Genomic DNA, 72,089 nt, shown 5'->3' on the forward strand with positions numbered 1-72,089 from the left:
GATATGCATTCTCTCCCTGGCAACTCTAATTTAGTATGGCTATCCGTTTTGTTTAATTTGTTTTTATAATTTGATTACAACTTGATCTGAGTTTTCTACTCTCCTATTTCACATCTCTCTTTCACACACATGAGTAAGGCTATATCTTAGCATGGTTTAGAGTGATTGATTGGAAGACATAGAGTGTTGAGCCCTAAAAATCGCCCAGTTGTGTAATGAAAGATAAAGAGAGTTGTCTAAATGAAAGGAATGTGTATTATATGGTATTATATAATTTAGTTTCATAGTTATAAGGGAATGTTTCACTTGTAGGAATTATGATTGGCGGTGCAAATCAGAAAAATGAGGCTCAAGCTGATGATGCTCAAACAAGCAATGAGGATGCTGCTCCAGCAGCTGAGGAAAGCAGTGAACCTCCAGAGCAAAAAGAAGCTCTAGAGCAAGAAGAAGCTAGAAAAAATAATGGTCATTTTACTAAAAAAAAAAATTTTAATGAGATTATCGATTATGCTTTAGATTGTTACTAGGTGTACTAAAACCTATTAGCTCAAATGGTAGAGCAATATGCAAATGCATAGGGGATGTAGGTTCAATTCCTACATAGGTTGTCTCTAAAACTAAAGAAAAACGCTCGAAGTAAATTAAACAGCATTGAAGTAAATGAAAAACACTCAAAAGTAAATAAAAAAGACTCAAAAGTAAATAAATCAAAAACAGATGAGGTGAACTGGAATTGCAGGAACTGGAATTGCTCTAGATGCTTGTCTTCTCACAAAGCATCTAAAAACATTCGGTGACATTGAATGGGAGATAATAAGCAAGGTTTGGGTGGAGCTGTTATGTGATGCTGCTATGCTTTGCTCACCCAAGTCCCATGGCGTGCAGTAAAGCAAAGGCGGGGAATTCTCATGTTAGTGTGGCTATTAATAGCTCATCTTGGTTTATATTGGGTTTGAAAATACAAAAGATGAATAAGGTTAGAAAATGTAGATTCCTATAGTAGTTGTCTAAAGTAAATAAAAAAGTATTTAAAGTGAATAAAAAAGACTCTAAAGTAAACCTATTAGCTCAAGTGGTAGAGCACTATGCGGATGTATAGAGATGTAGGTTCGATTCCTACATAGGTTACCTCTAAAAGTAAATACAAAACATTCTAAAGTAATTCAAAACATCTCAAAAGTATATCAAAGTAGCTAAAAAGTAAATCAAAAGTAAATAGTATTTACTTAAAAGTAAATAGTATTAACTCAAAAGTAAATAGTATTTACTTAAAAGTAAATAATATCTACTCACAACTATTCAGTCTAGGGTGCACATTGCTAAAAAGAAAAAGCAGGGTATTAGTTTACCAACATGTTTATATCTTTAATCCTTAGATAAGTGAGCTTGAGTTTCTAGTAATAAAAGTAGATACAATATAAGTTAAAGTAAAAATATTTATTAAAGTAAATAGAAATGAAATTCACCTTCTATACTTCTAAAATTTGGAAATTGCTATGAAGAAATACGTAGTATAAGATTATAAAACCTTCTTTCACACCTTTAATCCTTGGATAAGTGAGATTGAGTTTCTAAGTAATAAAAGTAAATACAAAATAAGTTGAAGTAAATAAAATATTTCTTAAAGTAAATACAAATGAACCTACGTGGGATTCGAACCCATAATATATAAAAAATTACTCAAAAGTAAACCAAATAATCTTAAAAGTAAATAAAATAATCTATAAAGTAACTACAATAAAGCCTTTGGTTATGGTAACATAGTTTTGTTCTTTTATTTCGTATCTGGATAGGGGTTGGAGCTGGAGATGGGACATGTCACTGTTTGGTGATATTGTTGAACTCAAAATACCTCATCTCAAAAGTAAATAAAAAAGGCTAAAAAGTAAATTTAAACATCATTAAAGTAAATAAATAATATTACTTCTGTTCATGCTTCTGCTGCTCCTCCTCCACAGGCTGCACTGTTGCTCACAGCAGCTTCCCAATCATTTACAAGAAGGTGGATATGGATGCATATGTTTGAGTGGGGCGGGCTATTAGGCTTGGGACAGTGATCATGGATGAGTTGGATAAAGTTGTAGCTGCTGGAAAAGTATGCTCATACTACACTTCTCCTGCACTTCTCCTGCAATTGTTGAAGCTCTCGCATTAAGATACGACCTCCAACTAGCAAGAAGATTGGGGTATTTAAAAGTAAATAAAAAAAAATCTAAAGCGAATAAAAAAGACTTTAAAATAAACTGAATGAAATACACACAAATAATTGAAAGAAATAATTTCATCTCATAAATAAACCTACGTGGGATTCGAACCCACATCTTTTGTGCACTTGCACAATACTCTACCTATTGAGCTAGTAGGCTAGTGTATATTGTCGAAGTAAAGAAAATTACTCAAAAAGTAAATAAAAAAAATAAAACGATCTCAAAAGTAAATAAAACGATCTCAAAAGTAAATCTAAGTTAAAAGGAGGTAAGATCCTAAAACTGGATGATTGCATAGTCCAAATCCCAAAAGACTACGGAGTATTAGATATAGAAGGACTGACATACTTGCTTTGGGGTATGAAATATTTCAACAAATGGATATATTCCTTCCTTTGTTGTGCTATACAAAAGCCTGGATACTTAGGAAACTCAACCTGAAAATACACAAAGTATCAAAATTATTAGAGATAAAACTAACTAAAATACCAAGCTACTGAGAAAAGGCCACAAGACTAGAGCATTAGTAGCAAAAGGATGTCAAGGAACAGCAGCAGTTGCGGGATGATTAAGCAGCCTCTGAATCCGGGATTTCTGCAGCATATATATCAAACAGCTCATTCGGAGGGTAGTAGCAGAACAAGCTTGATTGCTATTAATATCTTTCAATAGCAGCAAGTTTATCAGACATAGATCCTGTGCTTCTGGCATATTCTCCAGCAGATTAAAATCCACTCGGTTCCTGATTATATTGATATCACGTTCAAGTCGATCACCGATAGGATGTCTGCCACCAGTAACACAGAAAAAGAGTACACAGCCTAAGCTAAACATATCCAAAGCCCGTGTTTGGCGTTCATGAAGTAACTGTTCAAGAGTTTGCCAGCCAAAACTTCCATTACCTAGTCATTAGGCATTAGTCAGAAAAAACTCGAGTAAAGTTATGAACAAATGCTGGATATGCAACATAGTTTACGTTTACTCCTAGCAAATCAACTTGGATACAAGTATAATCACCTCATTTGCAACCCTTGGTCTAATAACCAATCAACGACCAAATTCATGCCGAATTTCCTATCAACCTCAAAATTTAAGCTGCAAATTCAAGCTGGAATTTGATAGGAAATTTTATATGATCAATTAACACAGATCAAAGGCGAAACTATTGTAATCACACATTTTTCTATGCTTTAAAGATCAAAGTGAATTTGCAATTGAAGTAAAGAGTTCTCAACAAAAATTTGGTAAATTACACAGCAAAATTGTCGAATTGGATCAAATTTCAAGCATTACTTCAGATACGAATAAGTAGTTGAGCATTTGATGAAAACCATTATACTCAGAGTATACTGGCACATTAAAAATTCACTAAAAAATAAAAAATAAAAAATCACAAAACTGCAATTTTATCAAATGAAATCAAACAAAAAAATTGTAAAAAACGTATTCATCAATCGAAATCATATATTCCGAACCAAGTAATTGTGAATATCCTAATACAAACACATAATTGTAAAGACTCTAATACATTAATCAGAATCACAAAATGTGAAACCCTAATTTTTGCAATCAAAATCGCACAATCTTGATTTAAAATTCAAATTAAATCATAGAAAACAGCGAAAATCAAAATCAAATTAACTTACTTGGCCTATAATTTACGAGAACAGCATTGGTGATGAAAAATTTGTGAATTTACGAACGTCGAAATCGCAAGAGAGTAGACTAACAGAGCGGCAAGAGAGAAAAAACAAGAAGAGAGTGGAAATAGAAACTCGATAAATTTACCAAAATGACATTACTCTAGCAAAAAGGCGGACAACATCCTAACCATCAGATCTAATGAATCAATGGCTCAGATGAGTTCCTCGTTTCTATTATATGCCTAGGGTCTCACATTATTTCGTCTCACCAATAAGAAGCTAAATAAAATTATGTCGTCTCTCCAACAACAGCGCCAAAATTTGATAGGTTGTCGTAAACCTATCAAAAATAAATTCTTAACAAAACCAACTAACAATGCAGTAGGGTAAGTAGAGTCGAATTCACAAAGAGATGGTAATTCAATCTAACTTCTATGGAATTAAAGAAACTAAATTATGTCACGAAATAGGGATAGAAATATAGTCTAAATTGAAATAAGAAATGAAAAAATTAATAAAAAGACCTAGGGTTATAGTTCACCATGTTTATATTTCTAAATCTATCAAATATCAATAACAATTCAAGTTATCAATTATCTAGAGCAATTGCTAAGCCTACGGTCGGGTCTTAACGCTCTCAATTCAACATATGTAGTTCGGTCGCTAACATAGTTAGAATTGCTAATTGTAGGTAAGCCTCTAAAAGTAAGATCTTTCGATTCAAACTCTTATTAACAATTAGGAATGGCAACGGATTGGATTCGGGTCGGATGGAGCTTCACCCGCATCCACTCGAATCCACCATTCGCTCCACCTGATCCACCAGTCACCCGCAAAACCCATCACCCGCATCCTATCTATCCGTCATCCGCAGGTGAAACAGGAGGATCGGATGCTTAGCGGGTGATAATTATAATACCCGCTCAAACTATCTAATATATTATTTATCAAAAAAACCTTTTTATCCAATTTTAACATTGAATAATAAATCATTAATTACCATCTAATTCAAAACTTTAGCAATAATCAAACAAAAAAAAATTAAAAAAAAAAAAAAAAAAAAAAAAAACTTGCAGAATATATATAGGAGTAGTACAGTATAGTATATATTAGGGGGATTATATATTTTTGTAAAATAAAATATACTAATTTTTACAAACAATTTTTTTTGTAGAAATATATATATACATAGTAGAATATATAAGGTCAAAAACATATGTATATATATTCGGATGGATGGCGGGTGATAAACGGATGACAGATCGGGTGATGGATGAAACAGAGCTCCACCCAAATCCGACCCGATCCGTCACCCGCCCTTCATCCATTTAACGCGGATTTTCGTCCATTTATTTATATCGAGTGGATCGGGTTTGCGGATATCCATTTAGAATTGTCATCCCTATTAACAATAATTAATCAAACAATTGATCAAGTTGCAAGATTAACAATAAAACACTATCAATTAGAGAAATTAATGATCAAAATATCAATAATATCAATCAAGATTCATCACATAAACATGGATTCCCAAACCCTAGAAATAAACTACTTTAGCATGAAATAAATAATTAAAACTAGATCTAAGGAACAAAACATAATTAAAAGCAAGAAAAGAAATAAAATACCTCAATGAATTGAAATAATAATACCCAAGAATCATCCATGGAAGAATCCATGGAGATGCCATGAGAAATTAGGGTTCAAGAGAAGTCTACAACGAACGTAAAATAATAAAAGGCAAAAAACGGCATGAGGGAAAAATAATATCCCTTCAGTATTTATTTTATCCTAAAACTAATATGAAGATAATTAAATAAATTAAGATAAGAAAAATAGCAATTACTTAAGTCATATTATGATTGCTCGACTAAGGAGACATGTGGAATCGTAGTCGACGAAGCTTGCAAAGGTGGGAAGACGAGGCCCATCACGAGCTGCTACTGTGGACGTCCAAACCAGCGCGAGGCCCATCACGAGCTGCTACTGTGGACGTCCAAACCAGCGCCCGCTGGGTATTCAGCGGCCAAAGCAGTAGCTGCTCGTGGCTGGTTGTATCGAGCTGCGGGCGCAGCTCGTCTTCTGGTTCGCTAGGTTGTCTTTCAGGGGCTATATCTTGAGTTTCAGGAAACATATAGGGGCATGTGACCTACCGTTGGAAATCCCTTCAAGTCTAGTTTCCAATACAATTCAAATCGCTTCAATCCAATCTGTAGAACTCAAGTTATGATCAAAAGAGTGACCAAAGGTATGTTTTGACACTTTGCAAACCATTGTTTTCCTTCGCTTCTAACTCAAATTCAGCTATGAAAGGTACATTGCGACTCTTGTAGATGATATTTTTATTCCTTATACTTATAACTCTCGACCTAAGCTTCCACAAACACATATCTCTCATTGAGCGACCTCGATTCATCGATATGTCATCCTTTTATTGTCCGATTCTTCCATAATTACTCCAACAGGGTCCAAATAGTTATAAAAAAACTACCTGAAACATTAATAAAACACAAACAAAGCGTAATAGAGCACAAAACGGACCACTTATGCATTTGCGACATAAAAAGACCTAAAAAGCAACTGTAAAACTAGCATAAACGTGCCTATAAATCCTATATAAATGTGATTCATCAAAAGGGGTTGTCGATTTAGGTAAGAGGGTAGGGTTTGTTGTTTTTTTTTAAATTTCCGACTCCGTCGGAAGATACTATTATTCCGACGGATTCATATATTTCCGACGGATTTCCGACAGATTGTTTGAATTCGTTAAAAATATCCGACGGAATAAAAATCCGTTAGAAATTTCAATTTTTCCGAAAAAAAGGTGTCTATCGGAACCTATCCGTCAGAAATCGGTCTATTTCTAGTAGTGTAAATCTCACTCTACAATGGAGGCCAAATTGATAGCTTTGTCAAATGCCAGTGATGAAGCAAATTGGTTACGAAATTTCTTACATGATATCCCTACGTGGGATAGACCAGTTCCACCTGTTTTGCTCCATTGTAATAGCACTACGACTACTAGAAGAGTACATAGTATGCACTATAATGGAAAATCAAGATCCATAAGAAGGCCAAGATGCATGGGATTGTGAGAGGACATTTTTCCAATGGCGCCTGACAAGCTATAGTCGTATCACCTAATCAAAAGAATTACCTAAGTCCTCTAACTAAAGCAGATAGGGAAGTAGGGTCGAATCCACAGGGAAACAATGTCTTTTTATTCCTAAATGATTAATATAATCTAAATTATCAAGTAACTAAATTGTTTTGTGAGAATTAATCTAAGGAGAATAAATAAACTAAAGCAAATTAAACTAAGGAGAAATCAATAAATCAAAGCCTAGGGTATAGGTTCACCAATAAATAATATTCCAGGGTAAAACACAATTATCAATCATCAATGCATCAATTAATTAGGTCATAAAGGGCTTTCGCTACGTATTACAATCACAGAATTAATTTACCGGTATTAAATCGCATCTCTCGAATCTTGAGTTAACCATTTATAAATTAAACTGCCTGTTGAAACTAAGCCTAAACATCAATTCTCATCTCTTGAATCTCGAATCAATATTGCATAACTCATATAATTCAACCTGGCCAATTCTAATTGAATAGCATTAAATCAATCAATAGGAAATCAATCGAGCATTAACAATCAACAATAATAAATTACCCCTTTATATTATTTATGGATTCCCACAAACCCTAGTATTAAACTACTCATGCATAATTAAAACTAAACTAAGTAAAGTGATTAAATTAAGCATGATTAAAGGAAAGGTTAAAGAAATTAAAGAAAACAAGTCAATTAATTAGAATTCTCAAGCAGCCATAAATATCAAAACTAAAATAAACATCAAAGCAAATAATAAAAACCAGAGTCTAAGAATACACTGTCGAAAACTAAAACTATCTCTAAAGCTAATAAAACAAAAGTTATTGAAAAGATTAACTAATCCTAAAACCATAAAACTGCTAAAAGAAAGAACAAAAGCTAATAAATTAGGGATTTGTTAAACATCGCCCACAAATTACTACATAAAGCCCACAAAATGTACTTTGTTTGACAATTTTGCCCATTTGTGAAATTTTACCAAAAACGGAAAATTATGACATCGAAAAATCAAATTAAAAAGACACTTGGTTTGACGCTTTTGGCCATTTGTGAAATCTTACCAAAAACGGAAAATTATGACATCGAAAAAACGAATTGAAAACGACACTTGGTTTGACGCTTTTGGCCATTTGTGAAATCTTACCAAAAACGGAAAATTATGACATCGAAAAATGTGGAGCCGTATTAGGTCCCTGCGGAAGACCGGAGAGCCGAGGGACGCCGAAGAGCCGTCGTCGTCGCAGCAAAACGAGGTAAATCATCATGGACCACCACCATCATGGTTGGGGCGCCTGGCCTGGACGCCGGTGCCATGGCGGTGGCGCCTGGCCAGGACGCCGGAACCGTGGTGGTGGCTTCCGGGCTAGGCGCCACTCCCACGGTCCTGGCGTCCTGGCCAGGCGCCACTCACACCGTGCCGGCGTCCTAGCCAGGCGCCACTGCCATGGTGGTGGTGGTCCAGCCAGGCGCCACTGCCTTTGTTTTTTTTTTTTTTAATTTTTTTGTTTTTTTTTTGTTTATAAATTTGATAAATTGAAATTGTTAAAAAAAAGAAAATATTTTATTTGAAATTATGTTTTAAATATTTGTTAATAAATTTATTTTATAATTTTGTATGTGGAAATTAGATTTTTAATTTGTTTGTTTTTTTTTTTATTTAATAAATTTGATATCCCTAAATTTAAATTGTAAAAAAAAATGTATAACTTGAAATTATGTTTTACATATTTGCTAATAAATTTATTTTATAATTTTTTATGTGGAAATTAGATTTGTGTTAATAATTTACAAAAAAATTAATTATGTGTTTGTGTATGAATACTTTTACACATAATTATGTTTTAATTTTGTATGTGTATGAATATTTTTATAAATGATTTTGTTTTAATTTTATATGTGTATGAACACTGTTATACATTATTATGTTTTGAATTTTGTGTTAATTTACGCTTTAACATAATTATATGTATTTAAATATAATATCTAATTGATGCAGGATTATGGTGGAGACGGAAATGATTACAGTGGGATATTTGTACATGATGGTCCCTTCGAAGATGCTCAACAAGCGATTGATAAGGCTAAACGAGTTGCAATTACTTCTGGTTTTTGCTTGGTAGTAACAAGTCATAAATCTCAACGGGATGATAGAATGGATCGCATTTTGAGATGCGACCGTTATCGCAAAAGAGAAGAAAGAGATTTCAGTACAGCCACTCGGTTTGATACAAAGCGGAAAGGTTGTGGGTGTGAGTTCAGAGTAAAGGTTCGGCAACTAGAGAGTCGTGAAGGTTGGGAAGTGAAGGGTTACTCCAAATGGGGGTATCACAACCATGAGATGATAGTATATGAAGTGGGTCATCGACAGTTGAGCGGCTTAAGTCCTGCTGCAAAACTGGTTGTCAAAGAAATGAGTGATGCTCAAGTGAAGCCTGCTAAAATATTAGCATCTGTGCTAGAGAAATTTCCTGAAGACCAGCCAAACTGAAGACACATCTACAACGTCAGACAACAACTGAGGTTTGAACGGTCAGAGGGAAGGAACCCTATACAGCAGCTTCTACACCAGGCACAAGCACGTGGTTACCTGTTCTGGTATGATTCTGTTGAAGATACAGCGGAGGTGACTCATCTATTCCCTGTGCATCCTGATTGTGCTGATATGATCAAGTCTTGGCCATCTGTGATTTTGATCGATTCAACGTACAAGACAAACAAGTAAAGGTTCCCACTAGTAGAGATGATTGGGATGACTCCAACGAACCAGAACTTTCTGATTAGTCATGCAGTCATCAAGGATGAGACGGCTGCGAGTTATTATTGGGTCTTGGAGAAGCTGAGAAACTACATCGGCCCTAATGTTCAGCCATCAGCCATCGTCAGTGATTGTGAGGGAGGTCTCTTTGCCCTCATAGCAGAGCTGTTTCCATAATCGAAGCACTTGTTGTGCACATGGCACATCAACAACTGTGTGAAAGTGAAAGCCTACAACCTTTTCAACAAGAATTTGGAAATGGCAGAGAGATTGGTGAATGGTAAGTGGCGGAAGATCCTACAAGCTACCACAGAGGCAGTGTACGATTGAGCATTGGCTAACGATAATTTCAAATGTTAAAAACTAAAATGATAATTTCAAATGTTATAAACATCAACGATAATTTCAAATGTTAGAAACTAAAACGATAATTTCAAATGTTAGAAACTAAAACGATAATTTCAAATGTTATAAACATCAACGATAATTTCAAATGTTAAAAACTAAAACGATAATTTCAAATGTTATAAACATCAACGATAATTTCAAATGTTAAAAACTAAAACGATAATTTCAAATGTTAGAAACTAAAACGATAATTTCAATTGATCATGACTACAACGATAATGTTAAATGTTAAAAACTAAAACGATTGTATTAAATTCTGCAAACTACAAAGATAATGTCCTATTTCACAAACTAATTTGATAATGTAAAAAATGTTCAACAAACAAAATGCCAATAACATCAGTAATCCCTCTTTGCCGCTGACTCCCAATGCGCAAGGGTCTGTTCCAACTCATCAACAGCAGCTCTCCCTGCTGCACTAATGTTGTCCTTCTCCGGGGAGAGTTTTTGTACGCCTTGCATTATCTTTCCCATCCACTACACACAAGAAAAAATAAAACATGAAATTGAATAACGATATATAAAACTTTAAAAAAACGCAATAATAATTTTTTGTTCAGACATACCACATCTACGACAGTTGGCGGTGGCATATCATGATCATCGGCGTCGTCGCCATGGTCGAGGTCTCTAATCAACCTCGGGTGCGAATACCGGTTGTACCATTCCATATAGTGCTGGTCACACATGGGAGGCACCCTAGTAGGCAGCCTCTGCAGCTCCGCAGTCCATAAGAGGGCAACCATCGGGAACTGCTCCCACGTGGCAATCATGCTATCCGGCCATTGGACGACGTACTCCTTCGACGACGCAGATCGGACTGCCTTACTCGGCCATGCCGGTGGAGGAGGGACAACTTGGACGAACCCAAGCTGGCGAAGATAGCAATGGGGCATGTACGCCTCCACGATCTCACGATACTGTATAAGTCCCGTGTAGAGGGTCCTGGGTACCCTATTACTAGGGTTCTGGCCGAAAGGCATCCAGTTCACCTGCAAAAAAGGTTTCAAATTAGTAAGATTCATATAATAAATGCATTACAGTACAAATTTTGAAATAATTTATACACTTTACCTCTAAGGGGGACATCCTGTCAAGCGATAACCGTATCGATCGGAGGCGGTCAACAAACTTCTTCTCCAACCGCGGACTCCACGCACAGGCACGGGGCATCCCATCACCAATAGGAACCGGGTCACGGTGCGGTCGAAATTCAAGAAAATACTCGTATATCCAGGTCTGCAATAAAGTCAGACATCTAGTGATACCTGTCGCGTCAGCCTGACTCGAAAATCCTAGTTGGCGATACAGATACGCCTACGTAGCCAAACCCCAAGAAAACTGACCAACACTGTCGGGCTCACACACATCAACTATGTCTCGTGGCCTGAGCTTGTTTCCGCTCTTATTTGAAAACAAGGTACACCCGAGGAGAAGAAAAACATAAGCAACCAGTTGTGCATCGTGCGTCCTACGGGCACCGGGGTGCAAACAACGCTGCAAGACGGATGCGATCTTCACATCGCCGTGGTCCCAAACACCAAGCGCCCCGGTGTACAGCGCAACCCTGTCCACCGCCAACAGCTCCGCCAGCAAATTTGCCTGATCCGCATCAGTCACAACAGAAAGGCCGTTTACCCTCTGCGCGAATCCCAAGAATGGCCTCGACGTCATGCAACATGATCGTCACCTCACCGAACGGAAGGTGGAAAGAGTTCGTATCCGGCTGCCATCGCTCAACGAAAGCCGTGATCAGCGTCCAATCAATCTTATCGTGCATGGTGGCAGGAAGGTGATTCACCCCAGTGCCCTGCAGTCGGTCGAACATCTCGCTCTCCACCAGCCAAGCCTCAGCCATCTGCTCAAAACGCTACAAGTCTTTTCCCGGGTTTGGCATTTCAAAATGCCCGTCACCAAACCCCTCTCCTGGTCCTCCCAGATACGGGTAGCTATGTGTCCTAGAAAGCTAGGAATCACACTTCCGTCTATAGGCCCCCCAGACACCGCACCCTTAACCATCCAAGAATCATTAACGGCCCTCGACCGCTTTCTGCTTGCCCCAGACACGGTGGACGCAGATGATGTGCCAGATCTACTCACAAACCTACCATCCCTACCCTTACGCACATCTACCCTATGCGTCTCGTAAATGTCATCTAACCTCTGACTGAATGGACCGTAATTATCATACGGTCCACTCCCATCGTCCACATCCTCATATGCGCCCTCCTCCTCCTCTTCCTCACTATCATCATCTTCATCCTCATCCCGATGGTGAACCCGTTCTCTACGAGCCGAGGCCGAAATGCCACGGGATCTAAGATGTCTGGGCCCCGAGCTCTCCATCGAGTAGTTTCCACTTCTAATAAGGTCTATATTCTTCCCCGCACCATGACGAAAATGCGACACCTTCAAAAAATTAAAAAATATATAAACATAAAAAAAAATTATAAGAAAAATAGCTACCAATACCCAAATCAAATAAACTAAAAACATACTAACAAATTAACATAATAAAGAAATTAACAAAACACTTAAAAAAAATAATAGAATAAAAAATACACTAAGAAAGGAAATAAAACCAACACATAAAAATATATATAAACATAAATAATTCATTCGCAATTTAGTTTTGGTTTTCAATTAGGTGTAGTCGCTTTATTTGATAATTTACTGAACTTATATTGATTTTTGTCTAGCGTCCTATTAAGACTTTATAAATCAATAATTAAAATTAAAATAAATTAACTAACCAAAAAAAATATCAAATGAACAAAAAAATGTACTAACAAATTGAAATAGAGAATAAAAATAAAAATGTACAAATAAAACAAACAAATAATTGTAAACAAAATATAAACATAAAAAAAATACAACAAAATTGAAAAATTTTATAAAAATAAACAACAAAATATACAAACAATTAAAAAAGAAATTACACAAAAAAAATAAAAAAAAATTGATAAACATAAAAAATAAAAAATAAAAAAAAGGGGGGGGGCGCCTTGGCTAGATGCCCAGCCAGTGGTGGTGGCGCCAGCTGCAGACGCCGCAACCAGTGGGCTGGCGCCTGGGCTGGACGCCGTAGCCACGGCTGCTGCGCCTTGGAAAAACGCCACAACTGTGGCTACGGCGTCCAGCCCAGGCGCCAGCCACTGGTTGCGGCGTCTACAGCTGGCGCCACCACCACTGGCTGGGCGTCCAGCCAAGGCGCCCCCCCCCCCTCACGGCGGTTTTCAATTTTTTTTTTTTTAAGAAATTGTACCTTGCCTGCTTGAGACCTCCTTCCCTCCCCCTCCGCCGCCAATTCCTTGCCTTGCCGCCTCGACATTGCTCTTAATGACCCAATAGCCTATGTGGGCGGAATGCTTGACCACACGAGCATTCTTGATAGGATTAAACCTATATGAGTGTGGAAGTAAGGCTGCTTCTATGAGGATGAGGGCACATTCTCTAAAGACACTCATAAATACCATGATGGTGCACATGGCCGTAATATGCAAGCCTAAGAAGCTTTAAAATACCTAAGGTATCATGTAAGTGAAGTTTTCAATATGCCATCAAGTAGTTGAAGTTTCAAGGTCGTGCAACTTTGACTCTAGTACATGGTAAACTGAAACACTAATTAGAGGTTTCAAGGCGGAGCCACCTCTACTATGCATGGTATCTTGTGACGGTTATCCAAGTAAGTTATTTTTTGTTAAAATAAGCGGGGGATTCTCGTATATTTTTACTAAAAATAATTAATATTAATTGATTTTTAATTTAATGTATTTAATTTTTAAATTTAAATTATATATAAAATCTTCCATATATATTAAAGTACCGTTTAATTTGCTCATCATATTTAAAATATCATTATTATGAGATTTGTAACTCCTAATTTATATTTGAAAGTTACTTAAGTATCATTGGCTTTTAAAACAAAATTAATCTCCAAAACATTTTGATACTTAGCTATTTATAAGCAAGTGATTATTGGGTTTGGAACGTTACAGGTTTTTAAAGCATAGATATTTATCTTTATTTAAAATTGAATTTCATTGTTGATAATTAAGTGGGAGTTACAAGTTCTTTAGAGTTGTAACTTCTGATTTATTTTTGCAACGTTTTTGTTCTTATGGTGGTCATATATATATTTGTGTAGCTTAAGCCTTAGGTGATAGACACAAATATACAACATACAATACATTCCCCTCACATACTTGGATAATATACTAAAGTGTATTTTGGTTATTATATAAGCTTCTACTCCTTAATATGCATATTAGGGAGTGTATAAGTTGGGGTTTTATCCTGGGGACGGCGCGTCGTTTACTCCCTGCGATTTGTATTTGAGGGCATGAATCGTCTTGAGGAAAGCTAAAGGTTATCCGCAACGCACCCAACTAAATTTCCATATTATTTTCCCACTTTATATTTCTTTATATTTTCCCGTTTTTCTTGTATTATTTTCCAACAGTGCATTAGAATTTCTTATAAGCATGCATGCATGGCAGATAGTCTCACAATATTGATAGAGTTATGAGAAAGAGAATGTTGGAAAGCTTAAATTATATTGATGAATATATAAATGTATGTATAGTGCATGAGTAAGCAATAAAATATGACTTGGTACATTTGTCTAGATACATTAGCTAAGAATTAGGGATATCTTTGACTATCAACCTAAAGAGTAAATAAAGGGATTACACAATTAACTTAATAACTAATAATGATTTGATTATCCTTTACACGCCCCCGCAAGATGGACGTCCGGAACGAGAGACAGATCTTGGATATAGTTGTAAACCATAAAAATTCAAACATGCAATATACAAATAAAGAGGCTAGAAAAATATAAGAAAATAATAATTTTATTGATAATTTGTGGGTTACAACTCTCATAGATCTCTTAATTCCTCTCTCTAAAAGACTAGTACTTTGATATGTTTATAATACGAGGCCTTGTCGGTTTATTCCATACTACATGCCAACAATGTTTGGTAGTAGGGAGGAGATGAGTTCTTTGTGACTTATTCCATCTAAGCCTATTAACACCCTAAGAACAACCCTCTTTATATAGAGAGTCGTATAGTAGAGAGCAAGATAACTATCAAATAACTACGAGATTATGATGATAATATCTTATATTTTTAGATATTATCTCCTAATTTACATATATTTAACACCTAAAAATTAACAAAATTTCGATGTTAAAAAATGCCCTCTCGAGACTTGTTGTGGAGATTTGACATCGTATGCAACTTGGTCTCGGAAATTTTCTTGTAGAATTTGAAAGCAAATTTGACATGCCTCCACTGATTCCACGGACTTTGAAATTTGGAGAGCGGAGATGAAGAGCGAAAATTGTCCCATCGAGCCTGCCAATTTGTAAACTATTAAAATTCAAACTTTCAATATACAATTAAAGAGGCTAGAAAAATATACGGAAACTGTTTCGGGGTTTTCTGGTGTCCTGCGGGAGAGTTACAATTCCGGGACTGAATCCGTGCGCCTGTACCTGCAAAACAACGGAAACTCCAGGTGGTGGGAGTCTGCCTCCGACGATCAAGTTAGTATTTGTATGTGGAGTAAAAGGTGCGAAATGTAAAGGGTGATCTAGTTCCTCTAGGGGAGGAGTGATCAGGAAGTGCAATTAATTGCTAAGTCAGGTCTAGCAATTCAGGAAGCACAGGTGTTAAGGTTTCTCCAGGTAAGAGTAATTATTTCTGAATCCCCTTAAATGGAGACTTAATTACTGTATTTATAGCCTCGGGATGTGTGCCCAATACTAGGTTTAGGTCAACCTACACTACAAGAAAACAGCTGAATTCTGACGGTATTTTTCTGTCGAAAACAGGGGAAAATCCGTCGGAAAACGGACTTTCGTCGAAAACTGTCTCTCTAAACAGCCTTTGTAGGAAATTCGACGTTTTCCGAGGGAAATTCTGTCGGAAGCCACTTTTTTGACGGAATTTCCGACGGAATACATTCTGTCGAAGCTGGTTTTGACTTTAACCGAAATTCCGTCGCAAAGTTCCGACGGAAAATTCCGTCGGAGCTGAAGTGGATTCCGACGGAAATTTCCGTTGGAAAGGGAATATTCCGAAGGAAATTTCGGTCGGAAATTTCAATAAAAAAAAACGCCACCTCCCCACCAACCCCCTACCACCAACCCACACCACCTGCCCCCCTACCACCTTAACCCACCTCACCAAACCCACCCACCTACCACCTCACCTGACCCACCCACCTCCCCACCTACCACCTTAACCCACAACCAACCCAACCACCTGCCCCCATCGCCCAACCCACCTCCCCACCTCACCGAAACCCACAACCCCACCTACCACCTTAACCCACTGCCCCCATCGCACAGCCCACCTCCCCACCTCACCGAAACCCACAACTCCACCTACCACCTTAACCCACTGCCCCCATCGCCCAGCCCCTCCACCACCTCACCAGACCTACCCACCCACCTCATCGAAACCCACCTCCCCACCTACCACCTTAACCCACCTCCCCACACCGAAACCCACCTCACTGAAACCACCCAAAAGAACAACCGAAACCCACCTCACCACCCGAAACAACCACCGAAAACACCAAAAAAAAACATAAAAAAAATCCATACTTCACCAACACCATATATTTCAAAAAAATCAAAAAATACAACAAATTAATTAAAATCAAAATTTATAAGAAAAAAAGAGAAACATACCTTAATTTGACAAAAAAAAAACGTCGAAATTGGGTTTATAAGGTCAAATTCGACCATGAAAACTCTAGATCGATCTAGAGTTTTCATGGTCGAATTTGACATGAAAACCTTGATTTTCATGAGTTTCCATTGAATATCTTGAAATAATCTTGAGTTGCCAAAGAAAACGAAACGAAAAAAAAAAAGAGGGAAAGAGGAAAGAGAAACAGGGAAGAGGAGAGGAAGGAGAGGAAGGAGAAAGAAGGGAAGAGGAAAGGTTGCGTGCGCCGAGGAAAGAGAAGGGAGGAAGGAAGGAGAAAGAGGGGAAGAGGAAATAAGAGAGGATAGAGAAAGAGAAGGGAGGCGGGGAGAGAGAAAGGAATGTAAGGGTTTTTAGGTTCTAAAGAGGTTTTTTTTTATTATTTAACTAATTTCCGACGGAATATTCCGTCGAAAACTTATTTTTCCGACAGAATATTCCGTCGGATTTAAATTCTGTCGGAAATTTAATCTTTCGACGGAATATTCCGTCGGAAACTTCCGACGGATTTTATTTCCGTCGGAATATAAATTTTCCGACAGAATATTCCGTCGAAATGCCCATATATTCCGACGAATTTTTATTCCGTAAGAATTCCATCGGAATATAAATCCGCCGGAATATATAGGATTCCCGACGGAATTTTGTGTCCGTCGGAAGATGTCCGTCGAAATCTACCCTTTTTCTTGTAGTGCTAGGGCTGATTGGGCCTTCCTTGGAAATCGGACCTTGTTGGCCGTTCTCTTGGTGGGCAGATAGCAGGCCACGTGGCGTGGCGCGATTGTTCCATGCTGGACTTATTGCTGCTTGACACGTGTCAGGTCCTTGTTGGTTCATGTGGCGGACGCATGGCAGGACCTGATTGGTCCACGTGGCAGACTGTGATTGGGCGGGGAAAATCCCCTAATCATTTGCCCCTCACAGGTGGCACGTGACTGGGCACATGTCACCTGTGACAGGTGTCGGCCTGTAACAGGCGACGGCTTGCTATAGGTGTCGGCCTGTGGTTGGCCGAAGGTTTTTTTTCCCGCCTATTTTTGAATTTTAGAAGTGATTCTTCAGCTTCCACAAATTTCCTATATAAGGGCCTTGACCAAAGTCTTATGTTCATACTTTTGCAAACTTTTTCGAAAGAGAACTCTCGGACCCCTGAACTTGAGCTCTGATTTTCTGGACGACTGATTTTACCAACCGCATGCTTTCCTTAGACGCCTGTTCGACCAAGCTTCGTTTCAGAACTTAAGTTTCAGGTAATCGTCTGTTCCTTTATCCCTTTCTATTTTGTTTTTTGCATTTTTTCTTTTTGAAAATGAGGCCTCAAAAGCATCCGGCACGGCCTAGGTTAGCAATCAGCCGGTCACCGGGGACGGCTGAGTCTAGGACTAGGGGTGCCGACTGCCCTGCGGTACTTCAATCTTTGCGCAAGTCCCGGAATCCAACTGTCTTTGTATCTATGCAGGACAGTATGGCAAGAACCAAAAAAACAAAGAGGATTGAACATTCTGATGGCTCTTCTATCCGGGTCCCCATTAATGAACTATCTGACCAAACGCCTGGAACCCCAAACACCCCTAGCGACTCTATTCTTGAATCTGAAGAGGGGTCTTCTGAGAAGGGGACGACCCTAGCCGGATCCTCTCCAGTAAGAACTGGGGACGAGTCTCCAGAGAAGGAGGCGGTCCCTTCTGGTTCCCAGCAAATAAATCTTGCATCCGACTCTTCTGACGAGTCAGAGTCCTATGATTCTAGTCGGCACTCCCTTTCTTCAGAGGAAAAATACTCTAGGATGGAGACATCAAGGGAGTCCCTATCCGTGGAAATGGGAGAAAATTGGGGAGAGCCGTCTGTCTCCCGTAGGGAGTCGCACACCGCGTTCTATCATCACGTTCCTAATGGTAGGCGGAAGGTGATGACGGAGAAGTTGGGGAGCTTCCTTTACCAACACTTCATGGGAAGTGATTATTTTTTATCCGTCCCAGATAGGGAGGATACAGTAGTATGGCCCGAGGCGGCCAGTTATGGAGACCAATGCTTTGGGTGCTATGAGGCGGCCATTAAGGCGGGCCTTAGGTTTCCTCTTCACCCGGCCGTCGAGAGGATTTTAGACGGCTACCAGATTGGCCTTTGGCAGCTTGCCCCAAATACCTGGTTTAACATACTGGGGTATGTTGCTGGATCCAAGATGCATGAGGTGGACCCTAGTTTTGAGGCGTTCAACCAAATGAATTACCTCAGTCGGACCCCAAAAGCAAGCGGTACCGGTTGGTACCAAATCTTAAGCCACAAAGGCTATATGATGACTTTGGGCAAGGAAAACAAGTGGAAGGACTGGCGAAATACCTTCTACATTGTTACCAGCAATGACCATGCCTGGAACAAAAAATATAACAGATGGAACAGGGATCCTCCCTTGTTAGCAGGCGGTGGGGACCTACCGCCTGTTCCAAAGAAGGCCAGGTGAGAGATTCTGGACTCGGGCCTCTTTAAAGTGATTATCCAAGAGAATCCTAAGACTGGGGTGAGGGAGTCCATCCCTCAAAATTACATACTCAAGTACAATTGGTTGTACGATGGGGTGTACCTGGCCGCCTGCGGCCTTAGCGCAAAGATGCCGAGAAGTATCTGTCCGCATGTTCTTTTGTAACCCGAAATGTCATGATTTAAGTTTTTTCATGGTTTCTAACTTTTTGTGGTGCTTTCTGCAGACGAGGCAATAGAGAAAATTTCTGCTTCCAAAAAGGCTGCCGCTCAGTACCGGTCAGCCCTTCTGGGCAAGCGCCCTGTAGAGGAGTTGTCTTCTTCCCGGACTGCCAAGGTATAACCGTGGCCCTGAACTTTTTTTGTTTAAGTTTCCTTAGCTCATTGTCCTGATCACTTATCTTGTAATGACAGGATTCAGCCACCCTTCAGTCCGAGCCTAGCAGGGTGATACTGGAACGCCTAGCAGGGCTAGGAAACAGTCGGCCAGCCGTCCGGCTACAACTGTGGCCAAAACTGCCGCCGCTCCAGAAAGCAGTCGGCCACCTAAGGGGAACCTGGCCGAGGGTAACTTCTTTTTACTTGTCTGGTTAAGTCTCCTCTCATAGTATTAGTTTTGGATGACAAGTAAGGTTGTCCTTTTTGCAGGCGACCCCTAGAAGCCAGACCTTGTTCTTATGACTAAGAACATGCTGAAGGTCGTCTCTCCTGATGAGAGGGAGACGGTTAGAGGTTACGGCACCATGAATATTGATGGTGTCCTCGTCTTTCTGGCCGAGGTAGACTGTCTTATCTTTTTGCGTGTACTCTTTTAATGTTGACGCTTGTTTTCTTACTAGCGCCTGTTTTCTTTGCGCCTGTAGTCAATGCTGCGCATACATGGCCTTCGCAAACCTCTAGTTGAGAAGTCAAAAGAGGTAAAAGCTGCAAAGGAACATGCGGCCTCCACCATAGACAAGGCTATGTTCTCAATTTTTCAAAACGAAGTACTGACGACTGATATTTTGTATGCGCAGGCGACTGCCAATCAGCAAGTTAAAGCTAATCTGGATGCTGCCAAAAGCCGGATCCAGGAGCTGAACCTTCAAGTCAAAAAACTCCAGGATAAGGCTGAGTCTCTCGAGGATGTTTCAAAAGAGGCGGACTCCTTGAAGGACAAGGTGACAAAGCTGAAGCAGCGTCTATCTAACCAGGAGAAGCAGCTGGCTAAAAAGTATGAGTCTAGGGATGAAGAGGAGAAGGCGACCATTGTCAAGGACATGATGGAAGACTGCATACATGCCCCTGGGCGACTTGTTGTCTTTGTTCCAGATTGGCAACTAGTCGGCCATGAAACCAGTCGGACCCCCAACGCATTTTTTAGCAAATACGTTAGGTCTCTTAATTTTTGCAAGTTTGAAGGGAACAGGCTGCTTGTTGTCAAGCCGCCTGTTTAATTAAGTAGGAATAGTGTTCTTGAGCCCCTGTCTGCCAAAAAACAGTCGATTGTCGAACTTTTTGGATCCATACTTTTGTTTGAGTAGTAGGGTAACCAGGCGGCGTAAGCCGGCTGGTCCCCTTGATTCGCCAAGTTTTGCTTGGCTACTAACTCAAAGGTTGGTAACCTAGTAGGAATAGTGGTTTGGGTACCTCTGTTTGCTAAAAAAATAGGCGGACTACTCATACCTTTTAGGTTCCATACTAAGTTTGAGAGAGTGGCTATGAGTTAACATTGGGGTTTACGCAGTCTCCGTCACCCTAGCTTGAGTAGTTGAGGTACCAGGCGGCGGAGACCGACTGATCCCCTTGATTCGCCAATGTTTGTTGGCTATTAACTCAAGAGGTATTCCCTGTATTTATCCCAAGTAATACAGGCGGTCATTCGACTCGGATGTCCTGCTACCTCTGGCTCGGTTAGTGGTAGAGTTATCCTTGTCTCAGTTGTAAACGGCTACGTGTTTTTCCTTGGGGACAATCGTTTAGGGGCCGTGTGTTTAGTTTATAGAGCATTATTCCACCCAAAAGGGGAGCTGCTCTTTACGATGAATCTCATCCGGGGGGATGTCGCCGGACGCCTGCTATAATGTTGGGACAGGTCGTATTAGTTTAATTTTAAGAGAGGATCAATTGGTAAGGCACCTGAGCTGATCATCCGGCCATAGGCCTTGTTTAGTTCATGCTGAAGAAGTATAGGAGAGTAGCCGACTGTAAAGTTACAGGCGGCATGCCCCTCTGAAATAGTACAAAGTGAAGAAAATGGAGGGTAGCCGATTGTTTGTCCAGTCGGCATGCTCCTCAATTGGTGCAAACTGGAGAGTAGCCGACTGCTAATGGAGCAGGCGGCATGCCTCTCTATTTATAATATAAATGAAGCAAATTTGCAAATTTTATTAGTTGCTCTCGACAATTACATCATTCAAAAATAATACTTCTTTAAATTATCAACATTCCAAGTTCTAGGTAGGGGTTGGCCGTCTGGTGTTTCCAGGCGGTAGGTGTCATCCCTGACTTATTCAAAGATTCGGTAGGGTCCCTTCTAGTTGGGAGTTAATTTGCCCAACTCATTGGCCCTACCAACCGCTTCCATCTTTCGTAGTACAAAGTCCCCCACTTTGAGTGGACGCCTTTGTACCCTTTTGTTATATGCCCTTGTCATCCTCAGGTGTTAGATTTCATGGCGTAGGGCTGCATTGACCTTACGTTCTGGGAGTGAATCTAATGCCAGGCGCATGGATTCCCAATTTGCTTCTTCGTCATACAATATTATACGAAGAGTCGGCTCATAGTGTTCAATTGGTAGAACATCTTCTGCCCCATAAGTTAGGAGGAATGGAGTTTCTCCAGTTGCCCCTTTTTCATTTGTCCTGATGGCCCAGAGAACATGCAGTAGTTTTTCTGCCCATAGGTCGCCTGCTCATTCAATCTTCTTTTTGATACCGTCTGAGATGATTTTATTGAAAGCTTCCACTTGGTCGTTTGCTTGTAGCCGGCCGACTAATGCAAAGTAGTGAGAGATACCCTGGTCTCCCAGCCAGTTTTTGAGAACAGGCGTCTCAAACTGGGGTCCATTATCAAAAATCATAGACATGGGTACCCCAAATCGAGTGATGACATTCTTCCATATGAAGGAGATGATGTCCTTGGTCTTGATACCCTTAACTGCTTCTGCCTCCACCCACTTAGTGAAGTAGTCGACTGCTACCAAAATGTACTTCCTACCGCTTGTTGCAGGCGTGTAAGGCCCTAGGATATCCATGCCCCACTTAGCAAATGGTATAGGACTATGGATGGTCATGAGGTCGGTGGCCGGACGATGGATTAACCTGCCAAACCTTTGGCACTTGTCACATTTTTTAACCATTTCCATGGCGTCAGCTTCCAACGTAGGCCAGAAGTAACCTTTCCGCCTTGCTCTCTAGCGACCTGCCGCCTACGTGAGAAGCGCAGTACCCTGAGTGTAGATCTTCTAAGACCTCTCATCCTTTTTCTGGGGTAACACATTTCAGGAAGGGCTGAAGGTACCCTTTCTTAAAGAGTTCCCCTTTACACATCTCAAAGTTGGACGCCCGTTTTTTAAGTAGGGCCACCTGGGAGTGATCACTCGGCAAGGTGTCGGTTGTTAGATAGGCTCGGATGTCATCCATCCAAGTTGAGCTTCTATCAAGGATTCCAATAGGTTTTTCCTCAATGTTCGCTTCTCCATAACTTCCCAGAAAACGGTCCTTGGAGTGTCACAGGAGGCCGAGGATGCCAGTTTAGAGAGGGCGTCCTCCTGGTTATTCTCGGACCTGGGTACTTGAGTTAAATGAAATTCCTCAAGAGACCCGGCCGCCTGTCTTACCGCCTGTAAATATTTAATCATGGCCGGGTGGGTGGCTTCATAATCACCATTGTATTAACTTACTATCAATTGCGAGTCTGAACAGGCGGCTATCTTCCTTGCCCCGGCCGCCTTGCACATGCAGATGCCGGCCAGCAAAGCTTCATACTCTGCCTCGTTGTTCGAGGCTTGGAAGTTGAATCGTAGAGCATACTCATACCTGTCGCCTTCGGGCGACTGACATATGATGCCTGCTCCACAACCATTCACAGTGGAGCTCCCGTCCGCATAGACCTTCCAGATTTGGTTTGGAATTGTGGAATCAGAAGGCCGAGTCATTTCTACTATGAAGTCAGCAAATGCTTGCCCCTTCACTGCTTTTCTTGGCTCGAATGTGATTTCGAGGCTCTGTATTTCTATCGCCTATTTGATCATTCGGCCTGACGACTCCATGGTAGTCAGGGGCCGCTTGATCAGCTGGTCTGTGTATACCACAACTGGATGCGCCAAAAAATAGGGCTTCAACTTTCTAACTGCCATGAATAGGGCAAGGCCAAAATTTTCAACCAGGGGTATCTTAACTCAGCATTCTTCAAGACGTGGCTGACAAAATAGACCGGGAGCTGGCAGCCGTCCCTCTCAGCAAGGAGGACGGCACTTAGAGCATGGTCAGACACTGCTAGATACATATAGAGCACTTCTTTAGGCAAAGGGCTGACCAGCCTTGGCAAGGAGTGCAAGTGCTCTTTCAGCTTTTGGACAAAGGTTATTTTCTCTTGGTCCTTTTTCCATAAGGGAATCTGATGGAAACCAGAGTAGGCGTCCATGAAACTCATTAAGGCGTGGCCGGCTGTAGAGTCGACTAGACTGTCAATCTTGGGCAATGGATAACTATCTTTGGGACACGCCTTGTTCAAGTCTGTGTAGTCCACACACATGCGCCAGGTACCATTCGGCTTTTTCACGAGCACAACGTTTGCAACCCAGTCAGGGAAATAACATTGCCGAATGAACCCTGCATCAAGTAACTTTTTAACCTCGGCGGCAGCCGCCTGACTTTCTTCCTCGCCATGGTTCCGTTTCTTTTGCCTGACCGACTTCTTTTTCAGATCCACAACCAACTTATGCACTGCCAAGTCTGGACTTATTCCTGGCATCTCATGTACTTCAAATGCGAAGATATCCTTGAATTCCTTTAAGAGTTGGTGAAAATCATCACCAAGTGCAGCCAGAGCAGTCGTCCCAACCTTAACAGTTCGGTTAGGACGTGAATCGTCCAGAACGATGTCCACATGCTCACCAGTTGGCTGAGGGCGGAACTCGTGTGACTGCTCCTCGGCCAGTGATTGTTATCGTTTTTCTGTTCTTTCGGCCCCCAGGTGGGCAACCTTTCTCTTCTTACCGCCTACTACTTGAGCAGGCACCTCATCCTTGATTTGATCAAGGTCAGCTTTCTCTCCACTGGGGCTAGCATCCGCCACAGTGGGTTTGATATCAGAGAGATAACACTCTCTAGCCATTTTCTAGTCTCCCCTTAGGGAGCCGACTGATTCGTCATCCCTCTCAAACTTAAGGAGCATGAGAGATGGTATGATGACGGCCTTAAAACTGTTTAGGGTGGGTCGTCCCAAGATCATATTGTATGTCGAGAGTTCCTCGACTACCAAGAACCGGACCACCATGTGACGACCCTCTCCCTTCTCACCCAGGAGAATAGGCAGATTTACCCGTCCCACTGGGTGTACGACTCCTCCTCCAAACCCCACTAAAGGGTGAGATACCGGATGTATTCTGTCAGGTTTGTACTTGAGTTGTGCCAAGCACTTGTTGCTGATTAAATCAGAAGAACTTCTGGTATCTATGAGGATCCGGCCAACTCTCTGGTTGGCCACTTTGCATTCAATTACGATGGGGTCATCATGCGCCCCCCTAACACCTCCCAAGTCTTTCTCAGTGATTACAACCTCAGGAAATGAGCTTTTGGAGATCCGTCCTTGCTCGACGGAGTTAACATCCAACCGCCTGATGTTATCTTTGTTGGCCCGAATAGTAGGACCACCTCCTGCGAAGCCGCCTACTATAGTATAAATGGGCGCTTCATCAGTGTCAGAGCTGTCAGCTGTCCGTTGCTTCTTGTTGGCCGCCTATTTCTGTTTGAGGGGTCGTTTCCCCTTGGACTTCTTGACATAAGAGTCAAGATCTCCTTTATCTGCCAGGCGGTCCAGAAGACGCTTAAGGCTGATACATTCATTGGTATCATGACCAATGTCCTTGTGATAGTGACGGTATTTATCTTGGTTCCGATTGCTGGCAGAACCCTTCATTGCGGCCGACTTCTCAATTGACATCCGACCTTTGATTTCATCGAGGTTAGCATGGCTATCCTTGTTAAGCTCATACTTGGGGGAGTATGGTTTAAATTCCTTCTTCTTTTTCTGGGACGGCTGTTCAAAGGAGTCGGCCGCCCAGACTTCTTTTCTTTTTTTCTCTTCCTTATTGGCCGCCTGTTTTGGTCGGCTTTTTTGTCTGTCAGACTTTTTGTGGTCCGACTGCTTTCCAACATTACAAAGGTCAGTCGCCTGTATGTAAGCGTCCACCTCCATCATTGCGTCTTGGAGGGTGGTCACCCTCTTTCTGACAAGGTCGAACTTGAAGTTCGACCCATCCTTCAGAACTTTGAAAAAGTCTGTATAGGCTACCTCATCAGGTAGTCCTTGTATCTGAATTCTCATCAGATTGAACCTCTTGATGTAGGAGCGCAGCCCTTCCTTCTCTCCCTGTTGTATGGCCCCTATATCAAGGGTGGTCTTCTTAGCAGGAATGTTCAATGCAAAATTTGAAGTGAACAAGTAGGTGAGGGTCTTAAAATTGTTGATACACCCGGCCGGCAAGTTGCCAAACCATTGCTGGGCGACTCCCTTCAAAGTGGCCGGGAAACACTTGCACCATGTGGCATCATCCAACCCTTGGAGGTACATTAGGTTGGTGTATGCCATCATGTGATCTTCTGGGTTGGTAGTGCCATCATATGCCCCTACCAACACATTTTTTACTTTGGCCGGTTGAGCGGCCTCTATTATTTCCTTAGAGAAGGCGGATGGCTGTTCTCCAACTTTGAGCAACTTAAGTTGCCAGTCCAAAGGCTGGACATTCCTTGCTGCCTGTCCTCCAAAAAGAGTAGGCTACATGAAATATTGGGACTGCGGGATGTATGGTTGAGGGACATACGGGGCCGCCTGATGCTTCTGGGAAGCAGAGCGAGAGGAGGCTCCGGGCATCTGGTTCTCATAATTTGATCTTGAATACCTCAGGGGGGTATTATGTGGGTTGTCCTGAAAATCAGACGTAGAGGCCGACTCTGACAGTCGGTCACTCTTCTTCTGCTTAAGCAACATTCGAGCATCAGAAAATGTTCTCTTTGACTTGTCCGGCTGAATATGACGAATGGGCTTTCTCTTCCTTGGTGAGGGGAAGCGATACTTAGTTAGGTCGATCATTGGCGCCCCCCTCTCCCTAGGCTTAGGGTAAGGGGTTACCTCCCGATCCTTTCCAAGCTTCTTCCTCCCAGTTTGGGAGGGTCTTCTGGGCGACTGTTCCTTTGGTGGAACAGGCGTCCTCTTATTGATCAGCTCCTGGATCTCCCCTTTGAAGCTATTCATGAAGGTCATGAGTTCACTCCTAATGATGGGGGCAGATCCCTCGGCCGCCTGTTGATGATCAAGCGGCTGGCCGGCTAGTTTACTAGATCCAGCCAGGCAGTTCTCGCGTTCTCTCCTTTCGGTGGGACGGGTGCGTCGAGCTCTGAGGGTCCCGTCAGGGGCCGTGTGAGTCTCGACCTCTGTATCATTATCCGTATCGTGGTCAGTGTAGACCTGAGGGTCGTCCATGGGACGCTTGTCACTTAGAATCGGTACAGACTGTGATTCCATCTCGAAAGTACTCTCCCCACAGACGGCACCAAAATGTTTTGGGGTTTTCTGGTGTCCTGTGGGAGAGTTACAATTTCGGGACTGGATCTGTGCGCCTGTACCTGCAAAACAACGGAAACTACGGGTGGTGGGAGCTCCGCCTCCGACGATCAAGTTAGTACTTGTATGTGGAGTAAAAAGGTGCAGAATGTAAAGGGTGATCAGGTTCCTCTAGGGGAGGAGTGATCAGGAAATGCAATTAATTGCTAAGTTAGGTCTAGCAATTCAGGAAGCACGGGTGTTAAGGTTTCTCCAGGTGAGAGTAATTATTTCTGAATCCCCTTAAATGGAGACTTAATTACTGTACTTATAGCCTCGGGATGCGTGCCTAATACTAGGTTTAGGTCAACCTAGGGCTGATTGGGCCTTCCTTGGAAATCGGACCTTGGTGGCCGTTCTCTTGGTGGGAAGATAGCAGGCCACGTGGTGTGGCGCGATTGGTCCATGCTGGACTGATTGCTGCTTGACACGTGTTAGGTCCTTGTTGGTTCATGTGGTGGACGCATGGTAGGACCTGATTGGTCCACGTGGAAGACTGTGATTGGGCGGGAAAATCCCCTAATCGGAAACAATAATTTTATTGATAATATATTTGTGGGTTACAACTCTCATACATCTCTTGATTCCTCTCTCTAAAGGGCTAGGATTTTGATATGTTTATAGTACGGGGCCTTGTTAGCTTAATCCATACTGCATGCCTACAATGTTTGGTAATAGAGAGGAGTAGATGAGGTCTTTGTGACTTATTCCATTTAAGCCTATTAAAACTCTAGCTAAGAACAACCCTCTTTATATAGAGAGTCGTAGAGTAGAGAACAAGATAACTATCAAATAACTACGAGATTCTGATGATAATACCTTATATTTTTAAATATTATCTCCTAATTTACATATATTTAACACCTAAAAACTATCAAAATTTTGGTGTTAACAATAGTATCGCAAATCTTGTTCATGTAGGAAGTGAAGTGTAGGTGAGAAGGGTTGCATTGAATTGTAATTCTCCGAGATCGAGAGTTATGAGTATTGGAGGGTTTTTTTTTTTTAAATGTAATATGAAAAGACATTGTATAGATAATAAGGAGTTACTTAATGGGTGTTTTACACGGTTTTGTGACACGTGAACCATTGATTGCAATATTAAAATTAAGAATTTTGCTAGCGTGTGCTTGCAACGTATGGGAGAAAAAAAAAAGTAGGGGTTCCTTCACTACCATTGAAGGCGAGATAGAAAAATCTAATAATTGTTTAGAGAGGAATTTTATACTTCTCCATAATGATTTTGGAGAAAGAAGCTTATGTTTGAATACACTTGGTAGATGAACTACGTGGTGCCGAAAAGGGATTGTTTCTCCAAAAGGGGTTTGGAGAAAAAAAAATAATAGGGTTTTCAAAGCTATGCCCCCATTGTTGTTGAGATTCTAAGGTGTGCCCAAGCTTTTTCAAAATTACAAGATGTGCCCTCCAACTTAAGGTATTTATTCAATCGTACCCTCTGATGTTAACCCAACATTAGTAATTGTGTCAACTATTAATTACCCCACTTTGGAGAGAAATTTCACGCCCAAATTGGGTTAGAGTTATATAACGGGATTAACAATAAGCATTTTTTCCACATTTTCTCATCTACTTTTTCTTCTTTCTATTAAAAGCAAAATTGATGTATCAAACTCTCAATGTACTTCTTCTTCTTTTTTCTCATTCTCTTCTTACTATTTCCTGCTTTTTTACTATTACTAATGTCGAGCTAACATTAAAGGGTATAGTTGATAAAACAGCTAAAGTTTGAGGGCACAACTTATAATTTTGAAAAGGCATGGACACACCTTAGAAATTCAAGATCTCAAGGGTATATCTTAGAAAAACCCAAAAATAATTGACGATTGACATCTCTTGGTATATGAAATAAGGGGTGCCAAAAGAGTTGAGCTGAAGTTTGAAGTTTGAGGTTTGAAGTTTTCCCAAAAGAAAGTTTACCATATGTTGTCGGCGTCGGCAAAGGGTTTTGATGGTGTTTCCATGGATATGATGATGACGTAGTAGCGAAAGCGGGAAAAAAATGGATCAATAACTCATGATACCATGATAGAGTTATGAGAAAGAGAAGTTTGAAAAGCTTACATTATATTGATGAGTATACAAGTGTATGTATAGTGCATGAGTTAGCAATAAAATATGACTAGGTACATTTGCATGTCTAGATATATTAGCTAAGAGTTAGGGATATCTTTGACTATCAACCTAAAGAGTAAATCAAGGGATTACACAATTAACACAATAACTAATAATGATTTGATTATCCTTTACAAATATTTTATGAAGTTAATGTTTTAGGTAAAAAAAAAAAAAATGGGGCGTACCATGATGGTATGTTAGTATGTATGATCTACGGGCACTTATGACCTTAATTTTGACAAGAAAAAAAAAGTATTTTATTAACAAAAAATATTCAACGGCACTTGCAAACAATATAATTCATAATATTATTAAAATTCAAAGGGATAACATCTTGACGACATGTGTCACTCTTATGTCATCATGAAATTTATGATATGGCGCCGCATAGATGATGACATGATACCATATACTTTGTTTAAAAATTTTGGACCATATTTGAACCATTACATCCCTTGGAATTTCCGACATTTCATTACTATTGTTCTATCAAGTTGACAATTATTTCACATTGATTTACCATAATTAAAATTCATTTTTACTCTATATATATATATATATATATTATTTTATTCCACATTTAATTTATTATTATTACTTAATTAACATTCATGAGCAATAACTTTATATTAAGGATTCTAAAAGTTTTAAACATTATATGCAATTCCCTTCTTAATTATAAAACATATACTACTTCAATCTCTCTTTCTATCCCCGTATATTTTTCCATTTTATTTTATTATTTAAACTTAAGATAATAGTTTTTCCTAAATATAATTTACACCTAATCTTATAAAAAAAATATATTATTTAAACTTAAGGTAATTTTTTTCATTTTGTATTTAAGCAAAATTTGGGGCATCGTCTGGGCCACAAACTAGTTCAATCTAAAAAAACCAATTTTTGGCCTAAAACTTACTACTCTAGGTTACTCAAGATGAATCCAAGCCTCCAGTGTGACCCAAACCAAAGCTTCCAACGCCAAATTAAAGCCCAAACAATACACATTTAGCTCAATTAGAGCAAGCTTTGGTTCCCACGGCTTTGTCATGGTTTCGATGCTCAGCTCATTACTCCTTCCCCGTGGGTATTAACCCCTTTTTAATCCTGAAGTCGAGGTGGGCCCCACGTCTTACCCCTAAAAAATTACATATTTTTAAAATAAGTTTGTTATGGCTTTTAGGAATACATGTTCTGATAAGGGTTATTCAAATAAATCTATTCTATTAACTAATACTAAAACAAAACATGCTTACATCATTTTTAACAAATAAATCTATCTATTAACTAATACTATAACAAAACTTGCTTACATCATTTTTAGCACATGTCAGGCTATCATTAAAAAATTTCCCGCCAAAACAATATATGATGTTATCTTTATATTTTTTTTTTATTTTTTTGGAAGTACGTTGTATAGTTTTATTGGGAAAAACATGCATAATTACTAATGTTATATAATGTATACTACTTTTAAATATTTTCAACAGAACTAATAAACAATAATTTTTTTCTCAATTTAAATTTTAATAATTGTGGCCTTATTATTTCATTTTCTTGTACACATTGTATTTGTTTATTCCACATGAGTTGCCTCATTTTTATATAACTCCGTATATCAGATCACAAATTAATTATGAAAAATAAATAAAATTATTACTATCGTGCATCGCACGGACACTAATCTAGTTTACAACTAAAATAAGATTTCCTAAGGTTTAATAAGCTCAAACAAGTGAATATTAGGTAAATAAAATACACTCAAGTTCAGATAAATTAAAACTAGCATTTTATCACAAATGGACCAATTAATTAAATTTTATAAACATACCCTAATTAAACAAGGAGTGAAAACATATGTATGTATGTATGTATGTATGTATGTATATATGTATAAAGAGTAATAACAGAGATAAATAATAGAGGTACTTCCTCCGTATTTTATTAAGTGTTATACTTTGACTAACACACAGTTTTAGGCATTTTAATTTACTTAAATAAAATAACAGGTAAGTGGGATAGTTGGAGAATTGAAATTTTTTTAAAAGAAAGATAATGGGGTTAATAATTTATTGAAAAGTGATGAATGTGAGAGGAAAGAAATAATTTATTTTTTTTTAAAAAAAAAAAGTAGTATTGAATTTGGGTAAAGACCATGAGAAGAGGAAGATATAATATTATAATAATGTAGCTTTTTGCCAAAAAGGAAGTGTAACACTTACTAAAACACGGCTGCATTTGGTAAGTGTAACACTTATTATAAAACACAGAAGGATTAAACATAATTTTCACATAATTTGTTTAGCACACATTTTGGTTAGAGATTGTTACCAATGCTATATATGTGTTTTTATATTTTGTAATTTATAGAAAAATGTTTTTCAAATATGATACTCCTTGTCTTCTTTTTTTTTCTTCCCCCAATTCAAAGCATTAGATTATACTAATTCATCTATTAATATTGATTGATTAGTTGATTGTTTTTTTTCCTAACCTACCTTTTAAGCTTGATTGATATCTTTGATTAAAATATCAAAATAACATTAATTGACTTTAGGGGGCATAATGGATACTTCATAAACTAGACACCAACTTTTTACTCCTCTCTCTCCTCTTTCCTTATATAATAGAGATCAGATAAATATAACACACCTTTAGGTGTAGAGAAAGCCATAAGCTAAGACATCATCATTTTTAAATTTTTTGGTCTTAAGACAAGACTTTTTATTTTTATTTTTTTTATATGTATTTAAGAAGGTGGGTCTTAACAAAATCTGAAGTGGAGTATTGAAAACTCAAGACTCAACTTCACACTATATACACAATGTTTTCCCTATATACACATTAAAACACAGCGTTTTGATAAAAAATATTTAACTTTTTTATTTTTACATTAATAATTTGATTTATATACAAAAAATATATGTATGTTGTTTTTTAATTTTTTATATACAAAATTAAATTTTTTTAATTTTTATTTATATATATTATATATCATATTGTTTGCTTTATTTTATCTTAATTATGTACCTATCATGAGTATATTTAACGATAATAATCGATTTAAATTATCCTATTTTTTTGGTATTATTTGTTGTATTTTAATTATCTTATTTTTTTTTATTGTTTGCTTGTTTTTAATATTTATCATGTACGATATACCTGGTCATAATATAAATAGTCTATGTATGTATTATAAAAACAAAATATGTGTATTTTTTATTTTTCATGTATTTTAAAATCATTTAGTTCATGTAATTCCATTATAATTTTTATTTTTCTACATGATCTATTTTGATATTATTTTTCAGCTATCATCTAAAAAGGATTAGCAATTTGTAACACCAATGTGAATTTTCATATTAAAATATATATGTTAAAAGGGAAAAAAATTAATAATTATTTTGAAGAAATCTAAAATGAGTCTGAGGAATGAAGAGATAAATCTTATTGCTGAATCTTAAGGAGTCTTAACATAATTGGAAATTAAAAAAAGATAATATCTAATGTGGCAATGGATTAAATTCTTAAGACAAGACTGTGCTAATCTTGCTCTAAGGATAAATAATGTAGATTAAAGTTGAGCTTAAGTTTTAAGTACCATTACTAGGGGTGTTAACTTGCCTAGCAAAAATCGAGCTTGAATCTTGACAAGCCTAAAGAAATTAAGTAAAACTTGAGACTCCTAAAGGCGAGCTCCACTACTCGAGGCTCGATTAAGACTTGTCAAGTCCAAAATCAGCAAGGCCCAAATGGTGCCCATAGCCATTGCTTCAAAGATAATCAAATATTGCTTTTATAACTCTTATATTTTGTCCCTTGCTCCTATCTTTCGATGTAAAACTATTTCCTTAATTCATCATTCCCTTTTTTTAGTTCTTCTACATAAACAACAACAAATATCACGAACGAAATCTCTAACACTCAACGAGAACGCAACTAGAGTTTTGAAAATTAATTTTAGATCCTAGTCCTTAATATGAAACAAAGTTTATGTTAACAATTAATTTATTGCAAAAAAACTTAATATTATACAAAAAAACTTAAGCTTGTTCACGAGTTTTCAAGTCGAGCCAATTATAGCTCGGGCTTGTCTCACTAAGATTTAAAGCCGAACCCGAGTTTGAGTCGAGCATATATCGCGCTATGACCGAGTTAGAGTCTCGAGCAAGTTTGGCTCGTTAACACCCTTAAGTACCACCTCTCAAGATATTAACCAATATGTTAGCTTATCATCCACTTTATTATCTTTAGTTACATTCTCTAATAATAATTGCATAAACACCATAAATTACTGAATACATAGTAGTTGCACTATTTGTCTTTCACGGCTTTCCGCTTGCCCTAATTTAATTATAAATATCTTTAATTATTTAATAGTAAAAAAAATTAATATTTTGTAAAATAATTTAGGTGTGTTCAACAAGATCATGCTCGACTACTTCCTCTGTTTTGTTTTTTAAAATTGCAACTCTTCTCTTTTCACGCTTGCCGATGCATGATTTCAATCGTTAATATCTTTAATTACCAATATGTAAAAATTATATACATTTGATATTAAAAAAGTATAAATCGAGATAAATCTAACAAGATCCCACATGACTATATTTTTGCTTAGGTATAAATCATCAAAGCTAGCCAAAGTGAAACACATGAATAGGGTAAAAGACAAAATATTGCAATTATTAAAATAACGGAGGAAGTACTCCGTGTTTAAATAAATGAAATGTTTCCCTTGTGAACGTATGTCAACGCAATATTTTGACCGATAATATCTTTAATTATCAATAAGTAAAAATTATAATAATTGAATATTAATAAGGAAAATTTGTCAAAAAAATCTTTTAAAAGCATCATTTTGCGAAAAAAAAATCTTTTAAAAGCTTTTTAGTTAAAAAAAAAACCCACCACATTGATTTTTTTTGCAAGGAGAAACCTATTTACCTAATTACTCTCTAATTTCCTCCCATTTCTATTAACTAGAAGAAACCCCGTGCGATGCACGATTTTTCATACATATATCTCAAGAAAAGATATTTTCCTATATACTCTAAGTTGGTTTTTTATATTTTTTTTATTTTTTATAATTATTTGATTTATTTTACAATTTAATAGTTTCAGACAAAAAAAAAACAAATAATAATTTAATTAAAATGATAGTGCCAATTACAAAAGTATAATTCTTTAATGTAATTTATAATGCGACTTAATTTATTATTGTTTTGTATTTTATTCACTGTTGTTAGTTATATGATAATAATATGATATTTTTCAAACAAAAAAAAAATTGTAAATATGATATTTCATTGATTACATATTAGGATAAAATCTTTAATGTGAAAAGATAATAATTTTTTATTTTTAAAATAATTTAAATCCTAAATCATTATTCGTTGTTGTTTACACTTGAAATTAAACTCTCAAATCTATATATCATTTTGTATATTTCTTGTGATCTCTACCAAACTATCTGTCTTTTCAAATTTTTAGACATAAAATGTATAAAGAAGGTAAAGTTTTTTATTACGTTATAAGTTTTAAATTTTTTTTATGAAAAAAACATCTTATTAATCGGGTATTTAGATAAAACCATTAATTTCATAAGATAAATTTTTATTTTTTTTAATAATTTAAATCCTAATATCCCACGGTTTTTTATACATAATCTCATAAGAATAATTTTTGTAATTAGATCATACTCATAATATTTTTGATTACTTTGCTATTGTTTGTTAATGATAAATTTTTTTATTAATTTTATGTAATTTATTCCCCTAATAAATATTTTGATAAGAACATTAAAAATAATAGTTATTAGATGTAATATTTCGATGTAAGAAAATTTGTATTAAAGATTTTTTTTGATAGGATCACCAACTTTGTTCACACCTATATCTCTTCCATCTAATAAAAGTGGATAAATTGAACATGTTAGCAAAAATAAAATTTATATAAAATTAATCTTTTGTCTTATAAAATAAATTAAAATATTTACCAGAAAGTGAATAATTGTTGTGAAATTAATCTAAAAATTGTAATTATACAAAATTAAATTTATGCATTGGAATTTTTTTCATCGTCCCCAATCGCCCAAACAATAGTATTTTGGAAAATTGAATCATTATTTTGTTGTCGCTGACAATGTGTGCGATATTGCTTCTTATTTGTAACGACTGAAAAGTATCTAATAGAGTAAACTTTTCCTTCAATCAATTTTGAACAAAATTGTAGAACAAAGTTGACTTTAATTGAGCCATGAACGTAATCACCCTGTAATTAAAAATAAAAAATTAAGTTAATTTTATGACTTAATTAAGCTACCTAAATCACAAAAAACTTGTTTTAATCATAAAATTAATTGATAAAAACTAAAAGGTTCATTAAAAGGTTTAATAACTGTAAACGATTTATAAAGATATAATACCTCCTCATCCAATAGGATCATTAGGCGAGAAACTCGTACTATGATATTCCAAAGATTTTTGTTCGACTATAATTCTCTGATTAAATTAGATCTGCATGTAAAAACAAAATTCAGTAAACAAAACATAAACATATAATCATTAAGTAACCCAATTAAACACAATTTAAACAATAATCACAAATATACATTTAAACATGGGTTTTAAAAATTAGGCTAAGAATTACCCCCAGCCATTGATGACCTAATAACACTGACACAAAATTAATGACACAAAATTTGTTTGGTTTGGTTTCGTATTGATACGAAATTTTGTTGGTGTCATATGATGCGTCAATTTATAATGGTAAAGATCACAAATTTTAATTTAATTTTAATTAAGGAATAATTTTTATTTCTTATCATAAACACTATCAAAATATATCTTAATAGTAGGTATATAAATCCTATATCTAAAGATTATTATTTTAAAAGATAATTTTTAGTTTTTTAAATAAATTAATATTTGTTATTTTTACTTACTTGGCAAAATTCTTAAATCTCATTCGTCACTTTTGTTTAGGTGGAAAACGAACTTTTTAATTCCAAAATAAAATAGAAATCTAATTTTTAATTGGTCGAAAATATACCTTTGCTTATGTGGCGCACCGAATAATAAAATAGAAATCTAATTTTTAATTGGTCGAAAATATACCTTTGCTTATGTGGCGCACCGAATGCTCTCGAAAAATGCCTACTTTATTTATATATATTAGATTAGATTACCTTCTAACACACCTAATTATTTAATAAATAAATTTAATCTATAAAATAAAATCACCAACCCCCAAACCACCAGCCAACCACCACCACCTCTTCCCCCTCCCCTAGAAGCAGCCCTTTCCCCCGTTGGACCCGTCGCCCAGATCCCCCACCCCTGACGACCTACCTCCACCGTCGGCCGACCCTTCCTTTCCCCTTATCCTTGCCAGCGACTGCACCCACCTTCCTAAACCCTAGCCTAGAGATGTTCTCCAATTCTGGCGATAATGAATACGGCGGTGCTTTGGTGGCGATTTTTGTTGAGATTGTCTTGAGAAAGGGTGGGAGTTGAGGTAGGAGAATAGAGAGATTTGATGTTGGTGGAGAAGAAGAGTTTAGAGGTTTGGTAATGGCAGATTTTGAAGTTGAGGAGTTTGATGGAGGGAGAGATGGAGGTGGAAAGGAGGAGAGAGAAAGTGGCGGTCTGGCGAACGAGGGTAAAGCTAGATGGGTCACCTGTCGCTGGTGAATGTGGGTCGCCGTGGGTGGCTGGTAAGGGGTTCCAGGCGGCGGCTCAGTTGGGGGAGCAGGCTGCCGCCTACCAGGTGAGTGGGAAAGGGAATAGGGTGGTTGGATGGTGGTGAGGTGGTGGTTTTTGTTTTTTGTTTTGAATTTATAAATTAATTTAATTATTAAATGATTAAGTAAGAGTTAGAAGCTAATTAAAGAAAATTAGAGGTTAATTAAGTGTATTAAGGACACTAAGTTTACTTTAACAAAAAAAATTCGCAATCGGGTTTTGTTTTACCAAAATGTTAAAAATCGGGGTTTTTTTTAACTAAAAACCTTTTAAAAGGGTTTTTTTTTTTTTTTTTTTTTTCTTCTCAAATTGGTGCTTTTAAAAAATTGTTTTGACAAATTTTCCTATTAATAAACTATTTATTGGGACAATTCCAACAAGTACCTACAAGACTACATTTATTCTCAGGTATAAACAACATCAGTCAAAGTAGATTAGATGAATAGTATAAAAAAAATCAAAACGTTTCATTCATTTAAATTGAGTGAATAGCTAGTGAATTTTTAAATTTTGACTTTTAAAAGAAAAAATACAGCAATATATTTTTTTTAAAGAATATATGGCAATTTTATTTAAAAAAGACGGTCTTATTTAAAAATTGAAATTAACTAAATCCCACTTAAACATTATAAAAAAAAAAATTAATACACTGGAGCCACGCAAACTAAATTTCAACCGTCTCCAACTTCCCGTTTTCCCAAGATAGTACCCACGTGTCACAACGACTGGTTGAATATTTGACTCGGCGGAGCCACCAGTACTCGAAATTCCCAAAATACCCCCGCCTTTTTCTCTCTCCTCTCTTTCAATTTCATTTGCATTTGCATTTCATTTCAACCCCCTCTTTCTTTCGTATAAATTCATTTTCCCTTATCTTTTCCCAAATTTTGCTCTTTTAGAGAGAGAAAGTAGAGAAAGTAGAGAGAGAAACTGAGATTCATACGAGAGGTTAGAAATTATTCAAAAGTAATTTCCAGATTTTTTGATTTTTTTTTCTTCCTTCTTCAATGGAGTTCAATCAATGGCGTGATTCCTTTCTCTTTGTGTTATGATCTTCATAATTTTCGATCTATTTCCCAATTTTTTCTTTGGAATTTGAAACCCTAACCCTAATTTTTCACCGAATTCAATGCAAATGTTGATTTGAATTCTTCAAAAAGGGGAGAAAACTACAGATTTTGATCGGATTTTTGAATCTGTCGAAATTTTTGAATCGGAAAAATGCCGTCGCACGCGGATCTAGATCGGCAGATCGAGCAGCTGATGGAATGTAAGCCGTTGTCGGAAGGAGAAGTGAAGACGCTTTGCGATCAAGCGAGGGCGATTTTGGTGGAGGAATGGAATGTTCAACCGGTCAAGTGCCCGGTCACCGTTTGCGGTGACATCCATGGCCAGTTTTACGATCTTATCGAGCTCTTTCGTATCGGCGGAAACGCTCCTGATACTAATTATCTCTTCATGGGAGATTATGTAGGTCAGTTTTCAAACTATTTCTTTCTTTATTATCATAATTATGATATGATTATTATTCATCTTAGTTTTGTTAGTTTTTTTGGCTGGTTTTAATGATAATAATTATTGATTAGGTTGCTTGTTGATTTGTTTGAGAGAAATATACTAGTCAAATGTTTTGGAATGATTTATTTATGTCTTTGATTGGTTGAATTTTTGTAATATTTATTAATTTATGGTTTAATTGAATATTGTAATGGAGTTGTTTTGCTGCATAAGCTGGAGGTTGAAGAGGAAATTCTGTTTGAGGTTGGGGATTTGGGGGAGGGGTGGGGGGGGGGGGGGGCAACTAAATGAAGAATATGGCAGTCTGTAGTTGTAAGATTTTTAGGTCGAAAATGAAATGGTGAAGATAGCTAATACCTTTGTTCTTTTGGGAGGGGTGATAGAGGTGAGAGGAAATTTGTATATGTGGATGGATAATTGATGTAATTATGTCTTGATTGCGTTAAAGGGAATTTAGAGGAATCCTTAGTTGGCAGCTTGGGTGTCGTTTGTCAAATTCATAAGCGAGGGACAGAAAACTAGCAGTCCTTTTTCTTGGCAATTTTACCTAAGCTGCACCTTAAACTCTAACAACTCAATCTTGTTTGTTTTTAGAGGTACATAGTTACGTGTTATACTGTGGTAGTCGGCTGAGTAGAAGTTAATAACTTGTGATGTGGTTTTCTTGTTATGAAGAATAATATCGGACTTTCAGCCTCCAAGCCTGTATATAACTACATGAAGTGTCAGTATCCAGGGGATGAAAGTTCATATGTTAGTAGCCTGTGGAGCCATGAAGTCCAGATAAATGGTTTCAGTTCAAGACTCTTAGAAATTAAGTTTTGAAACTGGATCATGATAGATAGATATATAATTATGATTGAGGCTGGAAACGTGAAGGAACCTCTTCATCTTTGTTGTGTAGGAATAATTTTTTGTAGATCCCAGCTTTCCAAGGTTGATGAAAATAGACCTTTATAAATTCTATATTAGATACATTTTGCAAGCTTTTTCTTGGTATGCTTGGCATTCACTGCGCTTTGTTATAGTTGATGTTCAGTTGACTGTAGTGTTTTACAGTTCTTTCATGAGTATAATTCGTTAAGATGTCTCAATCTTATGCATTTTGTAGTCTTTAGCTATGGTTAGAGCAGGGATTATTTGTTGTTTGGTCATGACTAGTTTGACTTAACCTTTTTTTTTTTTTTTAATTATCATTTGAAGTATCTATCTTGTGGTAGTCTCATGATTTATGATAAGAGTTTATTTTATGTACATCATTATTTCCAACTCCCGTTGAAATGTTATCATGTATGGTGGTGGTAGTTGCTTGAATTTGATACTTTCTATTGAACTTGTGGTATTTGCTATTAATCATATTCTTATGGTTGATTGAAGAGGACAGGGGTTTTTGTTCTTTGCAGAACTTTTATGTCGCTGCTTCCTTTATCTGGAATATAAAGTGTCTTAATAGTATGATGCCAGAAATTAGTTGATTGTCTGATCTAATATAGGAACTGGGTTGAGTATGCTGTTTTTTCTATGTAACTATGAAGGCTATTTTTGTCTTTCAAGGGTTGTTCATGAAGGATTTTCTTCATGGCTAGTTTTTATATTTATAACGTGTTTCCAAATCACTCCGTGACATCTGTTATAAACCTTGACATCATTGCATCAGCTAGTCGCCTAGTAGCCATGAAGATTTTTGTTGCTGTCCAAAACTTCACTTGTTGAACTTATGTATTGTAGTCCTTATAAATGTTTTAGCCCATTCATCTTTTCATTAAAGAAACAAGATTAACTGGTGGAAAATTTATCTTCATTACAAAGTTTATGACACTTGAAATACTTTGGAGTAATGAATTTGTTAATTCATGTTCTGATGTTCTCATGGTTGTGATACTTAAATTAATGACCATGGTATGTTGCTTCGACAAATGTTGCGACCATTGTGACGGGCAGCAGCATTGCTGATTGTTTTGATGCTCATGACAATTTTTTTCATCGTTTGGGTCTGTTTCTCGAATAAAGTAGTTTAATTGAAGGAATGGGAAGGGATAGGGGAAACCTTTTTTTTCTGTAAGGTTATTAATTTATTCATTTGCTTTCATTTGTGCACACAATTGATTTTTGTTATCTTATTTTACAGATCGTGGATACTATTCAGTAGAGACTGTCACTCTCCTTGTGGCTCTGAAGGTTCGTTACAGAGACAGAATTACAATTCTTAGAGGAAATCATGAAAGCCGGCAAATAACTCAAGTGTAAGGCTCTGTTGCTTCTTGTTTACAGACGAGCATCAATCTTTATGCTTGGCTATGCCGAAAAGTTAAAGTATTACGTCATTAGGAACTTTTTGTATCTGATTGTGATTCAGTAGCTCTTTTACAGTTCAGAAAATGTTCTATTCTCCTATAGGCCACACTTATTGAGTTGGATGTGGTGGTTTTCCTTGTTCAGGTGGATGTATAGTGTCTTCATTTTACCAGCAAGGCTGTACTATATGTATTTGCAGAAGAGATGTGTGTGACATGTAAACTTGCTGATGTATGGAAGTATATGTTATACTTGCATGAACAATAAGATTGCCTTTCATCTTCCTACTTTTTCCTTTTTTTTGTTTAATGCCCTATCTATGTTTTCACCTTTGAATAGTTCCTGTGTCGTTTTAGATTTCCAATTATTATTACGGTGGACCATATGACTGGAGGGATAAGTATATGAAGAATATGCAATAAGTCTTAGCTTTGTTTCAAGGTCGATATCTGGTGATGACCCCCTTTAGCTTTTTTGGTTCCTTTCAGTATTTTATCAGTCTATAGAAGTCCTTGGATGCTTGTCCTTAGTGACCTAGCAATTTTTTTTTTTCAGATGGAATTGGTGGTTTAAAGCTGTTAATATGCTATTTAGATTCTGATCCTTGTAATTGTTGATACTCTTTCCCTTTGTCCATGAAAAGACAGGTTCAGATTCTTTATCTTTCTTTTTGTTAGCTAAAACATGAAATTTGATTCATGTAGACCGATAAATTATGTTAAAATTTAATTTTTCAAGGACATTCCGGCTTTATTTTGCTCTTTTGGAACTTTTTAATTTACTGATTATTTTATCCTGGCTGCCATTTATTTATCTTAATGTGATAATCTGATTTCTTTGTAATTGACCTTTCAGGTATGGTTTTTATGATGAATGTTTAAGGAAATATGGAAATGCAAATGTCTGGAAGCACTTTACTGATCTTTTTGATTATCTACCTCTGACAGCTCTTATTGAGAGTCAGGTTAGAGTTTATATTTGTTATTTTTAGTGCTTTGGATTATGATTAATGAGTTTGTTAAGTTTAATGTATTATGCCGCATTGTAGGTTTTCTGTTTGCATGGAGGCCTTTCACCCTCTTTGGACACATTGGACAACATCCGAGCCTTGGATCGTATACAAGAGGTATGGTGGTGATAGTTGTTTTAGCTATTTGAGTTGGCAGGTTCTGCACAGGGTTGTTGTCTTTTGGATTTCTTGCTGTGCCTGCATTTTTCTTCTAGTGGAAGTTCTTGAAATGCTTAGTACTTTTTCTTTCTGGTCGAAAAACGAAGCATGTGTATATAGATCTTTGGATGCAAATATTGGATATTGATTTATTGGGCTGATTATAGACTTATTTTGCTTGTGTTGATTTTGTTTCCTCTCTTGGTTGTGTAGGTCCCTCATGAAGGACCTATGTGTGATCTGTTGTGGTCTGACCCTGATGATCGGTGTGGTTGGGGGATATCTCCTCGTGGAGCTGGCTATACTTTCGGGCAGGATATTGCCGCTCATTTCAACCATACCAATGGACTTACTCTTATCTCCAGAGCCCATCAGCTTGTGATGGAAGGTTTTAATTGGTGCCAGGTCTGTTAAAACCCAAATTCTGAAACATGGATAAATTTTATTTTCCTCACAGAACTTCAGTTATCTTGTGATTTTACTTTCTAAATGAGCTGGAATTTTACAGGATAAAAATGTAGTGACAGTTTTTAGTGCTCCAAATTACTGTTACCGATGTGGAAATATGGCAGCTATACTTGAGATTGGGGAGAATATGGAACAGAACTTCCTTCAATTCGACCCTGCACCTCGACAAATTGAGCCCGACACCACTCGCAAGACCCCTGACTATTTTTTGTGATTTCAATAGCTCAACTGGCTGTTTGTAAAACTCTTTATCCTCGTGTTGCTGTAGATTTATTTAAAAGAGGATTTTGGTTGTTTGAGGATCAGTGTCAGCATCATTCTTTGCTTTGGAGTGGTCTTTTGCTACTGCTGTCATTGCTCAAGATATCCACAGTATTGATGAAGATTCCAGTAGTTTATTTGTATATTTTTCAGCGGGAAAGCAAGTAGCAGCAGTGACGATGGCAATATATTATTGTAATTTTACAAATTCAAGTTAAAAACAGGGTTTTCAATGTGGTCACTTGGTCCCATTTTTTGCCAACTTCTCGAGGGCGGATGGAATGTGCGGTGGATGATAATAAGCAGTAGGGCTTGGGTTCCAGTGGCGTAGCTGTTCAAATCTCCCAGATTTTGAACTTGAAGATCGTGCTGCTCATGTTAGTCTGCAGCAGTTTTATTTTTGAATGTTTTGATTATTCAAGTATACCTCAGAACTTGTTCAATTTCATTATGAAGCATATTTTTAAGTATCTGCTGTTGTGAATTCATGTTCATTTTGTATTGGACTTCGTAAAGTTTAGTTTAGCTTGATTAGGTTTGAATTTATGTAATTTTGTTGTTCGAACATGAGCATTCTAAGGATGATACGGGGATATTGCAGAAGCAAACAATATAGGAATCAAAATTTTTGAGCCACAGTTCAGCATCCTCTAATTCAATGTGTATTTTTTTTTTTTTTTTTACCAAAATTCATTGTGTCCTGACTCTGCTACATTGTACTCCGTACCATTGTATGGAATAGTTTAGGACTCCATGATTTTACTATAATACTAGTTCGTGGTTGAGTTGCTAAAGCTTCTTTAGGTAATTAGGTATCCTGCATTTGACCCAAATGTTTATGCTCTATTAGGACTGTTACCAACTTTCACATCTTTCCCTTGTAGTTTCTTTGTTTCTTTAGTGTAATTTGGAAACTTTGCACTGTCTTAACCGTTACTATTATTAAACCTTTGCACATAGTTTTTATGTGATAATGTTAAAAATTATAAGTTGGGAGTAGTAGTTGGGTGGATTAGTTATCACTCCCTGATTCAATCAAACCCTTACCCATACAATGTTTAAGAGATTTATTAAGTTAAATTATGCATTAATTTAGGAGGTTTATCAAACGCTTACATTAGTTACATATCATATGACCTCAATAAATTTTTAGGATAGGTTATCATGAATGGATTGGTTATGAAAAAGAGAACTTATAAAAAAAATATAAAAAATAAAATAAAATAAATAAATAAATAAAATAAATAATAATAATAATAATAATAATAATAATAATAATAATAATAATAATAATAATAATAATAATAATAATAATAATAAATTACCGATGTGTGTTGTGCTACCGGATGGGTATTTCATTGTTCTCTGTCTCGACGTCGTGCTCTGCTTGTTCTTGGGTTTTTACTGAGGATATTTTCGGTGATCACGCGGTGTTGTGTGTTGTTATTGTGGGTATAAAACATCGGCATAATGTTGTCCGGGATACCCTTGTTGATATCTGCTACAGATCTGGGATTTCGGCAAGAAAGGAGGTTGACATAGGGTTGTTTGGAGGGAATGACGGGGCCCTCAGACCTGCTGATGTGTTACTTTATTCCTAAGATCGTGGTCGCGATGTGTGTGTGGACTTAACAGGGTCTTCTCCTTTGACTCAAACGGGACTATCTGACTTTGTTCCTGGACGGATTGTGACTGATACGGCTCATCGGAAGCGGGTGAAAAATGCAGCTAGTTGCTAGCTGATTGGATATGGTTTCATTCCCTTCTCCTTTTCTTCGCTTGGGGAATTAGAGAAGGAGGCTGTTGCGTTGCTGAAACGGGTTCAGAAGTTCTCGACGATGCAAGACATTGGGGCTCGTGCTACAGTTCATATCTTCACTAGGGTAGGCTTTGCTATAGTTAGAGGAGTAGAGGCCCAGATTGTATCTCGGCTTCCCACTAATTTATTGTAGGTTGTATGACTTTGTCTGTTTTTGAGATAATAATAATAATAATAATAATAATAATAATAATAATAATAATAATAATAATAGTTATAATTAATTTATCATTTATTTTTGTCATCCACTAGCTTTCCTCTAAAAGTATCTCACTGGTCCTCCTTGACCTTAGATCAAGAAATCAAAATCTGAACACTGGATCAAGCTAAGTTATTCTTTTAACTTAAAACAAATCATGTCTATACCAGAAACAAATTATAACTACGTCCATAATATAGTGGTACATAATATAGAGGTACATCTTAGCTATACGATTCATATAGATTGTGATTTGTGGCATAGGGCATAAAGTTTCACAGCGTTTCTGAAGCCTCTGCAAGCATATACCGTCAAGGTCGAGTGATTGACTACAACAAACCAATTCATAGGCTCATAGCACAATATATCTGGAGTAATCGTAAGTTGCTGCTTGAATGTGGTAGAGAAACCCCCTTCAGTTTCCATCAAGATTTTCTCTAATTTTACAAAATGATGTTATCGACTGCTTATGCATCCCAACCTCCTTGAATAAAACATATTGCTGGGAAATACACCCTCATCGTGTCTTGCTTAATTATGCAATGACTTCACCTTGGCAAGCAATCCCATATGATACTTACGCAAAGTTGGACAAGAGTCAAGCTCAAGAGCTACAGCTAATTATACATGCCACAGCCACAAACAGAAGAACAAAATCAGCCAAGAAAATATTACTACATAAAACTTACAAAGAGCCTTATAATGAACTGATAAAGGTGAGGGTTTGAAACTTTGTAGATTTGTGGGTCAAGAGCTTTCATGACAGCCTATCACAACATTTACAAGAAAAGGTAAAAGTAAAAATAAAAATAAAAAAAATGGCTTTCATTTCACTAACACAGCCGTGACCATGCCAAAAGAATTTTTTAAAACCTAGAGTTACTCTGAACCCTTGCATTTCCAATACCAGCCATCGCTACAGTTTTTTTCTGCCTGATGAATACAAATGATCCACTGACGAGCAAGAGACCCAATATAAGAACCTATTAAATAGTTTAACAAAAAATATTAGGACATCAATGGTTCAAAGTATACAGAAACAAAACAAAACCTGCATGAAAACCCTTCAGAACATATGCACAGCTACAATAATAGAGAAAAAAATTCATATGCACAGCTACTTCCAAATTTAGGATGCCAGCAAAATCTACACAAGGTTGAGGGAGAAAAAAGGTTTAGAAAATCAAGCATGCTCAACATTAAAGTACATTAACACAAAACCAGATTTGCTCCATAAAGGATAATAAAAATAAGGAGATTAGCTATACACATATCAATTAATTGTATTTATTCAACCCTCAAATATTCTCCAATTGTCTTGCTTGGACAATCCACCATTAGAAGTATCATGCAGGACTCCTATTGCTTATGCAAATAAAATCTAAGAGAAATTGCTTGAAATATACTAAGGGATCCTTCTTGCATATCAAAGGTGCCAGGGGTCTAGAAGAAGAAAGCCACAAGATGCAGGTGCTGGTTTTATTTCTGTGGATACAAAGCACAAATGCGAGCACATACAGACTAAATAAACCTGAACTAAGTCTGATCTCATCAGGTGGAATTGGTTCATGGATGCTGTCATATATAGCTTTGTTGAAGCAAAGACCTTCAAGTAAATCAGAACAAAAAGTTTGTGGCATGCTGCATGAATCAAATGGCATCCCTTCTGTCATTTTTATCGAGTACAAAGTGAAAAGTATTGTTTCACATTTTCTCACTGGTGCACTAAGAGGTCTCCCAAAAAGAGGGCATCCCTTCTGTTCTTCCTATTAACTGTATCAAGTACAAAGGGAAAAGTACTGTATCACATTTTCTCACTGATGCATTAAGACGTCTCCCACAAATAGGGCACTGGTTCCTCTCTCAAGCCCCAAATCACTTTACATTTCTGCAAGATCATTTAGAGGATCCAATACTATGGACAAAAATGATCTGCAAGTGCAACAGCCAGCATTTCGTATCTTCCTCTTGAATTCAGAGGGGGCACAATTCTTGATTGCACAATTCAGAGCCAGCATCTTGTCTTTGCAACACAACTAAGCACAATTCTCTCAACATGAAGGACACGCAGATGGCAGGTTTTTAGCATCTTTCTGCAATAATTGAGCACACCTAGTTGCATGAGATCACGTTACTTATTACTTGAGCGCTACTAGTTGACAAGGTATTTACCTAAACTCAGTGACAAAATAAAAGTACTAATCTTGTTAATGTAGATGGGATGGAAAAACATGTTCATGGATAATGGCTATTAATATCAGTCATACAACCAACAAGTTCTAGAGCTAAAGAACACACTGTCATCCAAACAAAGCTTATACCAAGTTATGAACCTTTGTCTATAAATATGTGAAAGCAAAAACACTAATACAAGAAGAATAAGTAATGCTTTGGAAGACAAGAACTGAGAGCTTATCTTCATTTTTAAAGTTGTAAAAAAAAAAAAAAAACTGAATAATAGGCAGAATTACGCACCTCAAAACCAAGAACCGAGAGCTTCTCTTCATTTACACCCTGTATACAACTTCTGTAGGTCACATACTCTAGGGGTTCACCCTTCTGACTAGAAGACTTGTCTGTTGCTAGTGTCCTGTGCTTAGTTGCAACATTGTCTGCATTAACAGATCCTTCTTGAGTAGATTGGCCATTTTGAGGGACATTACCAATTGTTTCCTTTTTCACATCTCCAACTTTGATACACTTAAAAGGAATACGATATCCAGTTTCACTACAGCGATATTTGTCATCTTTCTGTGAGAAGAACAGATATCACTTGATCAGCTGCTAGCCTGACAGCAAGCATGTTGACACCAGAAGAGCAAAGTAGCTAAGATTATTGAACTTTCTTTCACCTACTAGTGTCTAAAATCACAAATCATCAACAATTGTAGAATCATACAGTATGAATGTATGATGCTTATACCAGCATCCGCGATATTCAAATGCTCAAGTACTTGCCTCGGTCTAGTTCAAAAGCAGTTCATCATAATATATGCTACTACGATTCAAAAGATAACCACAATCCAAAATCTTTATTATAATACATAAGGAGCCACAAAGAACTCTTCCAAGAATCAACTCTTCTCTGCGCTTAATGCATAGTGATAATATTAACCTCCTAGCCTCGGGTACATGTATAAGCATTTCGACCATCGATCATGGCTCCTTACTACGCAGCAAAATAGAAACAGGTATTTGTATTGTTAAAGGAAACGATACCATACCATATCAGAGCTCAAACTTCCCAATTAAATACTTCGTAGCATTGAAGAAGCCAGAAACCACTCTAGCAAAGCATATTGATCAAAATTTACCACTTTAATTACATGATTGAGTATTTCGGGTTTTCGACCAGTGCCCCCTTACTAATCAGGCGACGCAGCAAGATAGAGTCAAGCATTTCAATAATTTAAGGAAGCTATCTCACAACTTTTTAATTCCAAAAACGCTCAAAGTTTCCAAAAACATAACATTAACAATTAATTTTCAAATACAGAAGCAAGATCAAATACTTAAATTCAGACATAATTCAATTTCCCATTTCCCATAAAAATGGATCTAATCAAAAGGCGGGTCAATTCAATTCAATCAAATTACACAAAATTAATAGAAATACAAACAAATTTTAAAAAAAACAACATGAAATTGATGAAATAAGAAAGGGAAAGAACCTTCTCAGAATACTGACAGGAAACGCAAGGACCAGAAGGGGAGCATTCAAAAGTAGTATTCGAACCATCTGGTTTCTCTTTAAACCCTAAAAGTTTCCGACGCCCAAATCCTTCTTCTTCTTCGTTTGTTCTGCTTCACAAATCAGAATTGATAACAACCCATTAATCTACAGACTGAGAGAAAGAGAGAGTGAAGATGGTGGTTGGTCATCGGAACTTACAGTTGGTGGGAGAGAGAGAGTTGCAGAAGCGACGAAATGAGAATCAAAGCGACAAGAAAAGATCGAGGAGATAGAATGCGTATTGCAGATAGACAGTTTATCAAGGAAGCCATGGCTCACGAGTCACGACGGTGATGAAGGATTTGTATAAATATTTTCTGCGCTGCCATGGCAGATCATGACCAGATGTATTCCCTTTCAACTTGTTGTTTATCAACGGGCAAATACGTAACTTCAACTGCTTTCTGAAGGATACATATGTAATTTACAAGATGCTTGAGTTAACTGTGTTCAACTCTAGTTATTTGGGTTAACTCAGCAAGTAATCAACTCCGCTACTTTAACATTTAGCGCCTGTAGTCAATTGTCCGGTTGTGGAAGGAAGTTTATTGCAGTGAGATGGTTGTTCTTCTGTTGTTGAAGGTTTCGACTGGCGTGGTATCAGAAGCTGGAAATTTGGGTAATTATGTGTTAATATGTTATTTAGGGTTTTTTTTTGAAGTGAATGATTTCCCATGTGTTTTTAGTATTATAGTGGATGTAAATATTTTTATTATTTTTTTTTGAAAAATGGTAAGGAGGATCATGACCATACCTCAATCTTTACAATTTTTTTAATCTAATATTTGCTGGTCAGACACTTAGGAGTAGAGGAGAAAGTTAGGGAATCTCTACTCCAAATACCCTCACTTAATAGGATTCAAACCAAACCCCAAACCTCTAGGATTTGAGGTAAGAACTTTACCAAGTGAGTCAATACTTTGTTGGTTGTATTGGATGTGAAATGGTTAAACCTTTTTGCCTATTAATTAGATAGTTCGACATTGTTGGTGACTAGTTAACGTATTTTGTTTGATTTATGCTCTGAAGTTAGGGTTTTTGAATTAGGTAAATGGTTATTTTGGTTAGTGTTTTCAATTCTAAATTGTTCATAACTGTTAATTTCAACAAGTATGTTAAGATTAGTGATGATACATTTATGCAATGTTTGTTGTTAGCTATGAGAGGTTATGGTTTTGTTGATGTGAAATTGGGCTAATTGAAGCAATTTGCCAAAATTGCCGAAACAAAGCCAACAACACTAACAAAACTTGGAAAAGCGTTCAATTACGCAAAAACGACTTGCAAATCTGGTGGTTGAAGGTTGGAATTCATAGTGTTTCGGGGTTTTTTGATGTCCTGCGGGAAAGTTACAATTCCAAGATCGACCTCTGGACGCCTGTACCTGCAAAACAACAGAGACTCCTATGGGTGGAAGTTCCGCCTCCGACGATCAAGTTAGAACGTGTTTGTGGAGTAAAGTGCGGAAAGTAAAGGGTCTCTCTTGGATTCCAAGAGAGTATCTGCAATGTGTAATTGCTCAGTTCGAGGTGTCAGGTATCTGACTTTCTTTGATTGTGAGTTAATGTGTATGCGAATTAATTTTTTCTGAATGATGCTCCTCAGAAGGAACATCTCCCCTTTTATAGGGTGTTGGAAAACATGCCCAGTACTAGGTTTCAGTAAACCTAGGACTGACTGGGCTTTGCCTAAGAATTTAGGCCGTTAGAGGCCAGTTTTCGGGTTGGCTATTTGTCTGCCACGTGTCATGGCCGGATTGGTCCACCCTGGATCTCTCACGAGGTGACACGTGGCAGACTCTGGTTGGTCCACGTAGCGGACACGTGGCAGGGCTTGAGTGGTCCACGTGGCGGGGAAAAATCCCCTAATCATTTGCCTCTCACAGGGGTGACGTGGCATGCCACGTGGCGCCTGTGACAGGTGTCCCGTTATGATTGGCTAACGGTTTTTACCGTTTTTTTTTAACCCTTGAAATTCCCCCCTCCTATAAATAGGGGATGTCCAAATCATTTGGACATTCTAGAAACTTTTTCAGACAGAACTTTGGACTTTTGCTCTGACATTTTGGACGACTGCCGCTTGCTTTCAGACCGTCTGTTCTCAGACCGCCTGCTTCTTCAGCCGCTCGATTTTTTAATAGTTCAGACATCTCTACTCAAAGGTAACCGCCTGTTCTCTTTTGCAACTTTCTCTTTGTTTTTCTTTTTTCAAAAATGGTAACCCAAAAGCACACGACACGACCTAGGTTAGTGATCAGCCGGTCACCGGGGACAGCTGAATCTAGAACTAAGAGTGTCGACTGCCCCATGCTGGACCACCCTTTGCGAACTGCCCCAAGTCCAACTGTCTATGTGTCTGTGTAGGACACCATGGCCAGAACAAATAGAACGACCAAGATAACAAATTCAGACGGCTCCTCATTTTATGCGCCTATTAGCGAGATCTCGGACGTGCCACCAGGAGTCCCAAGCACTCCAAGTGATTCTATTTTGGCAGAATCAGGGGAAGAGGTTTAGAATGACCCTCCTATCATTGATCTATCCGGGCAGGCGGCTGCTTTGCCTGAGAGCTCGAGCGATGACTCTGAGCCCAGCACCTCCAATTGGCACTCCGATGACTTCGAGGAGAAGCACTCTCGTCTACATACAGCGAGAGAAAGTCATGAAGTGGAAAAAGGAGATAAATGGGCAGAGCCTACTGCCACCCAAAGAGACATGTATGCCCCTTACTATTGCCACGTTCCCAAAGGCAAGCGCAGGGCCATGTGTGAAAAGATTGGGAGTTTTAGGGCTGACCATGTAATGGGTCATGGTTATATTCTTACAGTGCCGGATGCCGAGGATACGGTAGTCTGGCCAAAGAAGTCCAGCTACAGGGACGAGTGTTTTGGCTGCTATGAGGCGGCTATTAAAGCTGGTTTAAGATTTCCTCTACATCCGGCTGTATAGAGGATTTTGGATGGGTACCAGCTGGGTCTCTGGCAAATGGCCCCAAACTCTTGGTTCAACATCTTAGGCTATGTTGCCGGCTGTGAGATGCATGAGGTAGAGCCAAACTTTGAAGCATTTGCTCACATGAACAACCTTAGTCGGACCCCAAAAACAAGCGGGACCGATTAGTTCCAACTAACTAGCCACAAGGGCTACATGATGACCATGGGGAAGGAGAACAAGTGGAAGGATTGGAGGAACACCTTCTCCATAGTCTCCCACTCTGACAAGGTCAAGAACAAAAAGTTCAATAGGTGGAACAGGGATCCACCTTACTTGACAAGCGAATCTGATCTACCGCCTGTTCCTTGAAGAGGAAAAGAAGAGATCCTAGACTGAGGGCTCTTCAAATTTGATATTCAAGCGAACCCCGAGACTGGGGTGAGGGAGTTCATCCCTCAAAATTACATCCCAAAGTATAACTGGTTATACGATGGGACATATCTGGCCACCTGCGGCCTTAGCGAGGAGATGCCGAGAGGTGGTGGACCGCATGTTAAGAGTATCTTGAAAGACTTGGCTGATTCAGCGTCTAACCATTTGATTCATCTTTGCAGATAAAGCTATGGACAAAATCTCGACCTCCAAGAAAGTAGTCGCCTAAATCCGCGCGGCCATTCTGGGCAAGTGGTCCACTGAGGAGTCGCCTACCAAACAGGCGCACAGGGTGAGTTACTTTAACTTAGCACAATTTCTTTTTTGTCGCCTGTTTATGACTCAATGATTTGTGTTGCAGAGCAACGTAGCCAAACCTTCCTCCTCTTCTCAGCCGGACCCCAGGAAATAGACAGCTGGGGATGTGTCGACTCTTGGCAACGCCAGGAGACAGGCGGCCGAAAGGCAAGGAAGGACTCCCAAAGCGGGGGAAGAACTGTGGCTACCCCTGGGAGCAGCCGACCTTTGAGAGAGAAAGAGGCGGCGAGAGGTATAATTTGTTCAAATCTCCCAAGTTTCATCAAGAAACCGACTCCTCTGAAATCAGGCGGCTTGTTTTCTTTTTTATGTCGCGTATTAATCAGGGTCTACTTTGCAGATGCCCCTCAAGAGCCGGACCTGGTTCAAATGGCCAAGTCCATGCTGAAGTCCATCCCTGTTGAGGACAGGAAGTCTGTTAAGGGAGTCGACGCCCTTAACCTTGAAGCCATCTTAGCTCTCCTTGCCGAGGTATACTTAGTAAAAAGTTCTCTTTTTTTTTTATTTATTTTTATTTTTTATTTAAATATTTACCTAGTCGCTTGTGACTGACGACTGTTTTTGGCCGAATGCAGTCTATGCTGCGAGTGTATGGTCTCCGCAAACCCATCTCCGAAAAGAACAAAGAGGTAAAAGCTGCGAAGGCCATGGCCGCCTCTGGTTCTGATAAAGCTATGTTCCAGATAGCTCAAAACGAGATTCTGACCACTGACATACTGTATTACCAGGCGTCCGCCACTTTGCAGGTCAAGAAGGACTTAGAGGCGGCCAGGAAGAAGATCTTGGAGCTAGAGAAGTCCGTAAAGGACCTCAAAGCTGAGATGGCGCCTCTCAAGGAGGCAGTAAAGGAAGTCGAGGGACTCCGCGCCCAGGTAAATAAATCAAGGGCCGCTTGTAGAATCAAGAGGATGACCTCACCCAAAAGCTTAATGAGAAAGCTGGCGAGGAGAAGATGACCATTGTCCAGGACATGATGGACGACTGCAGCGCCATTATGAAGATGACCTGGGCGGCCCTCTTCCCAGAGTCCGTCTATGAAAAATGGGAGAGCCAATTCGCCGCCTGTATCGATCAATACAGCAAGAAGATCATGGAGCAGGCAGACAACGAGGAGGATGCGGAGGATGAGGCGTCTGACTCCACTTCCGGGGAGTCGGACCAGGAAAAGGATAACAAGGAGGAGGCGGATGCTGAGGAAGAGCCTCTGCAGGAGGAGGTGGATGCCGAGAAAGAACAGCCGCCGGTTGAGGATTTTAAACCAAGCGGCTGCCGACACTAAACGTCTTCCGAACTGCTTGAACTCCCATATTCTTATATGTCAACTTTCTTCGGCCTGTGTGCCACTTGTTCTGTATCATTACCCGACCAAGGGGTCGGGGTTTATTGACGATTTCAATTTTTAACATTTCCTGTCGGTCTCCAGGCCGACCGTTAATATTAAACATCCGGCCGTTTTTGCCGGTTTCTCCAAATTTTGAAGTTTTTGTGTTTTTTCTTTTCATGAATTTTGCTAAGTGTATGTAGCTTGCTTCTTGTTTTCATGAATGCTTTATATACCGATTGTTCTTGCCCCTAGGCGACTGGCGCCTGGTTTTCGAAGGTGAGTTGATTGACTTGGAATTTTTGATACTTTGAGTATTACTAATTCTAGGTCAATCAATCACTATGGTGATTGCCTCAAACCAGGCGGTCAGTCGGTCATTTCCCAGGTGAAAACCTAGCATAACTCGGCTCTCGACCTTATAGTAAACCGCAATATACTAAGTTTGTACTTAGTTTATTTTATTGATCGTAAATAGTCCATCTTCTTGGTGCTTGTACAGAACAAGAGCCAATCTGGATGTTTTTAATCAAAGTAGCTTCCACGGTGTTGCTAACCTAACACTACTAGAAATAGGCTTATTTCCGAGGGAAATATTCCGACGGAATATAATTCCCTCGGAAAATTCAAAAATTCCGGCGGAAATTCTAGTTGTAGGAAAAATCCGTCGGAAAAGTTACATATCGACGGAAAATTCCCTCGGTAGCCTTCCGACGGATTTATTTCCCTCAGAATATTCTGGTTCCGACGGAATATTCCCTCGGAAACGCTTCCGAGGGAATAATTTCCGTCGGAAGCTTAGAACAATTAAAAAAAAAACACGCGTTTTACAGAATAGAACAGAAACACAAAAACGCAGACAGAGAAAGGGAGAGCGAGACAGAGGAAGAGGAAGAGGAAGAGAGAGAAAGGGAGAAGGAGAAAGAGGAAGAGAGAGAGGGCCACGCAGACGCTGGATCGCCCCTCCGCTGCTGCACCGCCGCCGGTAAGTTGTGGTTTAATTCTTTTTTTTTTTTTTTTTTCCGGAAAACCCTAACCTCCATGTCACCTAGGGCTTACCGGAAAACCCTAACAACCACCAACCCCAAAGCCTCACTCGCTGACCGGTCCGCAACCACACCGCCCACCAGCCGCCGCCGCCAGCAGGTAATGTTCGGTTTTCCTTTTTTTTTTCTTTTTTTTTGTTTATTTTTTAATTAAATTTCACATCTATGATTATTCATTTTTTTTATACAAAATGCAAGCATAAACTTAAAAGCGAAAATTATAAATATAGTTTAAACTTTTTTTTTTTTTTTTGTTTATTTTTTGTTTGTAACTTGAATATTTGTATGATTTGTAGATTAAATTGGTTTTTGGCAATAACATCTTCAGATCTACAGGTTAGAGAGTATTTTAAAGCTAAATTTATAAATTTAGTTTATACTTGGCATGTTAGATCCTAATGGCGTGTAGATATATGTTAGTTTATTATTGTTTTTAGTTATTGTATTTATAATTTGTTGTATTTATATTTTAATTTGTTGAAATATTTGAAATGAATGTGTTTGTGTTATGATATGTTAGATTAGTTTAGTTTATTTAAGTTTAGTTTTTAATTATTGTATTATAACATGTTAGTTTTTTTTGGTTTAGTTTAGGGTAATTTAATATGTTAGTTTAGTCTATTTTAGTTTAGTTTAGTTTTTTTTTTTTTTTTTTTTTTTTAATTTAGTTTAGTTTAGTTAAAGTTGGTTTAGTTTTGTTTAATAAAGTGTATGCTAGTGTATTTAGTTTAATATTTTTGTTTGATATAATGTTTAATATAATATTTAATAAGCGTTCTTATTTATTTGCTTAGTTTAGTTTAATTTTGATATATCTCTGTTTAGTAAAATGCATGTGTCCTTCACTTTGAATATATATATATAATAAATGAATCATTTGCATAATCATATGCCTAGATACTCGTTCAAGGCATACACATTAGGAGTATGTCTTGAATACCCGGTTGGGACTGTCCTTGTACGCTTATTCTCACTTAGGTGGTGAATGTAAGCCTTGTTTTTTATTCTAGGGAAAATCCTGCCTTTTCATGCATTTCTCTACCGTGTTCTTTGGGTACATATGTAGGTGTGTTTAATCGCCTACATCGTGTACTTGGAGAACTGTAGGGAAATGCTTGCGGATTTTCCATAGAATTGAAAACCTAGGTTACATTCGCTAGTGAGAATAAACGTACAAGGATGGGTTAGGTTGGAGTGATAAGGACCCTTTGGAAGCATTTCAAATCTCATTTACATTTCCATAACGCTTTGGTGGATAATGACTGCGAAATACGGTTTATGACTAATGTGATTGTACATATGCGTGAGCTGTGTAGAAGCTGTAATCATGAAACGAAGAGAACGTAGGTGGATGTATGAAAGGATGGTTGGGCAAAGTATTAATCCAGAGTTCGTGAAAGGGGTTGATGAATTCATTCAGTACGTCACAGATCATCCTGAGAGTAGTAACCCGAATGAAGTTAGGTGTCCATGTGTTAAATGTAAGAACAAACGCCTTTGGGATGCGAATACGGTTAAAATTCATCTGTATCGCAAGGGTTTCACACCTAACTACTATGAGTGGATGTGTCACAGGGAAGGGTATCCGGGATTTCCCGAACGGCGGTCCAATGAATATCGTGACATGGTTTTGGATGCTTTTAGTCATAGTCAATATTAGCGGCACTCCGAGGAGGCTAGTGTTTCATTAGAGGAGGAGCCTAATGCAACTGCTAAGCATTTTCTGGATTTGTTGAAGGCTTCTAAAAGGCCATTATACGAAGGGAGTTCTTTGTTTGTGTCAGAGATGGCCGCTAGAATCACTAGTCTAAAATGTGAGTATAATTTGCCTCACAGATGTGTCGATGGGTTTGCTTCCTTGCTAAGTGAGGCGATTCCGAACAACAGCCATATGGCCGACACTTTCTACGAGGTGAAGAAGATTGTGAAGGGGTTGGAACTGTCCCATCAAAAGATTCATGCATGCCCGAAAGGGTGTATGTTGTTTTGGAAGGATGATGCTCAGTTGTCTGCATGCAGGGTGTGTGGCAGCGATCGATACAAGAAGACTTCCAAAGGTAGCCTAGTGCCTTTGAATGTTTTGTTTTATTTCCCGATCACACCCAGGTTGCAAAGACTGTTTGCAACGAAGAACATTTCGGAGGAAATGACATGGCATTCAAAAAATCCCCGAGTTCAAGGCACAATGGCACACCCTAGTGACAGTGCAGCTTGGAAACACCTTGATTGTCGGTTTCCAGAGTTTGCTCTCGAGCCTCATAATGTGAGACTTGGCTTGTGTACAGATGGTTTTGCTCCTCATGGTAAGTTTGGGGGAAAATATTCTTGTTGGCCTGTCATTTTTACCCCTTATAACTTGCCTCCCTCAATGTGCATGAAAAGACAATTCATGTTCCTTTCGTTACTCGTTCACGGTCCTAAAAACCCTAAGGGCAACTTAGATGTTTACATGCAACCGTTGATAGAGGATTTGAAACTGTTGTGGGAAGTTGGCGCGGCAACTTATGATATTTCGAAGAAACAGAATTTCAATCTTCGAGCAGCCATCTTATGAACCGTTAGTGACTTCCCGGCTTATGGCATGTTGTCTGGTTGGGCCACAGCTGGTAAGAAAGCTTGTCCACATTGCATGGAGAAGAGCAAAGCATTTTGGCTTGAACATGGTGGTAAAGTTACTTGGTTTGATTGCCACCGACAATTCCTTTCGACAGATCACCCTTTTCGGAACAATAAAACTGCATTCTGTAAAAACAAAGTAGAGAAAGGTGCCCCTCCACACATCATGTCAGGAGAAGAGCTTTGGGAATGTGTGAAGGACCTCTCGAAGGCTACAGATGGACCCGATTCAATTAAGAGGCTAAAAAATGAAAAGAAGGGGTGGTTCTAGCAAAGCACCTTGTGGGAGCTCCCATATTGGAAGCATCTCCTCATTCGTCACAACTTAGATGTCATGCACATTGAGAAGAACTTCTTCGATCAGTTAATTCACACTGTAATGGATGTGAAAAAGCATACGTGCGACACGCCATCTGCTCGAAATGGCATTGCCTAATATTGTAAACGTCCCCAGCTTCATCTTCAAGAGGATGATAGAGGAAAAGAGGTCATGCCAAATGCTCCATTCGCTCTTGACAAGGCTCAGAGAAAATTTTTGTGTGAGTGGGTTAAGCAGTTGCGGTTCCCTGATGGTTACGCCTCCAATTTGAGCAGATGCGTAGATTTGCAAGCGTGTAAGCTCCATGGAATGAAAAGCCATGACTGTCACGTGTTCATGGAGAGAGGATGTTGCCCACAGCTTTGAGGGAATTGCTCCCTGGCCATATTTGGAATGCAATTACAAAGATCAGCTAATTCTTTTGCGACTTATGTTGCTATACAACATCAGTTAGTGACATGGAGCGATTGGAGAAAAACATACCTGAGATCCTCTGCAAGCTTGAGAAGATCTTCCCTCCTGCATTCTTTAACTCCATGGAGCATTTTCCAATACATTTGTCGTACGAGGGGAAGTTATGTGGTCCTGTACAATACAGATGGATGTATCCCTTCGAAAGGTAAATCAAATACCCTTATTTCACATCCTTTGTTTTACATCCTAATCACTTGTTCATATAGTTACATAACCATTGTAATTGCAGGTTCCTCAATCATTTGAAATGGAAAATTGGGAACAAGGCTCGAGTTGAAGGGTCTATATGCAATGCTTATCTCACTGAAGAGATAGCAAACTTCTGCTCTAATTACTTTCAGTCGACAGTTGACACTAAAACTTGAGTTCTTGGTCGAAATGTGAATGCCGACGTTGAGTCCACATTGGACGACGCTGAAATACCAGAGTTGTTCAAAGAGGACAGTGGTCGTGTGTCAAATGAGGGTAGAACTCGGTTCTTAGATGACAAAGAACTCGAGTGTGCACATTTGTTCGTGTTACGAAACACCGGCATTCTTGGCGAATACGAAAGGTATACAATGATGACTTTGTAGATTTATATTGTGTGTTTGGCCTCGTAGGAAGTTTGAGGACTACATTCTTAGTACTCGACCTTTTCTGCATAGATAAGAAGTCATAGATAACTTCGAAGCTGAATTTTCTAATTGGTTTCATCACAAGGTGATATACGCGGTGTAACCGTGAAATAATTCTGTATTTTACATCTTGCATTTCAATTCATTGAATTCAAGAACCGTGATATTGATATTCAACCACTTTACAGGTGGTCGAAGAGAAGCCAAATTCGTATGTTCTGCGAGCGTTGTGCATGCGTCCCTTAAGGCGAGTTCGTACTTGGGGCCAGATCTTTGTAGGTGGATTTAATTTCCATACACATGCCCATGGCAAGCACAAATCCACCATGAATTATGGTGTGTGTGTATCAAGTGAGGATGGCGGAGAGTACTTCGGCATTTTAGACGACATAATTGAACTTGTCTACACGGGACCCAAGAGACAGTACAAGACAATTTTGTTTAAGTGCAATTGGATGGATTGTGGTAGGGGAATGAACATACACAAACAATACAGGCTAATCGAAGTAAATCATACTAAGAAATACCCTAAATATGATCCATTTGCCTTATCTTACCAAGTGGCTCAAGTGTACTACGCATCATACCCTAGCCTGCAACGGGACCGTGTTCAATGGTGGTCTGTGTTTAAAACACAAGCACGGTCAGTGGTTGATGCTCAGGTGGACTTAGAGTTTCTGCAATCACCATCCCCAACAGTACATGCAACGCTTTGCCCACCGAATGACATTCCGGACTACGCCAGGGATGATGATGATGAAGACGATGATGATGGCTTTGTAATCTCAAGCGATGAAGACGATGAATCTAGTATCGGCTCTAGTGATAGTGACGATGATGATGACATCGATGTAGTATTAGATGATAGTAGTGATGACTCTAGTAGTGAAAGTAGTGATGAGAGTACTGAGTAGGAGAATATGTTAATCTCCTTTAAAAGTATGCTTCTTATTGTAAAATCAAAATATTAATTAGGCTTATGTAAAGCTTGTTAGTGTTTATATAAAAGCCATATTATGTCGCACTGCACTTTTTATTTATAATATCTTTCATTTTACTAACATCTGATTCAGGTAGTCATGGCGGGTGGAGAAAGTGGGCAATCGTCGAAGAAAGTAAAGGGGAAAGAGAAAATGACCGCCCACGCCCTTTTCAACGGCGACCAGGATGAGGAGATGTTCGATGCGGAGGCAGTCGATTTGGGTGAGGATCAGACGTCCCCATCCACTCCTCTAGAAGAGGGCCACGAGATGAGTCACAGCTCCCGTGTTTGGACCCTACTACGTTGTGGTACGTACATATCATGATATGGATGATGAGATACAAGGCTTATATTACTATTTTCGAACTTGTTTAACATTGTTGTTTCCCGTTTATTATAGGTTTGATGATCCTAAGGTTCGGAGTGCGGTATCCGGTAAGATTATTGGATACTATCGAGGCCCTTGGAGGAACTTTGGAGAAGTTCCTGCAGCTACGAAGGTACATTGGTGGAACCTGTTCAGCGTATGATATTTTTGGGTCTTGGTTAATACTTGTTTTAGATATTGTATTGATTTAGTTTTGTGTATAACTTCTGTATTTTATCATTTGCAGGCACAATTCAGATGGGCACCCCAGATGAACGAGCTAGTGAAGCTCACATTTCGGAGGAGGTTAGCAACGCGTCTACGTGACATGTTCCACACCATCACGCACAAGATGAATGGCGTCAAGCCAAGTTGGCTGAGTGAGGAGATCCACAAGGAGATGATGAACATTGTTGCATCGGATCCAACTTACAAGGAGAGGTCGACGCAAAACAAGAAGAACAGAAGGGGCGGTTCTATGGAAAATCCCGTCCGAGGGACTCATTTTCAGGGTTCGTTGTCAGCGACCCAACATGCAAAAAGGATGGTAAGTTTATTTAAAAAGATATTATATTAGAAGGCATTTTTGTGTATTTCAATGTAACAAGGGTGTGACTTGTTTAACGTTTATTCCTATTTTTTTGTATCAAAGGCGGCGAAGAACAAGGGCCAACTGCCAACAGCTCCTGAGCTGTTTCTGAATACACACTTCAATGAGCTGCTTGGGAAAGGCACAGTGGCAGTAAACCCCACAGCTCAGGAAATTGCGGTAACAAATTCCCTAAACTTAGTTCATTGGTTCATTTTTCATGAATATGGTACTGAAACCTTAGGGACTTGTTTTTTTTTGTGATTTCAAGGCATGTACTCCTTAGAATAACCATAATTGACATGTTTAGAGAAAGAAATAGTTCATTTGGTTGAAAATGAAGAAAATGGGCAAAGAATAGGTCATATAGGCCATAGTTGGTTCATTTTCGCTCCAAATGCTACCTGAACCTTAGGGACTTGTTTTTTTTTTTTTTTGACAATTCAAGGTATGTAATCCTTAGAATAACCATAATTGACATGTTTAGATAAATAAATAGTTCATTTGGTCGAAAATGAAGAAAATGGGCAAAGAATAGGTCATATAGGCCATAGTTGGTTCATTTTCGCTCCAAATGCGTCCCAAAACTTAATGTGTTTTTTTTTTGGAATTTCAAGGCATTTACTCCTTATAATAACCATAATTGACATGTTTAGAGAAAGAAATAGTTCATTTGGTCGAAAATGAAGAGAATGGGCAAAGAATAGGTCATATAGGCCATAGTTGGTTCATTTTCGCTCCAAATGCGTCCCGAACCTTAGGGACTTGTTTTTTTTGGCATTTCAAGGAATTTACTACTTAAAATAAAAAAATTGACATGTTTAGAGAAATAAATAGTTCATTTGGTCGAAAATGAAGAAAATGGGCAAATAATAGGTCATATAGGCCATAGTTGGTTCATTTTCGCTCCAAATGCGTCCCAAAACTTAATGTGTTGTTTTTTTTTTTTGTCATTTAAAGGAATTTACTCCTTATAATAACCATAATTTACATGTTTAGAGAAAGAAATAGTTCATTTGGTCTAAAATGAACAAAATGGGCAAAGAATAGGTCATATAGGCCATAGCTGGTTCATTTTCGCTCCAAATGTGTCCCAATACTTAATGTGTTGTTTTTTTTTTGCTATTAAAGGAATGAATCCTTAGAATAACCATAATTGACATGTTTATAGAAAGAAATAGTTCATTTGGTCTAAAATGAACAAAATGGGCAAAGAATAGGTCATATAGGCCATAGTTGGTTCATTTTCGCTCCAAATGTGTCCCAATACTTAATGCGTTGTTTTTTTTTTGCTATTAAAGGAATGAATCCTTAGAATAACCATAATTGAAATGTTTAGAGAAATAAATAATTCATTTGGTTGAAAATGAAGAAAATAGGCAAAGAATTGGTCATATAGGCCATAGTTGGTTCATTTTCGCTCCAAATGCGTCCTAAAACTTAATGCGTTGTTTTTTTTTGTGATTTCAAGGCATTTACTCCTTAGAATAACCATAATTGACATGTTTAGAGAAATAAATAGTTAATTTGGTCGAAAATGAAGAGAATGGGCAAAGAATAGGTCATATAGGCCATAGTTGGTTCATTTTCGCTCCAAATGTGTCCCAATACTTAATGTGTTGTTTTTTTTTTCTATTCAAGGAATGAATCCTTATAATAACCATAATTGACATGTTTAGAAAAAGAAATAGTTCATTTGGTTGAAAATGAAGAAAATAGACAAAGAATAGGTCATATAGGCCATAATTGGTTCATTTTCGCTCCAAATGCGTCCCAAAACTTAATGTGTGTTTTTTTTTTGTGATTTCAAGGTATTTACTCCTTAGAATAACCATAATTGACATGCTTAGAGAAATAAATAGTTCATTTGGTCGAAAATGAAGAAAATGGGCAAAGAATAGGTCATATAAGCCATAGTTGGTTCATTTTCGCTCCAAATGCGTCCCAAACCTTAGGGACTTGTTTTTTTTTTTGGCATTTCAAGGCATTTACTCCTTAGAATAACCATAATTGACATTTATAGAGAAAGAAATAGTTCATTTGGTCGAAAATGAAGAAAATGGGCAAAGAATAGGTCATATGACATTAGCTAAGAAATAAAGAAAATGGGCAACATAGAAGTCACTTAGGCCATACTCGGTGCGTTTTTCATGAATATTGTACATAAAACTTTGTTACTTTGTTTTTTTTTTTTTTGTCAATTCAAGCACTTTAGACCTAAAACTATGTTTAATTGATATTAAATGAGAAAAAAAGAGCTCATTTCCTAAGAAATAAAGTAATTGGGCTAAGTAGAAGTCACCTATATCATGTTACTTGGTTTATTTTTTCATTAATATGGTACCCAAATCTTATTTATATAACTTACTAACTCGTTTATTCCTTTTCATATGTTTATCTTGTAGGAGGCCTACCGAAAGAGGGTTGAGGAGACTAGCACTCAAAGGACTCAGAATAGACCGAATGAGCTGTACTGGGAGACAGTGGGTGGTCGGAACAAAAAAGGACGTGTGAAGGGACTTGGCGGAAGTGCTGACCTTTACTATGGCAGCCAGATGGGTCGACTTTCCACATCTTCCATGCAGTACACGCTCTCCCTTGTTTCTCAGATGCAGGATCAGGTGGAAACCAAGGTGCAGGCTCTTCGGGAAGAAATGGAACTCGAGATGCAAGCCCGAGTTCAAGCCTCAGTAAGAGCCCAAATGGAATAAATGGAGAAGAGGTTGGAAGAGAGGATGATGAGTCGTTACCACAACGACCCTTGTTCCACCGTGCGACCTCCATTTCGAGATCCCAGGGACGACGACCCGAGTAGTGGTGGAGCAGGCCAGGGCACTCCCGTAGTTGCTTAGCTGTAATTAACGTAGTGTTTATTAGTACTAATTTTAGATTACATTACTTGGCTGTACAGATTAGAATTAGTATATATATAATTATTTTTGCACAAAAACCATTAATTTTATTCTGTCGTTAATATAAGAAACAGGAAGTGCAGGTATCAAAGGGTAGCAATGTGCCGTAGGAAAATAGTCAAACTCGAAAAAGTTTCGTCGTTATTTCCGTCGCAAAGTTCCTACGGATTTAAAATCCGTCGCAATGGGTATAAGTTTCCGACGGACTTTTCCGTCGGTATGTTGCGACGGAAATATATCCGTAGGAAGTTTGCGACGGAAAATTCCGTAGGAACGTTGCCTGCTTCCTACCGAATTATCCGTCGGAACGAGCTTAGCTTCCGACGGAATATTCCGTCGGACTTATAAACTGTTTCGACGGAATATTTCGTCGGAATATGAGAAACGTTCCGACGGAACACAGTCCGTCGGAAGCTTGCGACGGACTTCCCATTCAGGTCAAACATAGGCTCCGAAATCCGTCGGAAAATCCCTCGGTATTGGCCAAAATTCCTACGAAGTGAATTCTGACAATGGTTTTCGACGGATTTAGAAGGTTTTCCGACGGATTTTTTCCGTCGTGAATGAGGTGTTTTCTAGTAGTGTAAATAGGAATAGTGACCGAATGCCGTCTGTTTATTACAAGGACAGGCGGCTTCATTCGTACCTTTTAGATTCCATTGTAGGTTGGGTAAGTGACTATGAGTTAACCTTTTGAGGTTAATCAGTCTCCGTCACTTGAACTTGAGTAAACAGAAGAATCAGTCGGCTATGGCCGCATGTTGTTTTTCGGTTTACAATTTTTAGGCCATTGATCGTTTCTCGTATGGAAACAGGCGGCGCTTGGAATATTCAGCCGTAGTAGTCGCCTGTAGGTTTACAAGCGGTTACTAATTGCTAACCTTTAGAAGGAATAGTGGCCGAATACCGTCTGTTTGCCAAAAAACAGGCGGTTTGGTTCGAACCGTTTAGGTTCCATTCCGAGGTTGCTAGTGTGACTGAGTTAACCCTTTGGGTTAATCAATCTCTGTCACTTTGATTTGAGTGAGTAGAATAAACAGGCAGCTTTGGCCGCATGGTACCTCTTTATTTGCCAAGTTTTGCTTAGCTATTTACTCAAATTATGCCGACTGTATTGTCCCAAGCAATAACAGGCGGTTTCTGACTTAGATTTTAACTGTCTACCGCGTGTTCACAGTAAAGCGGTACGTTTATCTTTGTCTCAGGTCAAACGACTGCGAGGTTGTCTTGGAGACACTCAGTAGGGCCGTTTGTTTTAGGTTTATAGAGCAATGTGCCACCTAAATGGGAGATGCTCTCTGCGATGAATTCACCCGGATGGATGTCGCCGGACACCTGCTCTTTTTTGGGACAGACGTATTAGTTTAATTTCATAAGGATCATCCGGCCATGGGCCTCAGGTTGATCATGTGGCCTGTGGCCTCGTTAGGTTGTTTAGAGAAGAACAATTTGTTAAGTTGTCTAGACTTAACATTTTTACTCATGTGAGAGTAAGTGATTATTAGAAATAAGGCCGACTGTGTACAGGCGGCTTGCCCCACTGAGGAGACTTAAAAAAACTGAAAAATAAATTGCAAATTTTATTGATATGCTTACATATACAAATAATTTACAAATCTCAGAAGTAGTACTTTTTCAAGTTGTCTACGTTCCAAGTTCTGGCTAGCTGCCTGCCGTCTGGTGTTTCCAGGCGGTAGGTGCCGCCTCTAACTTCTTCATAGATTCGGTAGGGGCCATCCCAATTAGGAGTCAGCTTTCCCTGCTCGTTGGCCCTACCGACTGCTTTTATTTTTCGTAACACAAAGTCCCCTACTTTTAGGGGTCGCTTGTGCACTCTTTTATTGTAAGCTTTCGTCATTCTCAGACGGTAGATCTCATGGCGCAAGACTGCATTGCCCCTGCATTCTGGAAGTGAATCCAATGCTAGCCGCATGGCCTCCCAGTTAGCTTATTCGTGATAAAGCATGACTCGAAGAGTCGACTCATAGTGCTCAATAGGCAGAACAACCTCTGCCCCATAAACCATGAGAAATGGAGTTTCACCAGTCGCCCCTTTTTCAGTCAACCTGATGGCTCATAGAACATGCGGTAGCTCGTCAGCCCATAGGCCGCCAGCTTTTTCAATCTTCTTTTTGATGCCATCAGAGATTAACTTGTTAAAGGCTTCAACTTGGCCGTTTGCTTAGGGACGGCCGACTGATGCAAAATAGTGAGAGATCCCTTGGTCTCCCAACCAGTTCTTGAGAGCAGGCGTCTCAAATTGAGGTCCATTGTCAAAGACCATAGACATGGGTACCCCATAACGAGTGATGACATTTCTCCAAATGAAGGAGATGACATCTTTTGTTTTAATGCCTTTGACTGCTTCTGCTTCTACCCACTTGGTGAAGTAGTCGACTACTACCAAAATATATCTCCGTCCGCCTGTAGCAGGCGTATAGGGACCCAGAATGTCCATGCCCAATTTAGCGAATGGTACTGGGCTATGGATAGCCGTCAGGTCAGTGGCTGGATGATGGATGAGCTTGCCAAACCTTTGACACTTGTCACATTTTTTCACCATCTCCATGGCGTCTACTTCTAGGGTAGGCCAGAAGTAGCCTTGCCACCTGGCTCTCTTTATTAGGGTCCTCCCGCCTATGTGGGAAGCACAAAATCCTGAATGCAAATCTTCGAGGACCTCTCGGCCCTTTTCTGGGGTAACACACTTCAAAAGAGGTTGAAGATAGCCTTTCTTGAAAAGTTCCCCTTTATGGATTTCAAAGTTGGACGCACGCTTTTTTATTATGATCATCTCTAGGTAAGTATCAGGCAGAGTGTCGTCTGTTAAGTATGCCCGAATGTCATCCAACCCGTTTGAGCTTCGATCAAGGACTCCAACGGGTTCCTCTTCGATGCTCCTTTTTTCCATCACCTCCCAGAACATTGATCGTGGTGTGTCACAAGAGGCGGATGATGCTAATTTGGAGAGAGCATCCGCCTGATTGTTCTCAGACCTGGGCACTTGACTTAGATGAAATTCATCAAGCGTCCCAACCTCTTGTTTAACCGCTTGTAGATACTTGATCATAGCTGGATGTATGGCTTCTTAGTCACCATGGTATTGGCTAACAATCAATTGTGAATCAGAACATGCGTCTACTTTCTTTGCCCCAACTGTCTTACACATGTGAATTCCGACTAGTTGGGCTTCATATTCTCCCTCATTGTTCATGGCCGACTGCATGTCTATGACCGCCTGAATTTTTTTCTGGATTGGCCTCTATCCCCCTTTGGTCAATCAGAATTCCGAGGAACTTCCCAGACTCAACACCAAAAACACATTTCTTGGGATTGAGCATGACCTGGTGTCGCCTGAGTGTGGTGAATGTTTCTTGGAGATCTGTAAGATGGTCCGTCTGAAGTTTGGATATGACTATCATATCATCAATGTACGCCTCCACATTCCTTCCAATTTGATTAATGGAGACTGTGTTAATCATTCTCTGGAAGGTAGCAGGCGCATTCTTCAAACCAAACGGCATCACAGTGTAATAAAATAACCCCTGATCAGTGACGAATGCCGTCTTTTCTTGATCTTTCTTCCACAAGGGTATCTAGTGAAAGCCTGAATAGGCGTCCATGAAGCTTATTAAGGCATGGTCGGCTGTAGAGTCGACCAGACTGTCGATCTTTGGGAGAGGATAGCTATCTTTCGGACATGCCTTGTTTAAGTCTGTATAATCTACACACATGCGTCAAGTTCCATTCGGCTTCTTCACTAAGACAACATTGGCAACCCAATCAGGAAAGTAGCATTGCCGAATGAAACCAGAATCTAAAATTTTTTTCACCTCGGCGGCTGCCGCCTGGCTTCTTTCTTCACCATGGTTCCTCTTCTTTTGCCTTACCGGCTTCTTTTTGGGATCTACAGCAAGTTTGTGGATAGCTAGATTCGAGCTGATGCTTGGCATCTCGTCCACCTCAAAGGCAAAGATGTCTTTGAATTCTTTTAACAAGTGGTGCAAGTTTGCACCGAGTTCAGCAAAAGCAATCGTCCCAACCTTAACAGTTCGGTCAAGACGAGAGTCATCCAGGACGATGTCCATGTGTTCACCAGCCGGCTGGGGACAGAGTTCATCCAGCCTTTGACCGGTCAGTGATTGCTATTGCCTGTCTTTTTTCTCGACCACCATTTGGTTGGCCTCTCTCTTTTTGCCAGCTGCTGTTGCAGCAGGCGCGGCTTCCTTGACTTGGTCAAGGTCAGTAGTTTCTCCAATGGGGCCGGCTGCGACCACAGTGGGCTTGACATCAGAGAGGTAACGCTCCCTGGCCATCTTCTGGTCTCCCCGTAGGGAGCTGACTGTTCCATCATCCCTCTCAAACTTGAGAAGCATGAGAGACAAAATGATAACAACCTTGGATTCATTCATGGTGGGACGCCCCAAAATCATGTTGTAGGCCGTTAGTTCTTCAACAACTAAGAAATGAACCACCATGTGGCGTCCCTCCCCTTTCTCGCCCAGACAAATAGGTAAGTCTATTCGACCTAACGGATGTACCACACCACCCCTAAATCCCACTAAGGGATGAGAGACCTGGTGCATACTCTTGGGCTTGTACCTGAGCTTGGTCAGGCACTTGTGACTGATGAGATCAGACGAACTCCCGGTGTCAATGAGGATCCGATCAACTCTTTGGTTGGCCACTTTGCATTCGATAACAATAGGGTCCTCATGGGCCTTTTGATTTTTCCCCTATCATCCTCAGTAACTACAACTTCGGGGAAAGAATCTTTGGACTCTTGCCCCTCATCGATTGAGTTGATGTCGAGCTGTCTGATGTAGTTCTTGTTACCCCGGATTGTTGGGCCGCCTCTGGCGAAGCCGCCTGCTATTGTATAGATCGGAGTTTCATCAGTATCCGAACTTTTAGAAGAGTGGGGCTTCTTTTTGGGCGGCTACCCGGTGTTAGTTTGTAGGGTAACTTTGAACCTCAGAACATAGGACTTGAGTACCCCTTTGTCAGCCAGGCGGTCCAGCAAATACTTGAGGCTATAACATTCGTTGGTGTCGTGGCCAATATCCTCATGGTAGTGGCAGTATTTGTTTTTGTTCCGATTTTTGGCGGAACCTCTCATAGGGGCCGGCTTCTCAATAAAGACCCGGTCCTTAATCTCCATGAGGATGAAGTAACTATCTTTATTGAAATCGTACTTCGGGGAGTACGTCTTTGTTTCTTTCTTTTTCTACTGGGATGGTTGTTCAGTAGTATCAGCCACCCAGACTTCTTTTCTTTTCTTTTCTTCTTTCTTAGCCGGCTGTGATGGCCGACTCTCTCTCTTGTCAGACCTCTTTGAGTCTGACTTCTTACTAATGTTATAGATCTCGGTCGCCTGTATATAGGCGTCCGGCTCCATCAGTGCCTCTTGGAGGGTAGCTACCCTCTTTCTGACAAGGTCGAATTTGAAGGCCGACCTGTCCTTTAGACCTTTAAAAAAGTCTATGTAGGCTACCTCATCAGACAGACCTTGAATCTGAAAATTTTATCAGATTGAACCGCCTGATATATGAGCGTATCCCCTCCTTCTCTCCCTGCTGTATGGCTCCTAAGTCAAGGCTTGTTTTCTTTACAAGGATATTCATTGAGAACTTTGACGCGAACAAGTATGCAAGCGTCTTGAAATTATTGATGCATCCGGCTGGCAGGTTGCCGAACCATTGTTGGGCGACGCCCTTCAATGTGGCCGGGAAGTATCTACATCATGTGGCATCGTCTAACCCTTAAAGATACATAAGGTTGGTGTATGCCATCAGGTGGTCTTTTAGGTTGGAGGTACCATCATAAGTGCCTACCAACACATTCTTCACCTTGGTCGGCTGTGCGGCCTCAGTTATTTCTTTGGAGAAAGCTGAAGGTTGTTCCCCAAGTCTTAGCAGTCGGAGCTGCCAGTCTAAGGGCTGGACATTATGTGTCGCCTGCCCCCCGAAGAGGGCAGGCTGCATATATGGTTGTCCATACAGCATGTATGGCTGTTGAGGCGCATACGGGGCTGCCTGGAACATCAGGGGACTAGAGAAAGGACATGCCGCTTGTCTGGTCCTCTCGCTTTGATTAAGCATTCCCCATTGAGGTATTCTGAAAGCTGTCATTGAAGTTCGACGTTAAGGCCGACTCTGACAGTTGTATATTCTTCTTTTGCTGGATTATCATCCGAGCATCGAAATATGTTTTCTTAGAACCATCCGGTTGTACATGCCGGATAACCTTCCTCTTTCCTGGCTTAGAGAACCGAAGTCTGGCAAAGTTTATCAAGGGCTTCTGTCCCTCCCTTGGTTTAGGGTAAGGAGTGGCCTCTCGTTCCTTGACCGGCTTATTCCTCCCAGAATGAGAGGGCTTCTTGGCCGACTGTTCCTTGGTAGGGACAGTCGTCCGTTTATCAATAGGATCCTTTATCTCCCCTTTGAAACTTGTCATGAGAATCATGAGCTCGTTTCTAGTGATGGGGGTGGATCCTTCAACCACCGAGAGTTGACCAGTCGGCTGGCCGACTGTTTCACTGGGCCCTGCCTGGTCGGTGTTCTGTTCCCTCCTTTCGATGGGACGGATGCGCCGTGTTCTCAGGGACCCGTCAGGGGCCGTGTAGGTGGCGAATTCATAGTTGTCATTTGTATCCTAGTTTGAGTAGACCTGGACATCGGCCATAGTCCGTTTCTCAGTAAGAGGTGGTACAGGTTCTTGTGAAGTCATCTCAGAAGTACTCTCCCCACAAACGGCTCCAAATGTTTCAGGGTTTTTTTATGTCCTACGGGAGAGTTACAATTCCAAGACCGACCTCTGGACGCCTATACCTGCAAAACAACGGAGACTCCTGTGGGTGGGAGTTCCGCCTCCGACGATCAAGTTAGAACGTGTTTTTGGAGTAAAGTGCGGAAAGTAAAGGGTCTCTCTTGGATTTCAAGAGAGTATCTGCAATGTGTAATTGCTCAGTTCGAGGTGTCAGGTATTTGACTTTCTCTGATTGTGAGTTAAGGTGTATATGAATTAATTGTTTCTGAATGATATTCCTCAGAGGGAACATCTCCCTTTTATAGGGTGTTGGAAAACGTGCTAAGTACTAGGTTTCAATTTTCGGGTTAGAGGCCAGTTTTCGGGTTGGCTATCTGTCTGCCACGTGTCGTGGCCTGATTGGTCCACCCTAGATTTCTCACGAGGTGACACGTGTCGGACTCTGGTTGATCCACGTAGAGGACACGTGGCAGGGCTTGAGTGGTCCACGTGGCGGGGAAAAATCCCCTAATCACATAGATCTTCAACTCAATTTTCATTCCATCACAATTTTGGATTGACTAAAACTTTGACAAAGTTTGATATGTAGACGTTAACGTCACTCAACTCCTCACTAATACCTTGGTTAACCTTTCACCCAAGGTTTATTGCTAGGTTGATATGTATCAATATTTTAATGTTTGATGCGGTAACCAGCGCAAGTTATTTACGGAGTATATAAGGGGCTGTTTGGTTGAACTTCTTGGAATGGATTAAAATGGATGTAAAATCCATTTTATGGTTTTATTTATTTGGTTGGGTTATTTAAGTATGGAATCTCATACCTGGGAGATTCTAACTCCACCTCATTCCATTGAAATCTCATACCCACCTCCCCCTCTAAGGATTCATAATCCATACTATTACTCAAGTATGAGAATCCATTCCATGATTACACCAAACAACTTTAGATTGGTATGGGATATAGAATCCATACCACCCAAGTATGAGAATCCATACCAATCCATTCTAGCTTAGTGAACCAAACTACCCCTAAGTTGCCACTTGATTAACATTACAAACATGAAACATGTACTACATATTTTCTCCCACTTTTACTATTACCTAGGTTTTGATTTTTATTACTCCTTTTATTTAATTATTTTGTAAGTTTACTCTTTTTTTTATGAGTATTTATACAATAACTAGATTAACCCCATGTGATGCACGGTTTGTTTGTATTTTTTTCAAATAAAATATTCTACTAAATATATATTTATCTCCTAAACTTTGTGATCGCTGACTTACTACTTGGTCAGGAGTTACTCAATTGGTCAAGGATTATTCGATCGATCATGGGTTACTCGAACAGTCATGGGTACTCAATCAGTGTTTTGGTATATCTCAGTCGGCCACACAATATGGCCAACCACACGGAATATATGCTGATTTTATTATTATAATTAATATAAAATTTTAGATCTGAAATAAATTGCAATTCTTATTTTTTTCATTGGCTAAAATATAATATTTTTCTACGTAATGCTCTAAAATATCTTGAAAAACTATCCTTTATTTAATTTTTGTAAAATTTTATCATAATGGTTCCTTAATCACCCAAATAAATTATTTAATTTTATTCGTGATAAATTTTTAAATATAATAATATTATCTGTCGCTCTGATAATTTTTTAATTTATTACCGTAATCCTACGTAGCGCTTTAAAAAAAACTTATCTTACGTGGCATAATCGTATGGTAGAGTTTTAGGATAAACTTTTTACTTGAATGTGAAATATGGTCATCTAATCGCTTTTGATAATATGTAGTATATTTAGACTTACAATATCATATAATACTGTAATTTTTGTAGTTTTGTTTGTAAGCAGATATCTATGTTGATGCCCGGATTGTTGATAAAAATTTAGGATAAA

The 72,089-nt window shown here is 38.8% G+C and overlaps 2 protein-coding genes across 4 annotated transcripts; one reads left to right on the forward strand and one right to left on the reverse strand.

The window, feature by feature from the left end:
- The first annotated feature begins 37,895 nt into the window (after positions 1-37,895).
- Positions 37,896-43,385, forward strand: LOC110713063 (serine/threonine-protein phosphatase PP2A-2 catalytic subunit). The gene is made up of 6 exons (XM_021891525.1): positions 37,896-38,495; positions 40,668-40,782; positions 41,690-41,798; positions 41,883-41,960; positions 42,216-42,407; positions 42,511-43,385. Exons 1-6 carry the CDS (start codon positions 38,243-38,245, stop codon positions 42,682-42,684), a joined length of 921 nt encoding a protein of 306 aa, XP_021747217.1. The 5' UTR covers positions 37,896-38,242; the 3' UTR covers positions 42,685-43,385.
- A 1,486-nt stretch (positions 43,386-44,871) lies between these two features.
- LOC110713029 lies at positions 44,872-49,431 on the reverse strand. 3 transcript variants are annotated; one of them, XM_021891497.1, is made up of 4 exons: positions 48,642-49,430; positions 48,421-48,553; positions 47,225-47,500; positions 44,872-45,732 (listed from the first exon to the last, which is right to left on the reverse strand). In XM_021891497.1, the coding sequence occupies exons 1-4, from the start codon at positions 48,752-48,754 to the stop codon at positions 45,616-45,618; spliced, it is 639 nt and encodes a 212-aa protein (XP_021747189.1). In that variant the 5' UTR covers positions 48,755-49,430; the 3' UTR covers positions 44,872-45,615. The 3 variants fall into 3 exon arrangements, with proteins under 3 accessions (XP_021747189.1, XP_021747190.1, XP_021747191.1); XM_021891498.1 differs by having other exon boundaries at positions 48,421-48,550; positions 48,642-49,427; XM_021891499.1 differs by lacking the exon at positions 44,872-45,732 and adding an exon at positions 45,740-46,842 and having other exon boundaries at positions 48,642-49,431.
- Between the last annotated feature and the right edge of the window lie 22,658 nt (positions 49,432-72,089).

The sequence above is a fragment of the Chenopodium quinoa genome, unplaced genomic scaffold (genome assembly GCF_001683475.1).
Source record: "Chenopodium quinoa cultivar QQ74 unplaced genomic scaffold, ASM168347v1, whole genome shotgun sequence".
Lineage (NCBI taxonomy): Eukaryota > Viridiplantae > Streptophyta > Magnoliopsida > Caryophyllales > Amaranthaceae > Chenopodium > Chenopodium quinoa.

Coding starts and splice junctions, on each gene's coding strand:
- LOC110713063 (XM_021891525.1), top strand. CDS start 38,243: ATGCCGTCGCACGCGGATCTAGATCGGCAGATCGAGCAGCTGATGGAA. Junction 41,799..41,882: donor CAGCTCTTATTGAGAGTCAG/GTTAGAGTTTAT, acceptor GCCGCATTGTAG/GTTTTCTGTTTGCATGGAGG. Junction 42,408..42,510: donor AAGGTTTTAATTGGTGCCAG/GTCTGTTAAAAC, acceptor GGAATTTTACAG/GATAAAAATGTAGTGACAGT.
- LOC110713029 (XM_021891497.1), bottom strand. CDS start 48,754: ATGGCTTCCTTGATAAACTGTCTATCTGCAATACGCATTCTATCTCCT. Junction 48,554..48,641: donor CTCTCTCTCTCCCACCAACT/GTAAGTTCCGAT, acceptor TGATTTGTGAAG/CAGAACAAACGAAGAAGAAG. Junction 45,733..47,224: donor TCTCGGTTCTTGGTTTTGAG/GTGCGTAATTCT, acceptor ACTATTTAATAG/GTTCTTATATTGGGTCTCTT.